The 70,792-nt window shown below is 51.6% G+C and overlaps 1 protein-coding gene and 1 pseudogene across 1 annotated transcript; one reads left to right on the top strand and one right to left on the bottom strand.

The window, feature by feature from the left end:
• Positions 1-16,115: 16,115 nt before the first annotated feature.
• Positions 16,116-28,249, bottom strand: LOC123353262 (venom factor-like). Its single transcript, XM_044994231.1, has 4 exons — positions 28,168-28,249; positions 25,595-25,787; positions 23,294-23,450; positions 16,116-16,293 (listed from the first exon to the last, which is right to left on the bottom strand). Exons 1-4 carry the CDS (start codon positions 28,236-28,238, stop codon positions 16,232-16,234), a joined length of 483 nt encoding a protein of 160 aa, XP_044850166.1. The 5' UTR covers positions 28,239-28,249; the 3' UTR covers positions 16,116-16,231.
• A 14,482-nt stretch (positions 28,250-42,731) lies between these two features.
• LOC123353235 lies at positions 42,732-63,182 on the top strand (annotated as a pseudogene).
• Positions 63,183-70,792: the final 7,610 nt, after the last annotated feature.

The following is a 70,792-nucleotide window of genomic DNA, read 5'->3' as shown; positions in this document are numbered from 1 at the left end:
TGTGGATGGGCAGAAACAGATATTGCCATTAGCCAACAGCGCCCCCTAGCGCCAGCTGCGCCTTAGTAACTGTCCGGCCAAACCTCCTTCATTCGGGGAGCGACGATTGTTTGGTTATTTGCTCATTTGCAAACAACCCAGGGCTGCCCAGAGGACTCAGGGGGCCTGGGGCAAAGTAATTTCAGGGGCCCCTTCCATAAAAAAAAGTTGCAATACTATAGAATACTGTATTCCATGGGGGCCCCTGTGGGGCCCGGGGCTAAGTGCCCCACTTGCCTCTCACCCCCCACGGCAGCCCTGAAACAACCCCTGCTCCCTCCCCCAGTGGGGTGACCACATGTCCCGATTTTATAGGGACAGTCCCGATTGTGGGGTCTTTTTCTTATATAGGCTCCTATTACCCCCCCACCCCCGTCCTGGTTTTTCACATTTGCTGTCTGGTCACCCTATCCCCCAGCAAGTTGCACACATGATAAAGATAGGTGAGAACCAGGGCTGGCTCCAGGGATTTTGCCGCCCCAAGCAGCCCCCACCAACAAAAGCCACAATTGTGATCTGCAGCATTTCAGCGGGAGGTCCTTCGCTCCGATCAGGAGTGAGGGACCCTCCGCTGAATTGCCACCAAATAGCTGGACCTGCCGCCCCGCTCCGGAGTGGCTGCCCAAAGCACCTGCTTGCTAAGCTGGTGCCTGGAGCCGGCCCTGGTGAGAACACCATATCCCGCAACGCACGCTGCTCCTTTAGCTTGATATATGAATGCTCCACAGCGTTTTTAGTATGATCTTAGCCCTGCGAGTCCTCACTACAGCCTCTGCTACTAAAACTCTGTTCCCAAGCGGGAGGGTTGGTGGAGATGAAAAACTGGGTCTGAGAATCATCAGGCTTGTGGAATAAGGGCAAGCGATGGTTTTGGTCACCTGCTACGTCGGTCACACTGATATTTACCTCCTGGCTGGATGCGGGCAAGCGGCACCCTGAGTAGGTCACTTCGGAAGCATTGGGTTGACGTTCTTTCTGGATCACAGTGGTCTTTATGGCAGTAGTTGGGGCTCCCGGCTGGGAGGAAGAGAAAGGGAATGAATACTAACACCTCGCTGTGATATGGCACATTTCAGCCACAAATCGCTAAGCGCTTTATCATGGAGATCAGAATCCCCTTTGTACAAACAGGGAAACTAAGGCACACAGCAGTGAAGTGACTTGCCCAAAGTCACACAGCTGGCTAGTGTCAGGACTGGAACCCAGGTGTCCTGCAGCTTCGTCCAGAGCTGTATCCACTAGATCACACTGCCTCCAACAGGGCATCGTGCCCTCGATAACAATGGATAGCTGCATGGAATTGAACATATCAAAAGGGGGTTATACAGTGACTTTAGGGCTGGGCTCCTTAGTAGCCAAACTAAACGGGGGATGATCTGATGGTCACACGCGCTGCTTCCCACCCCAGGTCAGTTGCTGTTTTGCATGGAAGGGGTCTGCCTGAGTCTGGCACAAAGAAATGTCAGATTTCCAGAGCGACTCTGTGACCTCGGGTGAGTCATTCTGCCTCTTTGTGCCTCCGTTTCCCAGTCAGCAACACAAGGATCTGGATGCTACAGTAGTAATTCACTCGCTCGTATTCATCACCATGCAATTCTGACAGGTTTCCACGCCCCTTTTAGGGCTCATGTCCCGCCTTCCCACCCCGTTTCCATTGGTGCCAAACAGTGGCGCCATCAGCCATTTTGAAAAAAATGTGTGTGTGTGTGTATGTGTTTGACTAGGGAAAGTGTTGTGTATGTTTGTGCTTGGGTACATGGAGAGAAAAAGGTTGAAAGAAGAGTGTGAGAGAGTGTGAAGAGGAAAAAAGAAAGTCTGAGTAAGGTTTAGAGGAAAAAAGGAAATTTGAAAGAGGAGAGGCAAAGGGCAAAGCTAGAGAGCACGTGGTGGAATCAGAAAGAGAGCGAGAATTCCCACCTTTTAAGTCTTTCTGTAGAATGAGGCAACTTTTCTGGTTCAGACCCTCTCAGACTCGTTATCCCCGCCTTTGGATTGGCCCAGTCAGAGGTGGTTTTACAGCAGCGTCATAGAATTCATTTTCCTGAACCAATCCTAGAGTCCCAAGATTTTAAACAAGAGCCAACTCCCTCCTTTCCCCCTCTCCTCTTTAACTGTTTTATTCTTATCTAAAGAAACAGACCCCCCAGCATTTTCCCACCATGGAGCCCTTTTACAGAGGAGTTTTTATAAAAGTTAAAACCATAAGCTTTTAGTAACACACCATTTTAAACAGTTTTTTCCCTAGGTTTTAGACTAACAGGTGTTATTTTTTAGTAAGCACAATGTGAAGCTGCAGCAAAGCTCCTGTTAGCAAGGCAGCCTCTGTGAGTCAGTGGATCAGAGATAAGAAGGCTGCTTCTTTCCCAACCTTTTTAACAAACCCAAGTTAAAGTTACATTAAGTTTTGCAAAGGGAGAATGACTTGAAAAGACAAACCTAGAACACATCCCTTTTGTATGTGTTGTAATAAAAAAAGAGCAGGCAGAAGCACCCTAGGCTTAAAACCCCAGGTTTTTAGTCACAGACAGTTTATAAACCCTTTATTTTGTAAACCATTGAATTAGAAAGAAGAAGATTGCTTCTTCCCCCACTTGTTAACAAAGAGAGGTGAAAGGCTTTTAAGGGAATAAACACTTGAAAATACATGCATAAATGAAGACACATTTTTTTAATTAACCCCCTTGGCATAAGTGTTTCAATGAAAAAGAACAGGCAGAAACATCTTAGGTTTAAAACCCCAGGTTTTTAGTAAAAGACAGTTTATATACCCCATATATATCTCCACCCCCACCCCCTCCTTCCGCTGCAGCTGCTGGGTCACTGGTAACTCGCTCCCAGGGCGGGTCATTCAGCAGGAATTTTGGATGTGCACAAAACACTGACAGGATTGGTTCCCATATGGTTACAGAGCTACAGTAAAGTGGAACAATTTTCAGCTTGTGTGATTGGAGGATATCTGGATGCATATTATAAGACTGTCCTCCATAAATGAGGAAAAGTTGAGGTGCCTTTATTATTCTTTTGTTCCACTCTTTCTTTCTATGGGGAATTTGCCAATGCAATATCACTGTCTTCCTTTTAAACAAACAAACAAAAGGCAATGGCTGTTTAAAATAGCAATTCCAGTCCTGATAACCACTGGGAAGCATTTCTTGCTCAATTTTATCCTACTTTTTCTACAGCAAATTACAGTGGATCAGTATATTTGATTTGGGAGAAATGAAGTAACAGCTGCCCAAACTGAGCTGGAGCACTCCTGAATTTTGAGGTGTTCAAATCTGGAGGGCAGGTCCTGGGGTGGGGGTGGTATTGTGGGCTCCGTGGGGGAGCACAGCAGGATGTATGCAGCAGCGTGTCTGGAGCTGCACGGAGCCAGACACGCTATTCTGAGGGGAACGGTAAGGCGGCTGGGGGCTTGGCGAGGGGGTAGGAGGTTCCGGGAGGGTAGTCAAGGGACAGGGAGCTGGGGGGGTTGGATGGGGCAGAGGTTCAGGGGGGCAGTCAGGGGACAGGCAGCGGTTGGATAGGCATGGGAGTCCCAGGGGTGTGTCAGGGCACAGGTAGGGGGTGGGGTCCTGGGGGGCAGTTAGGGGCAGGGGTCCCGGGAGGGGGCGATCAGGGAGCGGGGGGGTTGGGGTTTCTGTGGGGGGGCAGTTGTTATGCTTTAGCATGGGCAAGCGTTTATTATTTGAAAACACTTTTCCATTTTATGAGGTATTATCTCCCCCCATCTTACGACCTATCAGAAAAATTAACAAAAAGAAGCTAAAAGATACATTATAGCAAGGACTGCAAAGGAATAGTTACAATATTGCTGATTATTACCTTGTCTAAGTGCCTAGAGAATGTATTTTGTTTTGTTTTTATAAAACACTTTTATGCAAGCTGTAACCCTAGGTGATGTACAGCATTAAATAATATGAAACAGTAGATGAGAGACCTGAGACATTGTTGAAATCAGAGGGGCTATGATTAAGTCCCAATGCACAGGGCCTTGGGGTGGAAAATGAAAAGGTACAGCCGAAGCGGAAGATGGTATGATGTTAGAGGGTGTTTTGGGAATAAAACAGGCCGTGGTGTAAAATAAAATGTTAGTTGAAAATAACTGTGTAAATCGTGTTTTTATGGAGTTCCAGGGATGTGGGGTTTGTCAAAAGGGCGGTAGGTTGCCCCCGTAGTATACGCGCAGTTAGATTACAGTTTGTCAACAACAACAAGAAAAGGTGTCCGAACAGCCTGTTCCTCTAACAAAGGCCCAACCACCTCACCCAGCCCTGGTGTTTGTGCATGAGGGTTATAGGCTCCCTATGCACCATTGCAAAGCAGCCCCAGAACCCCTCTTAAATCATACCATCTTCCTCTTCGGCTGTACCTTTTCATCTTCCACCCCAAGGCCCTCTGCATTGGGACTTAATCATAGCCCCTCTGATTTCAACAGTGTCTCAGGCCTCTCATCCACTGTTTCATATTATTTAATCCTGTACATCACCTAGGGTTACAGTTTGCATAAAAGTGTTTTATAAAAACAAAACAAAACGTATTCTCTAGGGGCTTAGACAAGGTAATAATCAGCAATCTTGTAACTGTTCCTTTGCAGTCCTTGCTATAATGTATCTTTTAGCTTGTTTTTGTTAATTTTTCTGATAGGTCATAAGATGGGGGCAGATAATACCTCATAAAATGGAAAAGTGTTTTCAAATAATAAACGCTTGCCCATGCTAAAGCATAACAACTTACACAGCCAGGCTGCCTACAAACCGTTTCACTAAAAGAGTTAGCAACATGCCCCCTAAAACTCAGGTCAGCTTTCTTACCCCATGGCCTGATCTCTGTGGCTCTGGCTTTTTAAAAAAAATGTTTGTCCTTGGTTTAGATTTTAAAAAACATTTTAAAAAAAGAAGAAAAAAAAGAGGGAAGGAGGGGGAGAAAAGTGTGTGTGTGTGTGTGGGTAGTGCCGGGGTGAGGAAGGCTCCATATTTCTGGTAAAAAAACCATGGGGCAGCTCTAGGCACCAGCAAAGCAAGCACCTGCTTGGGGCAGCCCATTTTCAGGGGCAGCAGGGGAGCTGAGAACCAACAGGGGGCCCTGGGAGCTGTAGTTCCTTGGTGAGCTCCCTGCCTATAGAGCCAGCCCTGGAGCAGGGAAAGAACTACATTTCCCAGCATTCCCTTGGCCACTACCAACTGGAAAGGAAGGAGGGGGACCTCATGCGGCAGCGTGCTGTGAGTGCTGTGGATGGCAGGGAGACCAGATTTGAACATTCACTAAACAGGACACTCCAGGGGGAGGGACGCCCCGCCCTGCACCATCCACTCCCTCCGACTGCCCCCCCAGAAACCCCAGCCCATCCAACTCCCCCCCCGCTCCCTGATCACCCCCTCCCGGGACCCCTGCCCCTAACTGCCCCCCAGGACCCCACCCCCTACCTGTCCCCTGATGCACCCCTGGGACTCCCATGCCTATCCAACCGCTGCCTGTCCCCTGACTGCCCCCCGAACCTCTGCCCCATCCACACACCCCCTGCTCCCTGTCCCTTGACTGCTCTCCCGGAACCTCCTACCCCTTCTCCACCCCCACAGCCCCCTTACCGTGCCACTCAGACCAGCGTGTCTGGCTCCGTGCAGCTCCAGACACGCTGCTGCATACATCCTGCCGTGCTCCCCCATGGAGCCCACAGCCCCACCCCCAGCCCAGCACCTGCCCTCCAGATTTGAACACCTCAAAATTCAGGACTGCTCCCACTCAGTTTGGGCAGCTCTTACTTCATTTCTCCCAAATCAAATATACTGATCCACTGTAATTTGCTGTAGTAAAAGTAGGATAAAATTGAGCAAGAAATGCTTCCCAGTGGTTATCAGGACTGGAATTGCTATTTTAAACAGCCATTGCCTTTTGTTTGTTTGTTTAAAAGGAAGGCAGTGCTATTGCATTGGCAAATTCCCCATAGAAAGAAAGAATGGAACAAAAGAATAATAAAGGCACCTCAACTTTTCCTCATTTATGGAGGAGAGTCTTATAATATGCATCCAGATATCCTCCAATCACACCAGCTGAAAATTGTTCCACTTTACTGCAGCTCTGTAACCATATGGGAACCAATCCTGTCAGTGTTTTGTGCACATCCAATATTCCTGCTGAATGACCCGCCCTGGGAGCGAGTTACCAGTGACCCAGGGCTGGGGTGGCAGGAGGTGTGTCTGTGGGGCACTGGTGGGGGGGAAAGGGGGAGCCCAAGGCTGGGGCGGCAGCAGGGTGGGGGGAGGACACTAGTGGGGGGGAAAGGGGAAGCCCAGGGCTGGGGCGGCAGCAGGGTGGGGGGAGGACACTAGTGGGGGGGAAAGGGGAAGCCCAGCACTGCGGCAGCAGAGGGTGTGGGTGGGAGAGCCCAGGGCTGTGGCAGCAGAGGGGGGCGGGGGAGCCCAGGACTGAGATGGGGGGGGGGGGGCAGCCAAAATTTTTTTAGCTTGGGGCGGCAAAAAACCAAGAGCCGGTCCTGTAACAAACAGCTAACTTTTTTTACAGAAGCTATTCTTTCTTGTGTTTTTTGTATAAATCCAAACTTTAAAAAGCAATCTTGGAGTTTTTTTTATTAAAATACATGTGTAAACGCCCCTCAGTTGCCAGTTTCCATAGTCTTACCCAGTTGTTGTTTTGGTATTTTAAAAAAACTATTTTAAAAGAACAGGCTAGTATCTTAAGCCTTATTAGTTCACTAAACTTCCACAAAATATCCCTAAGAGGAGCCTTGTTTTGTTAGAGCTCAGGCGATACTGCTTTTTCAAAATAAACTTTAAAAAAACCATAATGCTTCAAATATATGGGGAGGAAAAGAAACTTCTCTCTAATCCACTGGATAACAAAATAACGGGGATATAAACTAGCTGTTAGTAAGGTTCTGTTGCTTTCACTCTGGCGTGTTTTCTGCGTGCTCTCTTTTTTTAATTAAAACACGCATGTAAAAATGTTAAATAAAGAGCTCTGTATTCATATAGCCTTGTCTTTTAAAGTGTTTATTCCTCTACAAAACTTGATAACTTTCACTTGTATGTGTTAAAAAGCAGGCAAAGAAGCAGCCTTCTTATCTCTGACCTACTGGTTTACAGAGGCTGTTGTTGCTGATAGCTTTTTGCTGCAAAAGCCTGCTGTCCTTACTAAAAAAAATGACCAGTGCTAGCCTAAACCTAGGGAAAAACGTTTATAAACAGGCTTTCTGTGTTTTTAAGCCTGGGTTGTTTCTGCAGACTTGCATGTTATTGAAACATTTATGCCTAAGGGACTAAATGAAGGTTATGGGTCTTCAAATAGGCTGGTCTTCTCAAGTGTTTATTCATTTACAAGCCTTTCCTCCCTCTTTTGTTAAAAAACGGGTAAAGAAGCAATCTTCTTATCTCTGATCCACTGGATTACAAAATAAGGGGAATATAAACTGTCACTAAAAACCTGGGGTTTTAAACCTAGGGTGCTTCTGCATATTTTTTATTACAACACCTACAAAAGGGATGTGTCTTAGGTTTGTCTTTTCAAAGTAACTTTAACTTGTGTTTGTTAAAAAGTTTGGGAAAGAAGCAGCCTCCTTGTCTCTGATCCACTGACTCACAGAGGCTACTTTGCTAACAGGAGCTTTGCTGCAGCTTCACATTGTGTTTACTAAAAAATAACACCTGTTAGTCTAAAACTTAGGAAAACAACTGTTTAAAACGGTGTGTTACTAAAAGCTTATGGTTTTAACTTTTATAAAAACTCCTCTGTAAAAGGGCTACATGGTGGGAAAATGCGGGGGGGGGGTCCGTTTCTTTAGATAAGAATAAAACAGTTAATGGGGAAGAGGGAAAGGAGGGAGTTGGCTCTTGTTTAAAATCTTGGGACTCTAGGGTTGGTTCAGGAAAATGAATTCTATGACGCTGCTGCAAAACCACCTCTGATTGGGCCGATCCAATGGTGATAACGAGTCTGAGAGGGTCTGAACCAGAAGAGTTGCCTCATTCTACAGAAAGACTTAAAAGGTGAGAATTCTCGCTCTCTTTCTGATTCCACCACGTGCTCTCTAGCTTTGCCCTTTGCAGAGGGAGCTCTCTTTCTTGCCCTCTTCTTTCTTGTAACCTCTCTCTTCTTTTCTTAACCTACCCTGATACTGAATGCTTTTCTAGTCCTGTGCTCACCAAACGGGCTCTGCCTGCTTCTCTCTCTCTCATTCTGATTTCACCCTGTGCTCTATCTTTGCTCTTTGCACAGAGGGCTCTCTTTTCTTCTCCTGTTCTCTCTTTTAACCGCTCTCTTTTTTTCTTAACCTACACTGGTATTGAATAGTTTAAATGCTTTTTTTTATTCACTTTTTTACCCTGTACTTACCAAACGGGCTCTGCCTTTCCCTTTTTAAACCTAGTTTTCAATATTATTTATTTTTTTCTTAACCCACCCTGACATTTAATACACCTTTTACATTTATCTCCAAATTTTCTATTCTCCAAACTCAGCCTTTACCATCATCTCTCCTTACTCAAACTCAGTAAAAATCTCTCTTCTTTCAAACTAACTAACCCTTTAAAAACAAAAATCCTTCTATTCTTTCATAACCAGCCTCTTTTCTTCAATAACTTACCTCTCCTCTTTCAAATTTCCTTTTTTTCCTCTAAACCTCACTCACTTTCTTTTTCCCTCTTCACACTCTCTCACACTCTTCCTTCAACCTTTTTCTCTCCATGTACCCAAGCACAAAGATACACAACACTTCCCCTAGTTAAACACACATACACACTTTTTCCAAATGGCCAATGGCGCCACACTCTGGCACCAACGGAAACGGGGTGGGAAGGCGGGACATGATCCCTAAAAGGGGCGTGGAAACCTGTCAGAATTGCATGGTGATGAATACTAGCGAGTTAATTACTACCTGCTACCTCTCCTGCCAAGGGGCGTCAAGCTGCATTAATGAATGTTGGTGAAAGCCTTTCATCCCCTCAGCTGAAGGGCGGGCGGGCGGCTGTGGCGTGTGGTGCACGGTGGGGAATGTTTTCTCTGCTCTACAACTGGGATCTAAGCATGTCAAAGCTGCCTAGCAGATTTTTATGTCCCTCTCGCTCAATTGAGCACCTGACCGAGCTGGGCCAGGCGCTGAGGAGGACACGGGCCCTTTGCCTGGACTAAGACACGGGCTGGGGTTAAGGTCAGGTGGATCTAATGTGGCTCAGATAAACCTGCTCCTAGGCCGTCCTTTGGGACATCTGGTGAGACCCCTCAGCCTCCTGCCCCTCAGAGTCTCAGTGCTGATTGGCTGAGCAGGGGGCTATCGACACCAAGGAGACTCAGGTCAGTTTGGTCTCATTTCAAATCAGGCAAATAAGTCACAACCAATCCAATGTATGGAATTAATCTTGCTGCTTCTCTCCATTAATTGTCTCTTGGCAGGTCATGATTTTCAATAATGTCCTAGGTCTTCTAAAATACTTGCTGAATAATTACTATGAACCAAAAAAATGGGCTATACCTGGAACCAGCTAGAGCGAATGGCCCAGGATAGAAGACTCTGGAGATCTGTGGTTGGCGGCCCATACCCCGGTTGGGGTGACGGGCATGAATGATGATGACTGTTGGTCTCTAGCTCACTTGAGGGCACTTTAGTCTGATCACTCAATGTGTGAAATTCAAGATGTGAGAGAGAGGCTGAAAGTCAGGAGCAGTGTTTCCTCTAATTTGTTATGTCCATGTGTGGAATGAATTTTGTTTTGGGCACAAATATGGAGGTGAGGTGTGACACATCACCTGCATATTGCGCTCCTTACAAAATTCATTCTGCACATGGATGGTGTGTGGCAGGGGTGAGGCTGAAAGGTTTGGAGTGTGGGAGGGGCTCGGGGGGGGGTTGGGGCGCAGTGATGTGAGGGCTCCGGCTGGGGGTGCAGGCTCTGGAGTGGGGCTAGCGATGAGGGTCTCAGCATTGGAGCAGAGGGTAGGGGCGCAGGGGGTGAGGGCTCTGGGGTGGGGCTGGGAATGAGGAGATTGGGGAGCAGGTTGCCCCAGGGAGAAAGAACTCCCCCCTCCAGCCCTCTCTCCCCACAGCAGCTCAGGGCCAGATGAGAGGGCACCTGTCTCCAAGCCGCAGCAGCGCCGGTGGGGCTGGGTTGGGGCTGAGGGAGGCGACAGGGTTTATTTTTCCGAAGTCAAAAGGAGGAAGGGAGGGAGTTATGCTTCAGTTTTTACCTCATAAACTTAAGTCCTGTCTAACCTACAGGACACTATGGGAATAAGACACTATGTCATGTGGTGACATCACAAGAGCAGCGGATGTGAGAACTACAGCAACTGAGAGGGTGGGGGATTTAGAGTCGGATTGTTTCAAATGCTGCATTTGTCGGCTGACATTTAACAGCAACGCTTAGCTAACACAATGGAGAAAGGAATTCTCTGCTAAAGATTCAACTTGCCCCTTTGGCCAACTCTGCCCCTTCCCTCACCGGAGTGTGCTCTGAACAGCCCCACCTCCCCCCGCACACACACACACACACAAGCCCACAGCTGGGCACCCAGCACAAAGCCAGGGAAGTGGTTGCTTGGCTTGTTTTACTTTTTGCTTTGCAGAAGGTTTTTTCAAAAGCATTTTCTGCTCCTGTTCCCCATGGTGAGGAAGCAGATGGTTGTGGGGAAGGGAACCTGAGAGCGGTGGAGCCGGGGCAGTGGGGGGGGGGGAGTTGGGGGAGGCTGAAGAGGGCAACGGGAGGCTGGAGGCGACTGGGGCGATGGGGAAAGGGAACAGTTTGGAGGAGGCTGAAGGGGGAGATGGGGAAACGGGACATTTGTGGGGGCTAAAGGGAGCAATGGGGGAAGTTGGGGGAGGCTGAAGAGGGTGATGGGGGAAGTTGGGGGAGGCTGAAGGGAGCAATGGGGGAAGTTGGGGGAGGCTGAAGGGGGCAATGGGGGAAGTTGGGGGAGGCTGAAGGGGGCAATGGGTTGAAGGAGGCCGGGGCAGAGAGGCAGTTGGGGGGCTGCTCGTCCCCACGGGAGGGGAGGAGGAAGAGGAGCTGCCCTTCTTTCTGAAGCTGTTTCCTGTTAGAACTTGCAACTTCACTGTTCCTGAGCAGGGTCCTGTGATGAAAAGGGAACTAGAGAGATTCGTGGTCCTGCTTTCAGCAGGGGCTTAGGCTGGATGACCTCCTGAGGTCTCTTCCAACCCTCATTGTCTAGGATTCTGTGTTTCTGTGGAGGACAGGTCCATCAATGGCTGTTGGCCAGGGTGGGCAGGGATGGTGCCCCTAACCTCTGTCTGTCAGAAGCTGGGAATTGGGCGACAGGGGGTGGCTCACTGGATGATTCCTGTCTGTTCATTCCCTCTGGGGCACCTGGCACCGGCCGCTATCAGCCGACAGGACACTGGGCTAGATGGAGCTTTGGTGTGACCCAGTCTGGCCGGTCTTCTCTTCCAATGCTCTTCTCACATGCTCAGTAACAGCTGCAAGTTTCTGCCCTCAGGCACCATCAGAATCTGCTCCCTGCAATCAAAGGCAGGAAAATCCCCCTGAAGGGGGGAAATCGGAGGGGCGGGATGGGCAGAGGGACAAAACTGGGAGAGGATCTGGGGTTCAGACGGGGGCTGCCCTGCCAGGTAGGTGCAGAAGGGAAACCCCCCAGCTAGAGGGAGGCAGAGGAGATAAAAGTCCCCACTGATGGGGTGAGCCGGCAGCAGCAGTTCCAAACTAGGGTGTGGTGGATGGTAGAAGGACTCGTGTTCCTCACGGGATGGTCCATCTCAGCTCCCCCTCCCCAGGGCTGTGGTGTTAAAGGCCCCGAGTGGCCCAGTGCCCAGGCTCCACCGCTCTGCTCTAGCTGAAATGGTGGACTGAGCTGCCAAGGGAGATGTGATTCAGAGAAATAGTTTAAATCTCCCTCCCCCCATCTCCTCATCATAAAGCAAACTGATACTTTTAGACGTGTTTGCGCCATTTCAAAGAATTCCTGGCCAGTTTCCGTCTCGGTAACATGTCTGCTTGGAGCCTCAGAGTAGCTCAAGATTTGTCTTATCTGCTGCTCTGATTGCCTGAATTAGTCTCCCTGTCCTGAGCTCCCTGGAGTTCTGCCCCTTTTCATTGTTTATTTCTAGCAATGGTATTTGGATGACAGTGTCCAGTAGTTCAGGCACCCAGCTGAGAGGCAGGAATTAGGACACACCGGGGAGCTGATCCCCCTGCCCCACTCGCTCTCATTAGTTAGCCCCAATGAACCCCCTTCAAAGGGAGAGCTGGACAGAGCCCCACCACGGCACATTGCTTCGTGCACTGACCTGAAACATGGGGGACCCTGGTTCAAATCCTTTCTCCCTTGTGGACAGTGGCGGGTGGCGGGGGAGCGGGGGTGATGCTGGCAGCCCCAGCTCATGCCGGTGGCCTCAGGCCTCCCTGAGGCACAGATCAGGCCAAAGGCAGACTTGCCTAGGTGGCAGGATAGCCCCGAGTGCCCAAGGGGACTGTCTGTGACTCCCTGCTCAGGCTGTTCGTGTGCCTGGGGAGTTCGCTCTCGGGGGGTGGAAGCTCCCAGTCCCCATGGGGGGTGCCCTGGTGTGTAACAGTCTGCCCTGAGCTTGGTACTCACGTCCCTGAGCTACTCTCTGCAGAGCCCAGCTGAGCAATGCCTGATTGACATGGGTGTGCATAGGAGAAGAGACAGAGCACAGGCTGGAAAGTGACACATCACAGCAAAGCCCAAACCTCCTCCTAGGGGCACGATATTCCCTGTGGGTGCTGGGGGGACACGCTGTGATGGGATCCGCTGTGCCCCCGAACCCTCTCCAGCCTGGGCTGTCTCCCACAATGCCCTGCTAGTGACCAACAGCAACCCCTCCAGGCGCTGTTATCCCTCGGCACAACGGCATGTGGAGCGGCTTGATTGCATGGATGCTCCCGGAGCCACTCGTGAATCCCACAGTGAGGTGCCCGCCAGATCCCTCCAGCTCCCAGCACTGCGCCTCAGGAATATGCTGTGTGTGTTAGTAATTGGTTCCCCACTCGTGTTATACCAATATAATAAAAACCAGCAGGATCTTATTAAAGGGGAAAAGACATTTGTCACATTTATTGTAAATATTATAATAAAATAGAAGATAACAGCAAACAACGTTGTTTGACTACTTATTCCTATGGTTACTTATATATATATATATATATATATATGTATACCCATGCACACAATCATTCATACAAGTTCTGTGTAGATATTATAGTTACCAGCTTGAAGTTGCTTGTGACAGAATACTGGCCAGGTATCCTGTACACAAGAGTGGAGCCGAGTCCGGGTCAGGTGCACCTGATGCTCCTGGAGGCTGGCAGCAGAACCATAGACTCAAAGTTCTTGTTCTCTAGAGTCCATTTTTATAGGGATTTTTCCCTGTGTTAGTTCTTCATTCTGCTGTTACTAGATCAATCAGCAGATAGCTGGTTCCATTCTGCCCTTTGTTTCCTTTGAGGTGCCGGGGTGGATTCCAGTTCGCCCTCCGGGGGTCATCTGGTTGATTCCACTTGACACCTTCTTCGGCCAACACTGAATTTTCTAAGCTGGTAACTCCCTAACCATTCATTCAGCATTTAAACTAGACTCTCATTCACATATACTTTTTATCTTAACAACATTCATTTTACTGTTTCTTTATCCTTTTGGGGTGTGAGACTCCTTGTCTTTTAACAATTAAAAAACATAAAGTGAGGTAAAAATGAATTTAACAGAGGCGGGGGTTTCTATTTGTATGTTACATAGTTTTGCCTGAGGCATAGGGTTAATTGACGGCTTGCGCGCTGAGTTAACAAGGTGCTGAGTCAATTAACCAATCAGCAGCTTACAGCGGCCATTTACAAAACAAAGTAGCAGTTACAAACTTTCACTTAGACAACAGGTACTTAGAGTCAATTGACGTCAATTAACCAGTTAACAGCTTACAGCCGCTGCTACAAAGCAAAGTAGCGACTTCAAAGTTTCACTTTAGAACACAGGCGCTTAGAGTTAATTGACGTTTAAAAAGTTTTGTACAAAGTGTCTCCTTGAGCAGGCTTCGTACAGGCACAGCTATTTCTAACAATAAATCCTTACAAATCTACTTTTAACATAAACCGTACACAGATATTTCTGACAATAAATCCTTACAAATAAATCCTTACAAATCTACTTCTAACATAAACCTCATAAACCTTAAGTTATAAAGTACAATAAATCATTTCTCATATAAACCATGTGTAATGTAAACCTTCTTTAATATCCCTACACTGGAAGGTGGAGCTACACCAGGAACGTGGGGTCTGTGGTGTCGCGGTTTGGGTGGGTTATTGGAGGAGCGGGGAGGACTAGTCTATGGCAGAAGCCTGCGATTTGCCTTGCCTGCCCGGCTTGCGCTTTTGGCTTCACTTTTGGTTTTTGATTTTTTTTCCTCCACTCTCATCAGTTCATCCCTTCCCCACTGAACTGCCCAGTGCCTGACTTGGAGGTGGAGGCAGGAAGAGAGAGACAAGAGTGAGATTTCAGCATCTCCAGTAGCCCCAACAAACACTGTGGGGTTTTAATTCATAGCTGTTGTCGGTCTAGGGGGAGACCCTGGTGCACCAGCGGGGGAGGGTGTCTGATGGGGTTGGTGGTCTGGCTGGGGGCAGACATTGCATCCCCTTTCCCACTGCTAATTGAATGAGAAGACAGACGTCCCTGTGGAGCAGATAAGAGCCTCAGAGAGGTTTCATGTTGTTGTTTCATGTTGTCCTAGGTTTCCTTCCTATGGACTGCATCACCAAGTGGAATTCATGGCAAACCATTGCCATTATGCAGTAAAACATCTTTAAGACTTCGTCTTCGATGAATCAATGAACAGTCTCCACTCATGTGGATTGTGAACGATGTTGCAATGTCCTGGTGAAATCGCTCACCCAAAACTGTGGAGCTGCAGTAGTGCTGGGGCAGTGATCCCCACCAGTGACCTGGGCCATCCTTTGAGCTCTCTGGTGAGACCCCTCAGCCTTCCATCCTCAGTCTCTACCCTGATTGTCTGAGCAGGGGGTTAATGACAGGGAGGAGACTCAAGGCCTTTTTGTTCTCTTTTAAGACCAAGTCATAACCAGTTATATGTTTCATGGATTGTGCTGCTTCTCTGCATTAATTGTCTCTGAGCAGTTCATGATTCTCTCTAACATTGCAGTTCTCCTCAAATACTGGCTGAATAATTACTGTGCACACTTGTTGGACTGGAGCTCATCTAAGAGCACTTTATTGAGGTCATATTAATGTATGAATTTCAAGATCTGATGGCTAATTTAAAAATCAGGTCTCTGGGGGTCCTATTCCCAATTCAGCCATTGACTGGCTTTGTGACCTAAGACAAGTCAATTCTCCTTTCTCAGCCTGAGCGTCTCCCTCTTTCAAGTAGGGATAATAATGATCCGCTCCTATTACCTCAACACACTCACTCTTCCCCAACACACACACACTGTCTCTCCACACACACAAACAGTCTCCACACTGCAGCTGAAAAGCAGCTGGCAATCTAGTAGGATGACCCTGGAACAATGGGATAGAGAAACCTGCATCACTGAAAGTGCAGCCACAAAGACACCACACACCAGCTTCCCCTAGCTGGCAAGAATCAAACCTCCACAGAAAGATCCCTATGGTATCGTAGGCCAGCTTCCTAAGGCCTCAGCCTCAACCACTTAACACAGGGGCCTTTCTACACTCTGGTTCTGTTCTAACGGAAGGATCATTTCCAAGTGTTCGCTCAGACCAGCTTGCCCAGCACCCTCACTGCTGTGCAGCTCTGGATGTGTGGCCATGGCTGAACAGCAAGAATTCCTGCCCATTTCCCTTCTGGCTGGAGCATGGTTAGAGTGAGTTTGTGGTTAATGATGTTGCTGTAGATTGTTGGCTTCCTGCTTTGGCAATTCAGACAGTCCCTTTTCCCAACATATCTCCAGCACATCAGTCCCTGGCTGAGTCTCCTGGGCAGTGGAAAACATCCCTTGTTTGGTGCTGCCAAGGGGATCGTGCAGAGCTGAGCTGTCTCTCGGCTTGGATCAAAGGGGAATGTTGGATGGAATTTATCACACAACCCTCCCTGCTCCGCAGAGCCCCATGGGGAGAATGTAGAGAAGGGGGAGTCATTCCTCCCCTGCACTCCCAGAAGAGTTGCTAGGACTCCTTCCTGCCAGCTACTCGCCCCTGGATTCATCCTTAGCTCCTAGGATCTTTCTGCTCCAAAGGCTCCATAGTCCTGGGGTGGGGAGGGTGTCACTGCACAGTCTGAAACACAAGGGAGGTTTCTGGAATTGAAGGAAGGAGCAGAAAATGGAGAGGAAAGAAAGAGAGAAAACGCCTCGTCTCTCTCCCCTCCCCCCCCCCATCAAGAAATGTTACCAAGGACCAGCGTTAGGGGAAACGGTGCCCTGGGCAAAACGTGTACTTTGGCAAAGTTCTTGGTTCAGGCTTGTAGCAGTGATGGAATAAACTGCAGGTTCAAATCAAGTCTCTGGAGTACATCCACAACTGGGATGGGCCATTCAGTCCTTTGTACAGAGCTTCAGTTTGTAGCCAAGTCCCTCCAGAGGTATGAAGCAGGACTGAAGACCAGATGGAGATGAGGCATCAGTCTTTAATAGTCTCTTGCCATGTGGTCTTTGCTTTCTTTGTCCCAAGGACACTCTATCCAGCACGCGACATAGAAAAACCTTAGAGTTCTGTCCATAGGCAGGTCCCTGCACACCTTGCTGAGCCACAAGGCATATCTGCCTTCTCTCAATGGGTCAATTGTATAGCTGATGGTCCTTAATGGGCCATCAAGCAGGCTAGGCAGAGCTGACACCAATTTGTCTGGCTGGGGTGTTCCCCAGAAGCATAGCACAAGTTTGAAATACAGGCAGCATAGAGCCAATATTCATAATGTCAACTACAAAAATGATACATATCTAGAGATAGCATAATTACAATCAGCCAATCATAACCTCTCCATAGACCCTTTATGTGACCACTGTGACAAAGTTCCTTCTCTCCTTTAGTAGGTCCTGCGCTTATTGGCGGATTTCCTCCCCTCAGTGGTTGTCCCCTCGGACGAAACCCACACTCTGTATCAACTCCTCCTATGTCTGCTTAGGAGTAGCGATGCTAGGGGGGAACCCGGGCCCGCCCTCTACTCCGGGTTCCAGCCCAGGGCCCTGTGAATTGCAGCAGTCTCTATAGTGCTACTTGTAACTGCTGCTTGACTGCTACAGCTTCCCTGGGCTACTTCCCCATAGCCTCCTTCAAACACCTTCTTTATCCTCACCACCGGATCCTCCTGGTGACTGATACTGCTTGATTGTATGATGTTTCCTCAATCCTCCAGCAGTACCACCTCTCTGTTCTTAGCTCCTTGTGTCTCTTGCTCCCAGCTCCTCATATGCACTTCTTTCCTCTGGCTCCTCCTCCCCTGACTGGAGTGAGCTCCCCTTTTTATATCAGGTGCCATGATTAGCCTGCCTTGATTGGCTGCAGGTGCTCCAATCAATGTAGCTCTTTCCGGTGCCTTCTAGAAAGTTCTTAATTGGCCCCAGGTGCCTTGATTAGCCTGGAGCAACTGCCATTTTGGTTCCCAAGGTACTAGGGATTTGTTTAGCCTGGGGCTAACATACCTGCTCCTCAGGACTTTCCTGTAGCCATCCGGCCTTGCTCCATCACATATCCCCCCCCTCTGCTCAACACCACAGGATTGGGCAACTTGGGACGCCAGGCAGTGTGCTCGCGAAAGACCATCAGCGTTGCCGTGGTGGCAACCAGCCCTATGCCGAATGCAGAACTGAAACGGCTGGAGGGATAAGAACCACATGGTGACCCTTGCATTCTTTTCCTTATTTCTCTGCATCCATTGAAGGGGTGCATGGTCCGTCACAAGAGTAAAGCATCGGCCTAAGAGGTAATAACGGAGCATCTCCATGGCCCATTTGACAGCAAGGCATTCCCTCTCGACTACTGCATACTTCTGTTCTCGTGGGAGCAGCTTTCTGCTTAGGTAGAGAATCGGATGTTCGTCATCTCCAATCATTTGGGACAGAACTGCCCCCAACCCCACCTCAGAAGCATCAGTCTGTAAAATAAATTCCTTGGTAAAGTCCGGGGCTATGAGTATGGGGTCAGTACAGAGGGCCGTCCGAAGGTCTACAAACGCCTCTTCTGCAGCGTCGGTCCACTTAACCATGTCTGGACCTCACGCCTTCACCAGATCCGTTAGAGGACTCGCACGACTGGCGAAGTGGGGAATAAACCGTCGGTAGTAGCCTACCACGCCTAGGAATGCACGGACCTGCTTCTTTCGGGTCGGCCGGGGCCAGTTTTGAATCGCTTCCAATTTATTAGCTTGGGGCTTCACTACACCCCTTCCTACAATATATCCCAGGTACCTAGCCTCTGCTCGTCCTCTGGCACATTTAGCAGGATTAGCGGTGAGGCCAGCCCGCCTTAAGGTGCATAGTACTGCCTCAACTTTCTCCAAGTGGGTTCCCCAGTCTGGCGTATGGATGATGACATCATCTAGGTATACAGCTGCATAACTAGTATGGGGGCGCAGCAGCTTATCCATGAGGCGCTGGAATGTGGCTGGAACCCCATGTAACCCAAAAGGGAGGACAGTATACTGGAACAGCCCATCAGGGGTGGAGAACGCTGTCTTTTCTTTAGCTTCTTTGGTCAGGGGAATCTGCCAATACCCTTTTGTCAGATCCAGTGTAGTCAAGAATCGGGCACTACCCAGTCGGTCAACCAGTTCGTCGATGTGTGGTAGGGGTATGCATCAAACTGGGATACTTCATTCAGTCGGCGAAAGTCATTACAGAATCTCGTGGTACCATCAGGTTTGGGCACCAGAACAATTGGACTGCACCACTGACTGTAGGATTCTTCAATAACGCCTAATTCTAACATTTTCTTTACTTCGGCCTTGATTTCTTCTCTTTTGGCTGCTGGGATTCGGTAGGGTCTCAGTGTTACCTTGGCTCCAGGGATCGTGCGGATATGGTGGTAGATCTCAGTCATCCACCCCGGTTTTGTAGAGAACACATCTCGGTTGCGATTAATCATGTCGGCTGCCTCGATCTTTTGGATTGGCGTCAAGTCAGGTGATATCTTCACTTGCTCATGTACGTCATCCTCCTGGGGAAGAGTCTCCCGGGTGACTAGGCATGCCTCTCGATCATGCCAAGGTTTTAGAAGATTGATATGGTAAATTTGCTCCGGTTTTCTGCGGCCTGGCTGCCGTACCTTATAGTTTACTTCTCCCATGGCTTCAATCACTTCATAGGGTCCCTGCCACTGGGCCAACAGCTTGCTTTCTGCTGTGGGCACAAGGACCATTACTCGATCCCCTGGCTGGAACCGTCGAAGCTTTGCTTGGTGGTTATAATGGGTCCGTTGGGTCTCTGTGCTTTTTCCAAGTGTTCTCGTACAATGGGTGTAACCTGGGCTATCCGATCCCTCATCTGTAGTACATGCTCAACTATGTTCCTTCCGGGATTTGGCTCCTCTTCCCAGGCTTCTCTGGCTATATCCAGTATGCCTCGGGGGTGGCGCCCATATAGTAGTTCGAATGGAGAGAAACCTGTGGAGGCTTGTGGAACTTCCCGGATGGCAAACATGAGGTAAGGCAATAGGGTATCCCAGTCTTTCCCATCTCGGCTCACCACTTTCCTGATCATGGCCTTGAGGGTCCTATTGAATCTTTCCACAAGGCCGTCTGTTTGTGGGTGGTATACAGAGGTCCGTAGGGCTTGTACATGGAGCAATGAACAGAGATCTTTCATCAACTTAGACATGAAAGGTGTCCCTTGATCAGTCAGCATCTCCTTGGGTAGTCCAACCCGGGAAAAGATCTGCACTAGCTCCTTAGCTATTGTCTTGGAAGCTGTGTTGCGTAGTGGGACAGCTTCTGGGTATCGGGTTGCATAGTCTAGTACAACCAGCACATGTTGGTGGCCCCGAGCTGTCTTCTCTAGAGGCCCAATCAGATCCATGGCTATGCGATCGAAAGGTACCTCTATTATTGGAAGAGGTATCAAAGGGGCCCGTAAGTGTGGGCGAGGGCTATGTAGCTGACACTCTGGACAAGAGGTGCAGTATCGCCTGACATCTTCATGTACTCCTGGCCAGAAGAACCTCCTCAGGATCCTGGCCTGGGTTTTCTCTACCCCTAAGTGTCCTCCAAACAGGTGACTGTGGGCGAGGCTCAATATGGCGTTTTGATGTTTTCGAGGCACCAGAAGTTGATGTACCTCCTGCTCCTGCATTTGCACCACACGGTACAGGAGATCTTTTTTCACTATGAAGTAGGGTACTGGACCTCGGACCTTCCCTTCCACAGGTATCCCATCTATCTCAGCCACCTCTTTCCTGACGTTATCATATCTAGGGTCCTCTGCCTGGTCCCGTCTGAAAGTCTCTCTCCCAGGACTAACCTGCCTGAGCTCCCAGGGGCCGGCTTCTGCTTCTTCCAATGGCCCATCGTCTTTATGGCTGGGGCCAGCCTCCGGCTCACCTTCCGTGGTGGTAGTTTCCCTGTTGGCTGCTCGTGTCCATCTGCCTACTAATGCAGTCTTCTGGCCCTGGGTCAGGATCCGGGTTCCCAAAGCCTTCGCGGCCTTCTTTTCTTTTTTTGTCTTCTGGGCCTTTAGGGGGGCTGAGAATAGATCCTGAGAAAACTCCGAAAACATGGGGGGTTGACATTCCCCCACTGAGGAGTCGCTGTCAACAGGGTCTCCACTTCCCTGCAGCCTCTCAGGGGGAAGTAAATTATCAAATCCTGGATAGTCTCTCCCAATAACTACAGGATATGGGAGTTTAGGAACAACGCCCACTGTCACCTCAATGGGGTTCCCCTGAACCTCTATCTCCACTGGGATGGTGGGGTATTGGCTCATGGCCCCATGCACACATGTCACTGCTACACGTTTGGCTTGCAGCAGCTGGCTACTTTTTACCAGCTTACCCGATATAAGGGTGATAGCACTCCCTGAGTCCACCAGTGCTGTAGTCTCTGTTCCATTTATCTTCACTGGCCTAGTGTAGTTATGTGGGGCTAATGCAAGGCCCGCAAGGTGGATAAGGGAGCATGGGACTTCCCAATCCCCCAAGTTGCATTGCATAGGCTCTTCGGTGCTGGGACACTGTGCTGCTATGTGTCCCCACTCCCCACATGCATAACATCTACAACTGTTTCTAGTCAGTCTCCAATCCTGTGGGCTAGGGGGTTTGGTCCCGTGGTTCCCTCCCCTCAGGCCAATCCCTTCCTTCTGGAGTCTCTGTGGGTTTTTAGCCCCCCTCTTCCTCCACCTAGGACTCCCCAGGGGTTTGGCTGTCCCTCCTTCCAGGGTTGGGGTTGGGTGTTTGCTACGGAAGGGGCTTTCCTTGCGTAGTTGGGTCAATTCCCTGGCTGTCTTGCGTCTTTCTGCCAGCGTGATCATCTCATCATAGGTGCACGGATCGTTCTGGCCTACCCATTTGCGGAGATCTGGTGGCAGTGCCCTCGTGTACCGGTCGATGACCAGAACCTCTAGTATCTCTTCCGGACCTCGGAATTCTGTTTGCAACCACTTTCGTGCGAGATGGACGAGGTCATATAATTGGGACCGCGGGGTTTTGTCTTCCCGGTACCTCCACTCATGATATCGCTGGGCCCGTACTGCGGAGGTTACGCCAGATCTGGCCAAGATCTCTGCCTTCAGCTGGAAGTAGTCTGCTGCAGCCTCTTCAGGCAGATCATGGTAGGCCTTCTGGGCCTCCCCACACAGGAAAGGGGCAAGGATGCCAGACCACTGATCTCGAGGCCAGGCCTCCCGTAGGGCTGTCCTCTCAAAGGCCAGAAGGTATGCCTCTACATCATCTTCCCTCGTCATTTTCTGCAGCCAATGGTTAGCCCGTATGAGCCGTGTCCCATCATGCCCACGGTTCAGTTCTGTAAGGGTCTTTACCTGGCTTACCAGTTCCTGCAACATAGCTCGGTCTTGAACAGCTTGGTCTATTAGCAGGCGATTAGTTTCTTACTGCAGCCGCACTGCTTCTTGCTGGGCAGCTGCCTGGACACGGGTAGCCTCCTGCTGGGCCGCCGTGGCTTGTATCAGTGCCCGTACTACATCATCCATTGTGGTAACAAATTGTAAACCCCCTTCCTTTTTTTTTTTTTTTTTTGTGTGCGTGTGTTTTTTAAATCACCCTCCTTCTTCCGCCGCGGTGTGCACACCAAAGATCCCACTCCTGACACCAGTTGTGACAAAGCTCCTTCTCTCCTTTAGTAGGTCCTGCGCTTATTGGCGGATTTCCTCCCCTCAGTGGTTGTCCCCTCGGATGAAACCCACACTCTGGATCAACTCGAAAGCTCTGAAGACTCAATGGAAAAGTCTTGAGGCATTATTCACTAATGTTTTGTACCTTGTGTCCAGAGTTGAGTGAATGATTTTTTTTTTTTTGGTTCAGAGGCCAAACTGAAAAATCCCCCCAAATTTTTGTTCCGGGTCAACACAAAACGGAAGTGTGTTTGGTTTTTCTTGCCAAAACAAAATGATGATCTATTACGATAAGGCAATGCCCTTGCATGAAGTGTATTATGACTGGTAAACATTTTGTTTCGGGTCAAACAAAACATTTTATTTTGTTGAGTTTTCTGGTGGTTTTTACTTAAAAGCAAATTTAGCTGAATTTCTAAATGGAACATCATTTCCAAACAAAACATCAAAATGTTGTATTTCAAAAATGTCAAAATGAATCATTTTGACTTAAAAAAAATCATCTTTTTTCAGTCAAAACTATTCTCCAAAATCAACCTGAATTTGTGAACAGTTTTGGTCAACCCAAAACTGATGTTTTTGGAGCATAAACTATTTGTCTGAAAAATTTCATGCCGCTCTACTTGTGTTATCATTTACCCCAGGGCAGAGTGGAGTAAAATGCTACCTCTGGCATGAGTGGAGAGTTCTGTTTTGGGAGCAATTTAGGTCTTATTTGCACAGGTGTGACTGATGACCCAAGGTGCAAGGCAGCGGATGATCAGATGTTAAGATACGACAGTTCCCTTGCATGGAGAGTACTTCAAATGGTCAAGTATCAATGAATGGTAACATACTCCTGGGGATGGGGACTTAAGAAGTCACCAATGAAATACGGAAGAATTAAAACCAGAAGATGAGAGAGACAATAATCTCCACAATATGCAACCTGCAGCCCTGCTGTAGCTCTAAAATGAAGTCAGTGCACCCAATGTTCAAAAGGGGTCAGAAGAAGGCAGTACCCGTAGATCCAGGTGTGAAGATGGTTTTATCTGTCTGGATGAAGATGTAGCCACTGTGGAAGGTGACCAGAACCACTTTCTCCAAGTTGAATTGTGGGCTTCTGGCTTGGACAGCCACATACTGTTTGACATCTTTCTTTATGTCTTTGGTAGGAACCTGAGTGAACATGAGATTATTCAGTGTGGAGTTATTGGTTCAGCAGGTCAATGGTCACAATGTATAACGTATCCATGTTAGAACAGTGAAACTCAATCATAAATCATGTTAGCAATTCTTACAAAAGTTACAAAGCTCCATGAGAAACACTATGTCATAAATTTCCCCTTGATCCATCTATTTCAGGGGTGGGCAAACTTTTTAGCCTGAGGGACGCATCAGGTTTCGGAAATTATATGGAGGGCTGGTTAGGTAGCTCGGCCTCCACCTCCTATCCGCCCCCGCCCGGGACTCCTGCCCCATCCAACCCCCTCTGCCCCATCCACCCCCCAGGACCCCAGTCCCATCCACCCACCCCGTGCTCCCTGTCCCCTAACTGCCCCCAGAACCCCTGCCTCTGATTGCCCCTCGCCACCCCATCTAACCTCCTCTCATTCCTGACTCCCCCCCAGGACCCCTGGCCCATCCAACCACCCCTTCTCCCTGTCCCCTGACTGCCCCCCGCCACCCCATGCAACCTCTCCTCTCATTCCTGACTGCCCCTCCCAGGACCCCTGCCCCATTCAACCCCCCCTGTTCCCTGCCCTCTGACTGCCCTGACCCCTATCCATACCCCCACCCCCGACCACCACTCCGAACTCCCCTGCCCTCTATCCAACCCCCCTTGCTCCCCCCCGCCCCCTGAGGCTGCAGGGGAGGGGGAACAGCAGGGGAGGGGCTGGAGGCGAGCCTCCCGGGCCAGGAGCTCAGGGGCCGGGCAGGAGGATCCCGCGGGCCACAGTTTGCCCACCTCTGGTCTATATGAATTGTAAGATCTTCAGGACAGGGACTGATTCGTAGACTTTAAGGCCTTACCCTGTGTTTGTACAATACCTAACAGATTGGCGCTTTGACTTTGCATAGGGCCTCTGAGCACTAGAATACGAAAGTGGAGTCTAGTGGATATTAAAAGAATGAGTTAAAAGTAATTTCAGCTCCTACCCCTGCCTTGGATCCTTGCCCCCTACCAATTTTTGTGATTTACAATCACATTTTACTAATTTTTTGTAAACCTCTCCCTGGATGCTGTGGGAAAATTCCACCAGACAACAGAAATTCTGACAACTAAGTAGACGGGGGAGCCAGTGAAATTGAAAATCTCCCCTTTCATGTATCATCAAAGGCACACATGGGTGTTAGCTTTAAACCACCATTGCACCCTCCTTATCCTGGGCTGCTCCATGGCATCAAGTTTATTTGGACAGCCCCAGGGACCTGACTAAGTTACAGCAACCTCCTAGGGCTGCAGCCCAGGTATGACTCTCCACCCCAGCATGCCTCCTATGCCAGGGCTAATGAAGGGATCCTCAGAAGGCAGCTTTATTCCCCCAGTGCTTGGGCCTGAAGGGATCCTCCCTGGCCACATATGGGGCTTTTACGGTCCCTTTACTTTGGCCCTTTTACCCTGGTGTAAAGAGGCCGTGAAAGAACTGATGATCTCATCCCTCATCTCTTTCCATGATAACGAATTTAGACGACAGGAGTCCAGGGCGGGGGAAGGGGCGGATAGGAGGTGGGGGCCGGGCCACGACCCCCTCCCCTAACCAGCCCTCCATACAGTCTCCGAAACCAGATGCGACCCTCAGGCCAAAAAGTTTGCCTGCCCCTGATATAGGCAATGCAAAAGGCAAAGAAAGGACTACAGGAACACGGACTACTGGGGGATTTTAACCAACTGGCTAAGCAATTTATTTTCCCCCCCTCTTTTGGTGGAAATTACATAAAAACATCCATGTTCCCAATGCTCATGATTTTATTGAGATTCTTATGATAGTCAATATTTTCCCTCAAAGCTCCAGCTCCTGGATTCACATGATTAGACGCAAACCTCAGCTTTCCTGTTTTTAAACAAGGAAGTTCTCATACTTGCAGAGAAAAGCTTGAAAATGTGACCCAAGTGCACCCGAAAGGCTCAGAAACCAGAAGACAAACAAAATGATCGGGGGCGAGGGAAGCACTTATGATTTTTAAGCCAATCTTGTGACTTCTTGATGTCTGACTGATACTTTTTGGAATACCTGGGGTTGGCACCATTGAAACATATATTGTGATTTGGTTTAACCATTTGTTTTGCTTGAGTGATATGAGGCTGGGGTTTTACGCACCTTTATTATGGCAGTGCCCATCATTCCATTGTCAGAGTTCAGGTTGGTTTTGACTTGGTATAAAACGAGCCTCTTCAGAGGGAAGTCTTGTACGGTGATTGTCACCTCGGTTGGAGTGGTGAGGCCATGGGCTTCCACCACGACCTTTTTTTCGCTCTCCACCCGCAGGACGTTAGGGGTGATCAGAGTGTATCTATGAAATGTTTATTCGTTTACAGAAAATTTTTGACAAGGTCCCTCACCAAAGTTCTTAAACAAAGTAAGCTGTCATGGGATAAAAGGGAAGGTCCTCTCACTGATTAGTAACTGGTTAAAATATAGGAAACAAAGGGTAGGAATAAAGGGTCAGTTTTCAGAATGGAGAGAGGAGGTTAATAGTGGTGTCCCCCAAGGGTTTGTACTGGGACCAGTCTTGTTCAACATATTCATAAATGATATGGAAAAAGGGTTAAACAGTGAGGTGGCAAAATTTGCAAATGATACAAAACTACTGAAGATAGTTAAGATCCAAGCAGACTGCAAAATGTTACAAAAGGATCTCACAAAACTGGTTGACTGGCAAACAACATGGCAGATGAAATTCAATATTGCAATGCACATTGGAAAACATAATCCCAACTATACATATAAAATGAAGGGGTCTAAATTAGCTGTTACCACTCAAGAGAGAGATCTTGGAGTCATTGTGGATAGTTCTCTGAAAACATCCACTCAATGTGCAGTGGCAGTAAAAAAAGCAAACAGAATGTTGGGAGTCATTAATAAAGGGATAGATTATAAGACAGAAAATATCATATTTCCTCTATATAAATCCACAGTACACCCACATCTTGAATTCAGTGTGCAGATGTGGTCACCCCATCTCAACAAAGATACATAGGAATTGGAAAAGGTTCAGAAAAGGACAACAAAAATGGTTAGGAGTATGGAATGGCTTCCATATGAGGAAAGATTAGTAAGACTGTGACTTATGAGCTTGGAAAAGAGACAACTAAGGTGGGATATGATAGAGATCTATAAAATCATGACTGGTATGGAGAAAGTAAATAAAGAAGTGTTATTTACTCCTTCTCATAACACAGGGGTCACCAAATGAAACTAATAGGCAGCAGGTTTAAAACAAACAAAAAGAAGTATTTTTTCCACACAGTGGACGGTCAACCCATGGAACTCCTTGCCAGAGGATGTTGTGAAGGCCAAGACTATAACATGGTTAAAAAAAGAACTAGATAAGTTAATGGAGGAAAGGCCCATCAATGGCTATGGGCAGGGATGGTGTCCCTAGCATCTGTTTGCCAGAAGCTGGGAATGAATGACAGGAGATAGATCACTTGATGATTACCTGTGTTGTTTATTCCCTCTGGGGCACCTGGCATCGACCACTGTCGGTAGACAGGATACTGGGCTAGATGGACCTTTGGTTTGATCCAATATGGCCGTTCTTATGTTTTTATGTACTACATTTTAAAGTCCATCTGAGACACCCACTTTCCCAAGCATGCCTCCTGCCTCTTCATCACCAATGAGCGTCACACCCTCCCTGCCCACCTCTAAACCACAAAGTCCAGGAAATGCAGAGGAATGCAATCGGCTGTATAAATCACCTTCTCTCTCGCTGTCTCTTGGACACCCCGTCCCACTCCCACCCATACATACACACCCACCCATCCCATTCCTCTAGCAAGTCAACAGTTGCCTACCACGGTCACAAATGTGAGCCTCAGACAACCTAATTCTTTCTCCTGTGGGATGACAGGGTTCCTATGGAACAACTCTGTTTCCTAGCTTGTGGCTTTGCTTTGGATGTTATTTGTCTGTTGGAATTTTAACTCGTTTAAAGGTGCCTTTTTGTAGCTTCATAATAGCAGAATTTGGGAGCTATATTCTGTGGCTACTAGTAAGGAGCAAAGAGTCATATCTGAAGTCTCCTTTGGGTAAGCTTGGATAAGTTGGTGCCAAGCCATAAACACATTCACTGGAAAGAATCTCAACCTCAAAACTCCAGGTGGGGACATCATTTTTTGAAATCTAGCTCTTGGCCCACCCCTAAGATTTACACAGCATGGTCAAGCAAAGTTCTCCCTTCAGTGGGAGAGACGCAGCCAACCATGCCTACTGCAGACCTCTCAGTAATGAGATCTGAATTCACAGGAATGTACAAATGCACAGGCAAAATTGTTACCAAGTCTCAATCACTGATCTTCATCTCAAAGCTGTTTCAAACCAGTGCAACGTTGCTGACTTCAATGCAGTCATTCCTGATTTACACCGCTGTGAGAGCAGAATTCTGTGCAATAGGAGGGTTGCCTTATAGAAATTATTATAGAAACTTGGCACTAGAATTCCATTTTTCAGGTTACAGCACTTCCAAATTCCACAATCCTGAAATAATTTGAAAATGAAGGAGGTTGACAAAGATCAGAGCAAACGGGAAAGAGAATTTCTGAAGCTGGCTCCCACTTGTCAGGGAATTTCAGCGAAGGAAGAAAAATTAAGGGTAGGCTCCACTCAGACCAGTCTAAAGAACCCCAGGTTAATATCCTCACCTGCTCAGAATCATGGGCGGTACTTACATTTGGCTGTGAGAAACGGCTGGGAAACAGAACCCAAACACAGCCAGTAGGTAGAGAACACATCCCTCCATGGCGATGAGGGTTGAAGTAGTAGCTCCTAGTGGGTTATTTATATTCGGAGTCCAATGTAAACCAAATCCTTATGCAAATCAGTGAGCAATTATTAAGTTTTGGAAAGGAGCCAAGACAGCGTTGCATCTTAACAGAATGACCTAGGAGGGATATTTGGACTGCTAGTTTGATGTTTGTTCTGTTATTTATTCAAGCTAGTGACAGCCAAGAATGGCCAGGTTCAAATCTAGGGATGGGGCAATTGATCAAAACACATCTTGTTCAGCTCTCCACAGGGAACCAAGTACAAGGATTAGGAGTCAGGACTCCTGAGTGTCATTGCTGTCTCTGCCACTGCCTCCTCATAGAACAGGGGCGAGCAAACTACGGCCTGCAGGCCGGATGCAGCCCGCCAGCCGTTTTAAGGCAGCCCTTGAGCTCCCGCTGGTGAGGGGGTCCTACCCCACTCCAGCGCTCCAGCCGGCGAGCAGGGCCAGGGGCTGCTCCACGCAGCTCCCAGAAGCAGCGCCATGGTCCCGCTCTGGCTCCTAGGTGTAAGGGCAGCCAGGTGGCTCCGCTCTGCATGCTGCCCCCACCCAAAGCGCCGCTAATAGCCATTGATGGACATAGCCTCCATGAACTTCTCTCATTCTTTTTTGAGCCCAGTTATACTTTTGGCCTTCACAACCTCCCCTGGTAATGAGTTCCACAGGTTGACTGTGCATTGTGTGAAGAAATATTTCCTTACCCTTCTTTTAAACCTGTTACCTCTTAATTTCATTGGGTGACCCCTGGTTCCTGTGTTATGTGAAGAGGTAAATAACAATTCCTTAGTCACTTTCTCCACATCAGTCGTGATTTTATAGGCCTCTATCATATTCCCTCCATCCCACAGTCATCTCTTTTCTAAGATGAAGAGTCCCAGTCTTGTTAATCTCATCTCATATGGAAGCTGTTCCATATTCCTAATCATTTCTGTTCCTCTTCTTTCCAATTCTAATATATCTTTTTTGAGATGGGGTGACCAGAATTGCAAGCAGCATTCAAGGAATGGGCATGCCATGGATTTATATAGAGGCATTATGATATTTTCTGTTGTCTTATCCATCCTGTTCCTAATGGTTCTAACATTCTGTTCGCTTTTTTGACAGTCGCTGCTCATTGAGCAGATGTTTTTATAGCACAATCCACAATGACTCCAAGGTCTCTTTCTTGGATGGTAACAGCTAATTTAAACCCCATCATTTTCTATGTATAATTGGCATTATGTTTTGCAATGTGCATTACTTTGCATTTATCAACATTGAATTTCATCTGCCATTTTCTTGCCCCGTCACGCAGTTTTGTGCGCGCCCTTAGTAACTCTTCATAGTCTGCTTTGACTTAAGTATCTTGAGTAAATTTGTATTGTCTGCAAACTTTGTCATCTCACTATTTACCCCTTTTTTCAGATCATTTATGAATATGTTGAACAGCACAGGTTGCAGCAAGATCCTTAGGGGACCAATGTTCCCTCTAATTTTTTACATCCATGTGCAGAATGAATTTTGTTATGTGCACCAATATGGAGGAGATGTGTGGTGGGGGTGGGGCCAAGGGGTTCAGAGTGTGGGACAGGGCACAGAGTTGTGGTATGGAAAGGGATGAGGGCTCTGGCTGGGGGTGTGGGCTCTGGGGTGGGGCCAAGGATGAGGGTTTCGGCTGCATGTGGCAATGGACAAAAAACCTAAAGCGATGCACTAATACCAACAAGGGAACTAGAAATATACACAATAAACTAAATAAGATTGAAACAGACACCAGCTAGCACTGGCTCACAGGCATGGGTAGCAAGAAGGAGCTGAGTGAAGGCTGGGCAGCTCTGCCTATATGCCCTCAGCACAGGCCATGAGGACAGTAAGGGTGCATGGGCACTGCTAGCCTAAAGACTCTGATCTCAGATGCATGGGGCAGATGAACTCCAAGAGTGGACTAATATAGACAAATGTTCCAAATGTTTAAACTTAGTTCTAAGTTCCAATGCAAAAAGTAATCCCCCCAAGGGGTCCAGCTGCAAGCAGCAAAAAGTTAATAGGAAAAAAAAAGTTAGCAGCCGGTTTCCAGTAATAATGGTTTGTTTTCTTGGAATTGGACAAGTTAGTTGGAAGTGATCCAAGAATGGACAGTCTCCAAAATATGCAAATTGCAAAATATTAGACTCTGGCGGTATCAGTCATGATTCCATCGTTAAGGTTGGCACCAGAAGTCTATGGTAAGCTTAACATTAATCCCCCCACTCCCATACATACAACCCTCTCTGACTTTTATGGGACAGGACAGTCTTTTGTAAAAGGGTTAATCGTGCAATGTCTGTTGGCCTCCCTGGCAGAGAGTTAGTATTGTAGGAGGACAGGCCTGACTGCCCCTGATCCTGCATTGCACCAACCTCCCCCACAAACGGCCGATCAAGTTTGGTGGGTGGATTATGGACTCTGATAAAGGCTGAGTGTTGAGTTTGGGTTGTGTCCAGAAATCTCCTGGGTGAACCATATCATTTGCAGAATGCTCTCTGCTCCAAACTTGCCCTCAGCTTAACCACGAGTGAAGCCCTTTCTGCCCCAAATTTATCACTGTTAGGTTTTGTTTGTATTCTGGGTTAGATCTAATACCAGAAGAGGACCTGTTTTTCCTGCTCTGGCTTGAGATGGCTGATGCCACTTTTTTTTTAATTAAATTAATATTACAGAACAACAGTGTAGTCCCTCCAGCTACTCGTCTTGTGCCTCCTCCAAGCCCAGGGACACATGGGACAGGGCTGGGGTGTTGGATTTTCACGAGTGGGTTCACTCCAGTGCCTGCCCTCACAGGCCATAAAATTTCACCCAGTTACTGAGCCCAATCACTTGTGTTTGACTAAAGTATATTGCCAGAAAGGCAGCCAATCTTTATTTGAAAAATCTCAAGAAATGGAAAGTCCACCACTTCACTTGTAGTCTGTTCCAAATGTAAATCTTCTTCACCATTAAAAAATGCGCAGCTTGTGTGATTTGAAATAGCCTGGTTCTTGTTATTCCTTTCTCTGCCAGATTATGGAGCCCTTTAGAATCTGGTCCCTATTTCACAAAAGTTGTAAGATAAGAAGGCAAGGTATACACTAAAGGATTGAATAGCTTGTAACTTAACTAGTGGAATAGAACCACCTAAGCATAAAGGGTTCAACTTGTCCATAGCCATGGTGATTTAGTTTAAGAACTCTCCCACTTTTGCTCTGCATCCACACTGGGACTGTTCTCACACTTATAGACTTTTAGGTTAGAAAGGGCCATCACCATCAGCTAGTCTGTCCTCTGGCACATCACAGGCCACAGAACCTCGCCCACTCATTCCTGGAATAGGCCCCGAACCTCTGGCCAAGTTACTGACGTTCTCCAATCATGATTGAAAGATTTCAAGTTCCAGAGAACCCACTATTTGCACTCATTTAAACCTGCAAGTGACCTTTGCCCATGCGACAGAGGAAGGCAAAAACCCTCCAGGGTCTCTGCCAATCTGACCCGGGGGGAAATTCCTTCCTGACCTAAAACCTGGTAATCAGTTGGATCCTGAGCATGCGGGCACGACCCAGCAGCTGGACACCTGGTAAAAAAATTCTCTGTAGTAACTCAGAGCCCTCCCCATGTAGTGTCCCATCACTGGCTATTGGAGATATTTGCTGCTAACAGTTTCAGACCCTAACCCTAATCCTTTCTTCTTTTTCTAAATCAGTTCAGTTGCTCAAGGAACCTGTCCCAGAGCTCCTGCCATAGCTTCCAGAAGCAGTGCATTCTACATCCTAAAAGGTGCATTAAGGGACAGAAATGAGAGGACTTGTGTAATCAGTTTGTGTTGATCTCCATCCACAGTGGCACCAGAATGATTCCAATTTAAACAGCCAAATTCTAACCAGTTCTTAAATCAGCTCAAAGTGAATCTACAACAACTGGTTATTAGACTGCTTGGAGAGACTGAGCGTGCTGGGGTGTGTGTGAGTGTGTGTGTGTGTGTGTGTGTGTGCGTGTGTGTGTGTGTGTGTGTGTGTGTGTGTGTGTGTGTGTGTAGAGCATTGCATGTCTAGTTCTTAGGATGGCAAATAACAGTGTTAACAAACCTAAAAAGGACTATGAAGAACAAAGCATTAAGGAGAACTAGCCATCTCATGGATGGCAAAGTGTCTGCTGTAACTCCATGCTGCCTTCAACCACAAGACAAGCAAAACAATACACTCCAGCATATGGAATCTGCAGAGCTGCTACAGAGCTAATGTGAAGTCAATAGCTTCCCCCCCCCCCCCCGTTTCCTATTAGAAGGGATAAGCGGAATACAGTACCTGAAGACCCAGCTGTGCAAATGGCTTTATCCATCTGGACAAAGCTATAGCTCAGGGATCGGCAACCTTTGGCACGCGGCTCGCCAGGGTAAGCACCCTGGCCAGGCTGAGCTGGTTTGTTTACCTGCCACGTCAGCTGATCGCTGCTCCCACTGGCCACGGTTTGCCGCTTCAGGCCAATGGGGGTGGTGGGAAGCGGCAGCCAGCACATCCCTAGTCCCGCACCGCTTCCCGCAGCCCTCATTAGCCTGGAGCAGTGAACCACAGCCAGTGGTCCCGTGCCTGCGGGAGGTCCACCAAATCCGCGGGACCAACGGACCCTCTGCACGCAGTGTCGGGGAATCCCCCAGGGTCACTCCTTTTCTTCTGCGCTTCTCTCCCATCCGGTTCCCAGACTTTGTTACTGGGAGGGTTTCAGAATGTCTCGGTGGTTTAGTGCTCGTGGGAGGGGCCGGGCAGTGCTGTAATAAAGTGGCCAAGCATTTCCCCCACATAGAGTTGTAGAACTGTAGGGCTGGAATGAACCGTGAGAGGGCAGCTAGTCCGGCCCCCGGCACTGAGGTGTTTGTCTGACCCGTCCTTAAAAACCCCCAGTGATGGGGATTCCACTGCCTCTCTTGCTAATCTAGTCCAGTGCTTAATTAGGTTTTTTCACAATTGACTCAGATTCAGTTTGTGAACCACTATAGGTCCTGACCATTTTCAGTAGTACTGCCCCCTAACCAGCTAGTGCCCACTTTGTAGTGGTGCGTTTGGTTTTCCTTCCCTAAGTCTAGTACTTTGTGCTTGGTCTTTATTGAATTTCATCTTGTTCATTCAGCCCACTTCTCCGGTTTGTAAATGTTACCTTGAATTCTAATCCTGTCCTCCAACGCACTTGCAGCCCCTCGCAGCTGCTGGTATCTGCATATTTAGACAGCATGCTCTCCAGTCCATTATCCAAGTAATGAGTGAAAATATTGACTATATCAGATCCAGGACTGGCCCCCAGGCACCACATTGTATACATCCTCCCATTGGACAGTGAACCGCTAATGGTTACTGTCTGAGTGCAGCCTTCCAACAACATTGTCACCCATTTTGTAGCACTTTCATGTGCACCACATTTCCCTAGTTCACTGTGAGAATGTCATGGGGGCCTGTGTCAAAAGCCAGACTAAAATCAAGATATGTCCTGTCTACAGTGTCCCCAGGAACTGTAAATCCAGTACCCCTGTGAAAGCAGGAAATGAGATTGAATTGGCATTATTTGTTTTTAGAAATCCAGTCTGGATCTAACTTATCACCTTACTGTCCTCTAGGTGCCTACAAATTGATTGTATAATAATTTGTTCATTCCAGGTATCTAAGGAAGGCTTGACTTTATTCCTCAGTCCTCTTTGTTCCCCTTTTAAAAGACGGGTACAATGTTTGCCCTTCTCCAATCTTCACCATTCTCCAGGCATTCTCAAAGATAATTGCTAATGGTTCCCAGATTGCTTCAGCTAATTCTTTGAGCACCTTAAAATGAATTTCATGGCTGACAATAATATATATAATGTATCTACATATTTTAACCTGTTCTTTCCCTATTGTGGTTTCTGTTTCTTGGTTAATAATAATTAAGACCCTACCTGAACTGGAGGATGATCTTCAAATAATTGCAGCTGAGTTGCAAAGAAGGCTTGGAAAATCGCAGAAAAGTAATAATGGACCTTTATTAATTGCCGTAATTTGGAAAAGCCACAGCAGACCTATTTGTTTAAGAAAAATATGCTGGCACACTCAACTATTACATGATGCCTGTGAATTGTTTTGGTAACCAGACAATTGGGTGCAGCTACAGGGCGATAACACGGGTGGGGTGAGTGGGGCAGCCACCAAGGGCACAGAGCCTGGCTGGGGAGTAGAAAAATGGGGCAGAAAAATGAGGGTGGAAATTTGCGTCACAGACCGTGAAATCGGGTCTCCAGCTGCCCGGCTCTGAAGGCAGAGTGGCGAGTGGCAGCTGCCGGCTGGATGCCTCGCTCTGAAGACAGCGCCTCCACAGAACAGAGGTAAAGGTGGCAATACTAAGCCACTCCTACTTCTCTGCCTTCAGAGCTGGGTACCGGCCAGCATCCACCGCTCTCCCGCCACCCAGCTCCAGGCGGTGCCGCTGCCAGCATCACCTCAGGAGTAAGGGTGGCAATACCGCGAACCCCTGGTGGGCTTGCAACCCCCTATTGGGTCTGGGCCCCTAGTGTGAGAAACGCTGTGGGGAAATCACACTTTTTTTTGGGTAACTCACTACATCATTAGCAAATTTTGCAGGTGTATAACTCATCTGCGAAGTTAGCTATTTATGCCATGACCAACGCTTGAAAATGGTACGATTCCCCCTCCCCCCTGTGATTTAAGCAGTACCCTACTTATTGCCTCCTATGTCCCTTGCTAGGGGTAACTTCTTTTGTGAGTTAATCTTTCTGATTTTGTCCCCACATTCTGACGGTACTCGATGAGGGGGGTGACAATAACAGAAAATGTGGAAATGGCAGAAGTGCTTAATGCCTTTTGTTTTCATTGTCACTCAAAAGTTTAGTAGCAATTGGACATCTAACTTAATGAATGACAATGAAAATGAGGTAGGGTCAGAGGTTAAAATAGCGAAAGAACAAGTTAAAAATGACTTAGGTTAGATGTCTTCAAGTCACCAGGGCCTGATGAAATGCCCCCTAGAATGCTGAAGGAGCTGACTGAGGAGATCTCTGAGCCATTAGCGATTATCTTCAGAAAGTCAAGGAATATGGGAGAGATTCCAGAGGACTGGAAAAGGGCAAATCTAGTGCCCATCTATAGAAAGGGGAGTAAGGACAACCTGGGGAATTACAGACCAATCAGCTTATTTAAATTCCCTGGAAAAATAATGGAACAAATAATCAGTTAGCAACACCTACAAGATATTAAAGTAATAAATAACAGTCAGCATGGATTTGTCAAGAACAAATCATTTCAAACCACCCTAATGTTTTTTTTCCTGTCAGGATAACAAGCGGTATATCTTGACTTCAGTAAGGCTTTTGATACTGTCTTGCATGACCTTCTCAGAGAAATACAATTGAGATGGAACTACCATTAGGTGGGTGCATAACTGGTTGGCAAACTGTTCCTAGAGAGTAGTTCCGAGTGGTTCACAGGCAAGCTGGAAGGGCATATCGTGTCGGGTCCCACCGGGATCAGTTCTGGGTCTGGTTCTGTTCAATATCTTCATCAATGATTTAAATAATGGCATAGAGAGTACACTTAAAAAGTTTGTGGACGATACCAAGTTGGGAGGGATTATAAGTGTTTTGGAAGTAATTCTTCCACTCTACTCTGTGCTGATTAGGCCTCAGCTGGAGTATTATGTCCAATTCTGGGTGCCACATTTCAGGAAAGGTTTGGAGAAAGTTCAGAGAAGAGCAACAAAAATGATGAAAAGTCTAGCAAACATGACCTATGAGGGAAGATTGAAAAACTTGGGTTTGTTTAGTCTGGAGACGAGAAGACTGAGAGGGGACATGATAACAGTTTTCAAGTACATAAAAAATTGTTACAATGAGGAGAGAGAAAAATCGTTCATATTAACCTCTGAGGCTTGGACAAGAGGCAATGGGCTTAAATTGCAGCAATAGTGGTTTGGGTTGGACATCAGGAAAAACTTTCTGTCAGGGTAGTTAAGCACTGGAATAAATTGTCTGGGGAGGTTGTGAAATATCTATCATTGGAGATTTTTAAGTGCAGGTTGGATAAGACACCTGCCAGGGATGGTCTAGATAATATTTAGGGTATGGCTACACTTGCAGCCGTACAGCGCTGCTGCGAGAGCGCTCCCACGGCAGCACTTTGAAGTGCGAGTGTGGTCGCGGCGCCAGCGCTGGGAGAGAGCTCACCCAGTGCTGCACGTACTCCACCTCCCCATGGGGATTAGCTTACAGCGCTGGGAGCCGTGCTCCCAGCACTGGGGCAGTGTTTACACTGGCGCTTTGCAGCACTGTAACTTGCTGCGCTCAGGGAGGTGTTTTTTCACACCCCTGAGCGAGAAAGTTGTAGCGCTGTAAAGTGCCAGTGTAGCCAAGGCCTTAGTCCTGCCATGAGTGCAGGGGACTGGACTAGATGACCTTGTGAGGTCCCTTCCAGTCCTATGATTCTATGCCTGTGCTGTTCTTTTGTACTCACGCATAGCAATTTGTCCATGATTCAGGTTTTTATAGGATTCATTTTTATTGTCTGGTCATTAAAGAGCGCCTATTGGCAGCTTCCTATTCTTTCTGTCTTTCCTTTGCATTGCGATCGTTTGCTATTGCTCCTTTAGTAGTGGCCTGAGAAACTGCCAGCTCTCCTGAGCTTTAGTCTCCTTAGAATTTTATTCCCATGGGACCTGGTGATGGGTTTGGGCCCTTTGGGATGTCACCTGATGTGCTGCGGTGCCACTGAGGCAGCCTGTTCTGTTAGTCTGGGTCCCCTTTACCTGGCCGGGTTATGCTCGCAAGCCTCTTCCAGCCAAGCACATGGGCAGGGCCACGCCCAGCTGCACAGAGAGACAGATCCGCTCTGGAAGATTCAGCCTTAGGGTCTTGCCCCAACACTCTGGTGCCCGCTCCCTGTAAGGGGGACAGACCCAAAGGTTTTATGAAATTCGCCCCCTCCCTCACCGTGGAGGGAGATGTGCAGAAGTTCTGCCCCCCCCCCCGTTAGAAATTACATACTAAACTTATTTCTGGTTTATAATATAACCCACTTTAACTACAGAAGGTGAATTTTAAGTGAATATAGGAGATAACCGACAGAACAAAGCAGATTACTAACCAAATAAAGCAAAATACGCAAGCTAAGCTTAATATACTTAAAAAACAGGTTACACAATAAAAAAAATAAATTTGTTAGTCTCTAAGGTGCCACAAGTACTCCTCATTCTTTTTCCTGATACAGACTAACACGGTACCACTCTGAAGCAGGTTAAACAATGTAATTTCTTACCCTGAATGTTATTTGAGGCAGGTTGCAAAGTATCTGTGGTTCAGAGTTCCAGTTACGTTTCTGTTCAGACTGGACCCCTGTCTCAGTCTGGACTCCCCACCTCCCTTCCCTTCAGGTGGCTTTAGCAGTCTTTCTTCTTGGGCAGACACGCCATGGAGAGGAGTCATCTCGTTTGCCTTCCTCCCCACCCTTAAATAGGATTTACATAAAGCGGGAATTTTCGGTTTCCCATACTTGACACACACCCCCTTTCCTTCCAGTGGAAAGTTACGAGAAGTCCCAGGTGTCAGGGACTCACAGATCGTGCCCGCTCTTTGCCCCTTGCGGTCCCTGGGGGAACCCCCTTCAGTGATACAGCCCTTCTCGCGGTTCCCCTCTCTCTCGGGGGTCAGGCCCCTCCACCTCCTGGAACCGCACCTCTCTGAGTCTTAGCACACCCGTCTCTCGCCATGGGCCCCCTCAGGGAGTCCACTTGCTCTGGACCCCCGGGGCCTCTAGTCCCAGAGGGAATGATGCAACCTGTTCTCTAGACCAGAGTGACTCTCAGCCAGCGTAAAACAGGAGGGTTTATTGAGCATCTGAACACAGCGTAGGAAAGTCTCAGGGCCCTCAGGCCTGGCCTCCCTCAGCACAGCACCTCCCAGTCTTCCCTGCATCCAGGTGGGCTCTGCCTGCTCCCTCTCTCTCTCCAGCCCAGAGCCCTCTTGCTTCTCAGCTGGGCATCTGATATCACCTGCCTTTCTGACGTCCGTTGTCCTTATTTTCCTGCTCTAACACCTTCCTTCACTTAGAATCACAAAATCATCATTTCGTGAACACTTTTGCCCATATTGCTTTCCACCTTCCGCTTCCTAACTCCCGCCTGTTAGTTAGAATCAACCCTATGATGTGGAAAAATGATCCATGCGTTGTGTTTGGAATCAGATTAGCCTGAGGCACCGTTATTGATTATGAGCATGCAAGGGGTGACAGCTATTTGGAGCTGTATTTGAATTCAAGGAACACACAGCTTTTTAAAGCTTAAAACCAGAGACAAATTACACATACTCCCACATCAGTTACCTTGTTTGGAATACATGGCAAAATCAATACAGGTCAAAAGCAAAAAGAACAATCATCTCCCTTATTTGGCCCTTCCTGTTGTTGTTATTCTCAGTCTGGTCCTTTTGCGGTTTGACTTTTCTAATGCTTCTATTGCGGTTATATATGTCTTAAGCTTGGCTATTGCAAATTGTTCTGTTTGGGGACTTTCCACTTTGCCTTCTCCTGTCCCCTATACACAGAAAGCCATTGTTTGGTTTTGGGGACTTTTCATTTGGCTCTTCATAAACAAAACAAGCTTGGCCAATGCTTCGGGCCTACTAGCTTGACCAACATTGAGGCCTACCAAATTTTCCTTCACACCTAAAATGCCTGGTGCCTGGTTAAAATCCCCCTGGTTACTACTTCCATCTTCTGAAGCAAACAAGTGTCCCCAATGCATTCCAAGAACTCATTGGACACTTTGTGTTTGTTTGAATTCCTTTTCTAACAGGTGTCTCAGTAGTTAAAGCCACATGTCCCCCCCACCTATTACTAATTGTGTTTTGAATATTTCTGTTATTTGCATGACAGAGTCGAGAACATCCATCTGCGGGGAAAGAGCCGGGGGGAACTGTGATGTGACGTGACTGTCCTGTTCTCACACGTCCCCTTCTTGCCCTGACAGGCTGCAGTGTCCACGTCCCACCCTTCCAGGGAGCAGGGAAGGGAAATGGCTGCCATGGAGCCAGCTCAGGTAGGGGTTACTGGGGAGTTGCTGGTGGGCTCCTGTTGGCAGGAGAAGGGCAGTAAAGACATAGGAGGTCGGTGCTTCTGGGGTGGTCAGGAGGGGGCAGGAAATACCCAGGGTGGAGAAAGGGAGGGGGACAGAGTGTGACAAACCTGGTGGGATTAGTTTACGGTGGGGCCTAGATTCTAGCAACAGACCCATGGGGTTTGTGGGTGGAAATTCCCTAATTTGTCAACCCCCCTGGACTGGGCTTGGGAAACGTAGCAGCCTCCAATACTGGGGCTAGCCAGAGGGCAGCCCCCAGTGAGGCCCGGGGAAGACACCCCATCCCTTCCCATCTAAGTGCTGGCAGTGGGGAGGGTGTTGGGATTCCTGCCAGGGGGCCTGTCCCTGGACCCTGCTGGGGGCTCCATCTCCTGTATCCGCTTCTGGCAGGTAGGTGAGTGTTGAATGTGACTGTCTGCTAGAAGGGGCGAGGGGCTCTCTCTCTCTTTCTCCCCTCCCCCTGGTGCCTCCTGGCTGCTCTGATGGGGAGGGGGTGGGATCCTGCCTGCCTCCCAGAGCTTCCATGTGATCGGCCCTCTCCCCTGTGACTGGTGGGGTTGTCACTGGGCAGCAGGTGCAGAGTGGGGGGCTTTTGCTCTTTCAGGGGCCGGTGACTTTCGAGGAGGTGGCTGTGTATTTCACCAAGGAAGAGTGGGCTCTGCTGGACCCCGCTCAGAGAGCCCTCTACAGGGATGTCATGCAGGAGAACTACGAGAACGTGGCCTCGCTGGGTAAGGAATCCTGTCCCCTCGGTTCTTAGAAGGGGAAATGAAGAGTGAAGGTTCACAAGGCACCCTCAGCGTTGCCCTGTTTCAGCGACACCCCGACAGGCCAGTGACCCATAGACCAGCGCTCGGCCCTCCCCGCTACAGAACACTTTGGGAGCAGAGCACAGGCGCAGTAGCACAAACGCTGACACCGTCTCTTTGCTAAGGCAAAACTTGGGGTTAGGTCCGATGTAGGGAACAGAAGCAGCCTCCCCCCAGCCTGCGCTCGGACCCTGAGCCTACTGCACACAATCCATCTTGGACTTCCATAATGTCACCACCCCCTTACCCTTCCAATGAGGATTCCTTCTGAGTCGTTGCCTTCACTTACCCCTCACTGAGCCCCGGAGATCCCTAGCATGTATGGCACCAGCCTGCTGACAATCCTTGTGGCACGAACACACCCTTGTGCACCTTTATTGACGCCGTCTCTGCCAGTCAGCACTGAAATGAGGAATACCTGCTCCTTCCAGTTTCACGTGCACCTCTCTCCGTGTCACAGCTCTGCCAGGCTGCTTCAGTTAGTCCCTCCACTGTTCATGTAAAGGTACAGGGCAAGATGCATGCTGCTGGAGTGCCTGTGGATAAATGCTGCTGTTCAGCTCTGAGGAACATAAAACACACAGTGGCATGTTCTTAGTCCTTCCTTCTGTCGATCAATAAATTTTAAGGCCAGGGGAGACTATTAGATCATCTAGTCTGACCTCCTGTGTAATACAGGCCATGGAGTTTCGTCCAGTTACCATTGCAGTGCACTGAATACCTTGTGTTTGATGAAAACATCTTCCAGAAAGGCATCCTGTCCTGACTTGAAGCCTTCAAGAGATGGAAAATTGGCCCCTTCCTTGGATAGTTTGTTAACCTTTGCACCATCCTCCCAGTGACATTTGCCAGCTCCAGGGCTAGGGGGTAAGAGGAGAGTTAAGCTTGCATTGCAGGGGTGGTGTGTAGTTTAATTCTTCATTCCCTGGTTTTCAGAGGTTTTATTTTTCACCACCATCCATGTGCTGGAAGGGCCCGAGGCAGCACTAGGCAACCTTAACTCTGCTTCATGTACTTTATGGGCGTTTAATTTCCTTGATTTTCTGTTTAATGGACTTTTTTGCCACTGTAACTGTGTCGACACCACAGCTTTTGCTGCAGTTTATGTCAGGTAGGGATGAGATTTTTCACATTGCTAACTGACAGAGCTATGGGCTCAGAGGTAGTTCCAGCATCTCAGGTGACAGTCCCAAGGGCGACTCTCTGACCCAACCCATCACAGGAGGATCTGGTGGGGGGGAGGAAGGGAAGGATTCAGGGAGTCAGAGATTGTAGCACTTAGGGTTAGGGCTGAGGCTGCTTTCGCTGAAGTCTCTAATGACCTGTCCCTAGGCAAAGCTCAGAACCAGCATTCCATCCTCCTCCTCGACCTGTCAGCTGTCTGACACCACTGACCATGGTCGTCTTCTTGAAATCTGGTCTTCCCTTCTCCTCGCCTGGTTAGGGTTAAGGTGGGGAGAAGTAGTAACTGGCTTGTTGTGCAGCATTGGATGTTTAGGTTGGGTCTTAGGAAAAACTTTCCAACTGTGAGTACAGGAATACGTTCCCAAGAGAGGTTGTGGGATGCTGGTCACTGGAGGTTTTTAAGAAGAGGTTAGACCAGGGGTGGGCAAACCACGGCCCACGGGCCGGATCCGGCCCCTCAGGGCTTTGGATCCGGCCTGTGGGATTGCCCCCCGTGGTGCTGCAGGCCCCACACCGGTCTCAGAAGTGGCCGGCACCACTTCTCTGTAGCCCCCCAGGGGCGGGGGGGCAGAGGGCTCCATGTGTTGCTCTTGCCACCAGGCACTGCCTCCCGCTGCTCCCATTGGTTGGGAACAGGAAACCACGGCCAATGGGAGCTTTGGAGGAGGTACCTGGAGGCGCGGCAAGGGCAGCGCATGCAGAGCCCTCCACCCCCCTTCCCCCAGGGGCCACAGCGCTTTCTGGAACGGCGCAGCGTGGGGCCAGAGCAGGCGTGCAGGGAGCCTGCCCTGGCCCCGGTGCGCACCGCTGCCACCCCAGAGCCGCTTTAGGTAAGTGGCACGGGCCAGAGCCCGAACCCCTCCTGCACCCGCCCCCCAACTCCCTGGCCTAAGCCCTCTGCCTGCACCTCCCACCCCTCCTGCACCCCAACCCCTGCCCTGAGCCCCCTCTTGCACTCAGCACCCCTCCTGCATGCCAACCCCCTTCCGAACTCCCTCATATGCCCTGCACCCCTCCTGTGCCCCAATCCCTTGCCCTGAGCCCCTTCCTGCACACCACACTCCCTCCTACATCCCATACCTCAACCCATGCCCCGGCCCTGCATACAATTTCCCCACCCAGATGTGGCCCTCGGCCCAAAAAGTTTGCCCACCCCGGGGTTAGACAGATGGTCTGTGTATACTTGGTCCTGCCTCAGGGCTGGAGGATGGACTAGCTGACATCTTGAGGTCCTTTTACCCCTGTGTTTCTGTGATTTTATGATTCATGATCCTAGCCCTTCACTTCGACCTTGTCTCCCTCTGGAGAATGGGGGCTTTATTTAGTATGCCTGGGTCAGCTTCCCTCTCAATGTGCTTTGTTAGTCACTGGGTATGAAGGAGTGAATTCCTCTCCTGGGATGGGGATGTAATTCCTGTTAAAGTAGCATAGGCCTGTCTCCAATTACATGGAAACACTATCAAGGACTGTCCACATATGTATGAAGCACACTGAACAATGGAAGTCTCAAAGACTGGAGGTTAATGTGTAATGACTGGGTTCGAGGGAAGCAGAACATGGGAACACAACTGCCCTGCCCTTTTGGACACAGGAACTAGGGTACAAACAGACTGGGCTTAAGTTCGCTGCTATCCAGGGCAAAAAGACAAGGCAACAGAGAGAGAGCGGTTGCAGATTGGTCTGGAGCTCAGTCTCTTAAGCCTGAGCTGCAGTGTTTACACCAGCGGTATGTGTACCCCTGGGGTACGCAGAGGTCTTCCAGAGTTGCTATGGAAAACTTACTAGCCAACTCAGTACAAAGTAAAATTTCATACAGTGACTTGCTTATGCTGATCTATATACTATACACTGAAATGTAAGTACAATTTTATATTCCAATTATGTATTTTACAGTTATATGGTAAAAATGAGCAAGTCAGCAATTCACAGTGTGCGGAGAACCTTTTGTATTTTTATGTCTGATTTTGTAAGCAAGTCATTTTTAAATGAGGTGTAACTCGGAGGTACGCAAAACAAATTAGACTCCTGACAGGGGCACAGTAGTGTGGAAAGCCACCAGTCTACACAGCTGTTTTTAATGTGCCATCCCCTACAGTGGAGCACCCATAGGGAGACACATCTCAAAGAACCATCATTGATGCACAAGTTGAGTAACTTCTTCTTTAGCGTGTAACCTGATCTCACTGGTCTTCTTTCCTCTGAGCAGGGTTCCCAGTTTCCAAACCTGATGTCATCTCCCAGCTGGAACGAAGGGAAGAGCTGTGGGCCCCAGATCTCCAGGGCTCAGAGGAAAGAGAGATCCTGAGAGGCAGTTGCATGGGTGAGGGATCATTAAACCTTCTCAGTGTTTGAAGGAAACAGCTGGAATTCCCAGCAAAGACCTTGTGAGGTCTCTGGGTTCAGGATGATCCCCAGCAGGTGTCATATCTTTAGGGCAGATACTGTTCATGGCTTCCTACCCATCCTAGCTCCTGGCACTAGTCCCTCTCCAGACTCCCTTTTCTCTGGGGAATGTTTGGATGTGAACTGGATGCAGAATTGATCCCCTCCTCTCGCCCCTTTGGGGAAGAATTTGGGGAAATTCAGTCCCTGGTTTTTCTCCATCTCCAGCTATTCTCTTGGTTTGTTCCCCCCTTTTGTCTTCTGGTTTCTGAGGTTTTTCTTTCTCTGTCCCATCAGGTGAAGGGATAGTGAGAGAGACATGGAGCAGACTCCTCAGCAGGAAGATGATCAAGTGGAACCGCATGGGGCGTTATTGCAAAGAAGCAAAGGGAGTGTGTCCAGGAGTTGTGAGCAGGGAAAAGGCTTTCAGTGGCAGCACAGGCCAGAGAAGCGGCAGGGAAACCAGCCAGCGCAGAAAGTTGGAATATCTGTTAATTATCAGGGAACTCACAGAGGGCTGAAGGAAACCACAGCCCAGCAGAGAATCCTGACGGAAGAGAGAGAGAACATGGGCTTTGAGTGTGGGATAAAGTTCAGGAGGCGCTCACACCGTCAGAGGATCCACACAGGAAAGAAACCCTATAAATGCTGTGAGTGCGGGAAAACCTTCGCTTGGCGCTCACACCTCATTGGCCATCAGAGGATCCACACAGGGGAGAAACCCTATGAATGCTGTGAGTGTGGGAAAACCTTCACTCGGAGCTCAGCCCTTATCTACCATCAGAGGAGTCACACAGGGGAGAAACCCCATAATTGCTGTGAGTGCGGGAAAACCTTCGCTTGGCGCTCAGTCCTTATTCGCCATCAGAGGAGTCACACAGGGGAGAAACCCCATAATTGCTGTGACTGTGGGAAAACATTCGGTCAGAGATCAGGCCTTACTGTACATCAGAGGATCCACACAGGGGAGAAACCTTATGAATGCCGTGAGTGCGGGAAAACCTTCGCTTGGCGCTCACAACTCATTGGCCATCAGAGGATCCACACAGGGGAGAAACCTTATGAATGCCGTGAGTGCGGGAAAACCTTTGCTCAGAACTCAAGCCTTGTTATACATCAGAGCGTCCACACAGGAACGAAACCCTACAAATGCTGTGAGTGCAGGAAAACCTTCGCTCGGCGCTTATACTTCATTAGCCATCAGAGGATCCACACAGGGGATAAACCCTATAAATGCTCTGAGTGCGGGAAAACTTTCACTGAGCGATCAAACCTTATTCGCCATCAGAGGAGTCACACAGGGGAGAAACCCTACAAATGCTGTGAGTGCGGGAAAACTTTCAGTGTGCGCTCACACCTTACTCGCCATCAGAGAATCCACACAGGGGAGAAACCCCATAAATGCTGTGAGTGTGGGAAAACCTTCACTTGGAGCTCAGTCCTTATTCGCCATCAGAGGAGTCACACAGGGGAGAAACCCCATAAATGCTGTGACTGTAGGAAAACATTCGGTCAGAGATCAGGCCTTACTGTACATCAGAGGATCCACATAGGAGAGAAACCCTATAAATGCTCTGAGTGCCGGAAAACCTTCACTGAGCGCTCAACCCTTATTCACCACGAGCAGATCCACACTGGAGAGAAATCCTATAAGTGCTGTGACTGTGGGAAAACCTTCACTCACAGATCAGGCCTTACTGTACATCAGAGGATCCACACAGGAGAGAAACCCTATAAATGCTGTGAGTGCGGGAAAACCTTCGCTTGGCGCTCATACCTCATTCGCCATCAGAGGATCCACACAGGAGAGAAACCTTATAAATGCTGTGAGTGCGGGAAAACTTTCAGTGTGCGCTCACACCTTACTCGCCATCAGAGAATCCACAAAGGCTAGCGCCCCTATGAATCCTGAGTGCAGGAAAACCTTCGCTGAGAGATCCCACCTTATTCGCCATCTGAGAATCCACACAGGAGAGAAACCCTATGAATGCTGTGAGGGCGGGAAAACCTTTGCTCGGAGCTCACACCTTATTCTCCATCAGAGGAGCCACACAGGAGAGAAACCTTATGAAATTCTTCCATCACAGCTCTTCTCTTATTTATCACCAGAGAAGCCCATGGTGTTTTTCATCAACTCCTGTGTCATGGAAGTTTGTGTCCCTCCAACAGGAATGTCCCTCAGTCCCAAGTGGGAGAACCAGGAGTGACCTTTACTAGGTACATGGAGGTTAAATCTACCTGGGCTTTGGCTCCACTAGGGTTTTGCATGGAGTTAGCTAGATTGAGTTAGCAATTCTGATATAAAAACACAACTATTTTTTCAAGAAAGAAAATAGCCCATATAGTGTCCAGGGTAACATAGCAAATCTCCTCACCACTGGACACAACCTCCATCGCTTTTCCTGGTCTAACCAAATTTGGGGCATCATGTTTATACTTTTCCTCCCACTGCCAAGTGATTGTTAGTCATCAGGTTCCCCTACTAGGGACAGATTGGCTTATTCCCAGTTGTTCCCACATTGCATTGGGTTCTGCTGAATAGCAGTTGGGTTTTGTACCATTTTTCTCATAAGAACATAAGAATGGCCGTACTGGGTCAGACCAAAGGTCCATCTAGCCCAGTATCTGTCTACCGACAGTGGCCAATGCCAGGTGCCCCAGAGGGAGTGAACCTAACAGGTAACGATCAAGTGATCTCTCTCCTGCCATCCATCACCTCCTTCTGGCAAACAGAGGCTAGGGACACCATTCTTTACCCATCCTGGCTAATAGCCATTAATTAACTTAACCTCCATGAATTTATCCAGTTCTCTTTTAAACCCTGTTGTAGTCCTAGCCTTCACAACCTCCTCAGGTAAGGAGTTCCACAAGTTGACTGTGCGCTGTGTGAAGAACTTCCTTTTATTTGTTTTAAACCTGCTGCCCATTCATTTCATTTGGTGGCCCCTGATTCTTATATTATGGGAACAAGAAAATAACTTTTCGTTATTCGTTTTCTCCACACCACTCATGATTTAATATACTTCTATCATATCCCCCCTTAGTCTCCTCTTTTCCAAATTGAAAAGTCCTAGTCCCTTTAATCTCTCCTCACGTGGGACCAGTTCCAAACCCCTAATCATTTTAGTTGCTCTTCTCTTAACCTTTTCTAATGCCAGTATATCTTTTTTGAGATGAGGAGACCACATCTGTATGCAGTATTCAAGATGTGGGTATACAATGGATGTATATAAGGGCAATAAGATATTCTGTCTTATTTTCTATCCTTTTTTAATGATTCCTAACATTGTCTTTGCTTTTTTGACTGCCACTGCACACTACGTGGACTCCTTCAGAGAACTATCCACGATGACTCCAAGAACTCTTTCCTGATTAGTTCTAGCTAAATTAGCCCCCATCATATTGTATTTATAGTTGGGGTTATTTTTTCCAATGTGCATTACTTTACATTTAACCACATTAAATTTCATTTGCCATTTTGTTGCCCAATCACGTAGTTTTGTGAGATCTTTTTGAAGTTCCTCACAGTCTGCTTTGGTCTTAACTCTCTTGAGCAGTTTAGTATCATCTGCAAACGTTGCCACCTCACTGTTTACCCCTTTGTCCAGATAATTTATGAATAAGTTGAATAGGATTGGTCCTAGGACTGACCCTTGGGGAACACCACTAGTTACCCCTCTCCATTCTGAGAATTTACCATTAATTCCTACCCTTTGTTCCGTCTTTTAACCAGTTCTCAATCCATGAAAGGACCTTCCCTTCCCTTCAGTCTGTGACTGAACCCAACACACGGTGCCTTTGTAACCTGCGACCCAGCAATGGGTTGCAACCAGATGACTCTTTGCCCAAATCTGATCTCACAAAACTATGTGATTGGGCAACAAAATGGCAAATGTAAAGTAATGTTGGTGTCCCTAGGCCTAAGTAAACCAAAGTTGTGACTTTGGGCCTGAGTGAACCAAAGTTCTTCCATGCTGTGACCTTTAACCAGCCTAAGATATGTTAACAGCCTAAAAGCAGAATATGTGAGAGTCAGCTTTTCTAGCAGACAGCTGCAGTCCTGCTTAAACTAGCAAAAGTAGTGACAAGGGCGGGAGGAAAGGGGGAGAAGTCTTCATGTGCCTGAGCTGACAAGGCCAACAGGTAAACATGCGAATGGGAACTTTTCTAACACGCTATAATGTAATGCTTAAAGTAACTGCTGTTGGGAAGGGAGGGGTGAGGGGGAAAACCAAACGAAAGGCTTACACAAACAGCTTAAGGTATAAATGCTGGGACCCCGCCTGCGCGCGGGTGTGCAGGATTTGAGAATGCTTTTTTTTCTCCCTGGCACCTTTTTTTGAGCTCAAGTAAACTTGGTTTGCTTCTCCACCCTGGTGTGTTAATTAGTGTGACGCACACCGGGCAACGAACCCCCACTGTTGCTGCTCCTCGGGCCCTTTGGGCCGGCAACAGGTTGCTGGAAGCTGGCAGTCTGCTTGGGGGACTGGAAGAGCGGGAGTCCAGGGCATCTGGCCCATGACTCCCCAAGATGGACTTGGCCGAAAGTCACTGATTTCTGTGCTAACAAGTTCTGTCCTGCGCTGTGTTCCTGTCAAATAATAAACCTTCTGTTTTTCCGGCTGGCTGAGAGTCACTGCTGACTGCGGAGCTGGGATGCAGGGGCCTCTGGCTTCCCCAGGAGCCCTGTCCAGGTGGACTCACTGCGGGAAGCGCACGGTGTGGAAGGGAATGCTGAATGCTTTGAGGTCAAACCCAGGAAGGTCAAAGTTGTGTAAGCTTCTTGCCCTGGTGACTGTGTGCTCAGAGAAAGGAGACAAGCTCCCCCAGAGTCCTGACTGGCTTCATATGGAGTCGTTCCAGAGCATCGCCTGGTGACTGTGTCTGACGGGGGGAAAAAGTGTTTTTTTTCAACCTCTGACACCAGAAGAAGTGGTGAGTCGGAGGATTCCCACTTTCTGAATTACCCCAGCAGTGTTTCCTCTTTTTGAGCCATGTAGAATGATTTCACTTCCTACAGTTCCACCACTGAATGTGTCCTATGATTCAGGGTTCTCAGCCCTCAATTTGAATGGGTGTCAAATACAGTGAGATCATTTGGAGTTTAAATCTTAGATTCCGGCTGTTGGCAAAGCCTGTTGTAGGACTTTTCCTACTGAGATGGGATTGTTTGCAGATGGGGAGGCTGTCTGTTTAGTTTGTTTTTTGATTTTTTTTTCCGTTATGACAATACTAGAACTTTTGTAAGTAATATGACTCCAAACTAAGGAGTGAAGGAGGTTTGAGTGGCTCAGAGGCGAATGCAATGGGAGAATCTCCTGTCCTGATTCTGAGTCATGTAGCCTATAGGACTAACCTGCTGGCTTGCTGGGTGGAGGGCAGCTGTGGGCTACAGCTGCTGGATGGTGGAGGCTCAGGACTTCTGCCCTGTGGAGTGGGGAGCATTGGGGCTTCAGGTTTCTGTCCTGTGGGAGACACGAGGGCTTTGGGCTTCAGCTGTGGGGCCCTGCAGACCACCTGAAACCAGCTCACAGACCCCCCGGGGGTCACACTGCCCTACACGGTATTGCAGTAATGTTTGTACAAGGTGTGACGCTGGCAGAGCAACTTACCTCAGAGTGTATTCAGGCCAATTGATGTGTGTATATATCAAAGCGATTGTTAAATGTAGAAGTGTATTGGGTGTTTAAGGGTCCTGAAAACGAGTGGAATGTTGTTTGCATTGTTTTCACTTATCTGTATTCTGTTACAGTGTAATAGCAAACAGTTACATTGTGTAAACCCACTAAATAACCCATCCAACGCCAATTAAGGTTTTTGGAATGCAAAGGAAGAAAAGGTTCATTTCAAAACCAGTGGTCTTAAGAAGCAGGATTCCTGGGGCATTTGTGCTGTTGTTGCACAGGGTGGGAGTGGGGAACTGTGTCAGGCTTAGAGAGGCTGGGTTCAGAGCTAGAGATTAGGGTGGGGGTGAGGATTGGGCTATGGTTTTGGTTTAGGGTTGGGGACCAGGTTATAGGGTGAGGGTTCAAGTTGGGTTCTGGGTAGGGGGTGAGGTTGGGGTTTATATTTTGGGGGGAGGGTTTGGCCAGCAGCTGCATAGAAGTGCGGGTGACAAGGGTGCCAACCAATAGTAATTTATAAGTAGGTTTTTTGAGGTTGTTTTAGTGTCAGTAGCACCCTAGGGAGGGGGTAGGGTCATGTTTGCTACAGTGTTGGGGGAGAGGATGGCAAGTTGACCCATCATTGTTAAGCTAAGGTTTTTGTCATGGTTATTTGAATAAAAGTCAGGGACAGGTCGTGGGCACTGAATCTCAGTAATAAGGTGTAAAAAGATCTGTTTCTCCAGCAGGATTTTTACATCACAAACTACTAAACATGTGGGAAGAGGAGGCAGGTTACTCCCCTTTCCCTTCACTCTGAACCACCTGTACCGTGCTGGAGGGGAGACAGCTGCAGGTCCCCTTTTGCCCCAGCTCTGTATTGAGATGTCATAGCAGGGGCCAGGCACTAAGCAGGGGGGTGGATCGCAGGGAAAAGGGTACAGGGGAGCAGTGTGAAAGAAGGGGCGGGGTTTGGGGAGAAGGGGTGGGGCCTCCACAAGCCAGGGGTTCACCCACCACCCATGCTTGAACTATCCTGCCTGTAACAAGGCAGAGGCGGGAAGGTTTGAAGGAAAAGGGTGAGACAGGGTCACATGACCAGGAGGTTATCTATCTGGCACCAGGAGATGTATACAAGGGACTTGCAGGGTATGCTGGCTGCCAAGGAAGCAGCCTGTATTTGGTCACGTAATCATCGAGAGGAAAACATCAACCGTTTACCCGTTCCATCCCACCAAGCAGTCCTGATCCCTGGTGGCGTGGTCCTCGAGCTCCTGATCCTAATTCCCTTGAACAAGAGAGAGAGGAAACATGAGCTGACTCCATGCAGTCCAGAGCCATTTACAGCAACAGAGTAACACTGAAACTTTATTCATAGTTGGGTCTAAGCTTCAGGGCTGCTTGTACTCTGTAAACCACTGAGCTGTTTTGTTCTATTTTGCATTTACCGCCCTGTCTATCCTTTATCCTGCCCAGTTACTAAATCCCTCTTAGTTCATCCCTTTCAGAGCGTTTCACTTTAATTTTCCCGCTGCGACCAATAGGTGACAGGCTTCCTCTGCAGAGTGGGACACGGGCCACTTGGTGGAGGATTTTCTGCACCTTGAGGTCTTTAAACCACGATTTGAGGACTGCAGTAGCTCAGCCATAGGTTAGGGGTTTGTTACAGGAGTGGATGGGTGAGATTCTGTGCAGGAGGTCAGACTAGACAATCATAACGGTCCTTTCTGACCTTAACGTCTATGAAACTGTCTGAGATATATGGGGTGATGTAGAGGAGTGTCGGGTTCCCAAGGTGTCCTGAGGGAATGGGGGATTCAGAAGCCCCAGGGAGTAAGGGCAAGGTGAAGGGGGCTTGGAGGACCCCAGTGGGGCTGGGAAGGGGAACCCGGCAGGCTCGAGGGGGAACAGGAATTGGAGAGGGGAACGTGGCAGGCTGTGGATGGTGTGAGGGCGTGCAGTGCTGGGAAAGTGGGGCCCAGCCATGGAGAAATAGGTTGGAGCCAACTAGGGTTGAGATGTAGGGATGGGGTGTCATGGAGGATGTTGGGGTGCCCTGAGATGGATCAGGAGGAGCAAGGGAAAATCCAGGTAAAAGGGGCAGGTCGAGGGGGGTGGGCAGATTGTTGGCAAGCCTGGGGGTGTGGGAGCAGGTTGGAGGTCCTGGTAGCGGGCGCTGAAGGAGATGCTGGGTGCACTACCTCGAGTAGCCACCTGGGGTCACTAAGCATTTCCCACATGGAGCAAGAATGAAACCTGGTGGCCAATCCAGGTAATGCACCAGCCATTTCCCTCATCAAGGGACAGTGGCACCATGTGGCCATTTGCTGTCCTGCACAAAGCGTTTCCCTCACACTGCAGGAGTGACACTGGGAGAGGCGAGTGAGGGACTTGGCCCACACACCACAGGAGAGAGAGAAAAGGAGGGAGGGAGAAAGGAAAAACAGCGGAGGAAGGTAAGTCGTCCTACTAGATTCAACCTTCCGCTGTGGAGGACACACTGCTCCTGGCCAGAGAAATGAGCAGCCCCTGAAACCGGGAACGTTGTCTCCCTCGTAACCACAGCTGGTCAGGAACCTTTTCTTACACACCCAGCCAATGGGGCGTCCCTACCTGGAGCCAGGTGAGTCGTGAGCAGAGTCCTCACCAAAGCAGACACTTATCTCACTGACAATAGCGGCTGCTCTGCTCCCAGATGGACGGCTTTTGCCTGGCATCAACAATTCTCGCGGTCTCGTCGCTCCGGCTCCCTTCCCATCGCAGGAGGGCAGCAGACTGACGTGTGACCTTTCTTCCCTAAACCCAGCACAAGGGGGAAAACAACTAAGTTACCACCTTGGCAATTGGGGTTGGGGTGTAGGGATGGAGTGGAACCCCCAGCGGCCTCAGCTGGGCGCATGGCAATGGGAGGGGGCTGCGGCTGGGCACCGAGGGTCGCAGGTTTGGGCGGGGAGGGGGGCCGGGGGGACTGAGGCTGCGGGGCAATGTAGGGATGGGTTTATGGGGGGGTGAGCAGAGGGATTGGGGCTCCTGGTGGTGCTGGGAGGGGGGATTGGGGCGAGGCCCAGCTGGGGTGAGGTGGTGGCAGGTTTGTTTAGGGCCCACGTGGGGGCAGGAGGGATGCAGGTGGGGAGAAGGGAGATGAGATAATTTTGGATGAGCAGGGTGGGGGGGTGAAGATGTCCCAAGGGGAAGGAATGAGAGGGGCCGGGGGTCTTTATCTAGGTGAGTGGGGGAGGGTGTGAGTGCCTGGGGGGGTAGGAGCAGGAGGTGAAGTGGTTTCAGAGGAGGAAACTGAGACCCATAAGCCAAGGGGGGGGAATGGCTAAGGCTGCCCCCCTGTAACCTCCTGTCCCCAGTCCTGGTGGGGGGGGAGGGGTGACCCATCCCCCTCACTGTGAGGTTGGCTGCTCCCCTGGGTAAATTTGAGGTAAAAACTCCACTGCGCTTTTACCATTTACACTGGATAAACTCCCACCCCACCGTGTGGGGTCCCCGAGCCCAGCATCTGAGACGCCGACACTGCAACTGTGTTGCCCCACGGCCCAAGCCTAGGGCAGCAGACACGGGCCAGGCGCGGGTGTTTCATCGCCGAGTGAACACACCCTCACATGGCGTCTACACTGCGATTAACCCCCAGGGCCCCTGTCTCCAAGCCCGGGGCAGCAGACACAGGCCAGCCACGGGTGTTTCATCGCAGTGTGAACACACCCCTCACATCGCGTCTACACTGCGATTAACCCCCCCAAGCCCCTGTCCCCAAGCCCGGGGCAGCAGACACGGGCCAGGCGTGGGTGTTTCACAGCAGTGTGAACACACCCTCACATCACGTCTACACTGCCATTAACCCCCCCCCCCAGGGTCCCTGTCCCCAAGCCCGGGGCAGCAGACACGGGCCAGGCGTGGGTGTTTCACAGCAGTGTGAACACACCCTCACATCACGTCTACACTGCCATTAACCCCCACCCCCCAAACCCCTGTCTCCAGGCCCAGGACAGCTTTGTCCTGCCCGCCACGCGCTGCCCCGCGGACCCTCCGCCAATCAGGGAGCGGGGAGGCGCGCACGCGTCCCCTCCTCCGCCCATAGACGGCCGAGCGCCAAGAAGTAGTTAGAACTACACTACCCAGCGTGCACCGGGAGATGCCACTTCCGCTTCCGGCGGCCTGAGTGGCCGTTGAGGGCGGGGGCGTGGCCACCAAACGTGATTTCCGCTCTGAGGAGAAGCGGGAGGTGCGGCGCCTTCCGCCCTCTCGAGCCCAGGTAAGGGAGGAGCCCGGGGTCAGCCTGAGCCTCGGCCCCTCCCCCCCGAGACTCCCCCGGGGCGCGCGCCCCTCAGAGCCGCCCCCCCCCTCCCGGCGCCTTCCCGCGCGAGCTCTCGGGTCCCGGGGGCGGGGCCGCTGCGCTGCGGGGGGGTCTCAGCCCCCCCCCGGGTCCGGGCCCCGCCCCGCGAGGACCCTGCTGGGGGCGGTGCGGGGTCTCCTGCCCCGGGGGGGCAGCGGGTCGCTCCCGGTGACCGGCCCCGCCCGGGCTGGCAGGACAGGACCGAGCGTCCCCCCCTCCCCGGCTCACTATAACCCCCGTGCGCGGGGCGGTGTCACTAGTGTGTGCTCACATGCCCGTGCGCGGGGGGGGTCACTAGTGCGCTCACATGCCCGTGCGCGGGGGTGTCACTAGTGCGCTCACATGCCCGTGCGCGGGGGTGTCACTAGTGCGCTCACATGCCCGTGCGCGGGGGTGTCACTAGTGCGCTCACGTGCCCGTGCGCAGGGGTGTCACTAGTGCGCTCACGTGCCCCTGCGTGGCGGTGTCACTAGTGCGCTCACGCGCCCCTGCGCGGGGGGTGTCACTAGTGCGCTCACGCGCCCCTGCGCGGGGGGTGTCACTAGTGCGCTCACGCGCCTCTGCGCGGGGGGTGTCACTAGTGCGCTCACGCGCCCCTGCGCGGGGGGTGTCACTAGTGCGCTCACGCGCCCCTGCGCGGGGGGGTCACTAGTGCGCTCACGCGCCCCTGCGCGGGGGGGGTCACTAGTGCGCTCACGCGCCCGTGCGCGGGGGGGTCACTAGTGCGCTCACGCGCCCGTGCGCGGGGGGTGTCACTAGTGCGCTCACGTGCCCGTGCGCGGGGGGTGTCACTAGTGCGCTCACGTGCCCGTGCGCGGGGGGTGTCACTAGTGCGCTCACGTGCCCGTGCGCGGGGGGTGTCACTAGTGCGCTCACGTGCCCCTGCGCGGGGGGTGTCACTAGTGCGCTCACGTGCCCCTGCGCGGGGGGTGTCACTAGTGCGCTCACGTGCCCCTGCGCGGGGGGTGTCACTAGTGCGCTCACGTGCCCCTGCGCGGGGGGTGTCACTAGTGCGCTCACGTGCCCCTGCGCGGGGGGTGTCACTAGTGCGCTCACGTGCCCCTGCGCGGGGGGTGTCACTAGTGCGCTCACGTGCCCCTGCGCGGGGGTGTCTCTAGTGCGCTCACGTGCCCCTGCGCGGGGGGTGTCACTAGTGCGCTCACGTGCCCGTGCACGGTCCATAGCACGGCGCGCACAAGTCGTGTCGGGTCACTTTGGGGTGTGACTGGCTTCGCTAGGGCTTTCTGCGTAGCCGGGTGTAAAACTTGGGCAATCCCCTGAAAGACCCCCGGGGGGGCCTGTGCCCCCCCTGGTTGAGAACCACGGATGTGGGGGAGCCCAGACCCACCTGCCGTACCCACTCTTTGCATCGGCCTCAAGTCATTTGCTCTGCATCCCCACTTCCTACCCTGCGCCCCAGGGGCCGGAGTCAAAGAAAGGACGTCTCCGTTTAGGTGACAGTGAAGGGTCGGTGCTGATAGAGCCATTACCAACCCTTTCCCTAGTCTCCTTCTCAGACTTTGCCCCATTTTTTCTGTAATTTTCTAATGTTAATTTAACAATCTCAGATTTGGGATGTTTTCCTACCCGTTGGTCCTGTAGTAAATTTTCTTTCTTTCATTGGGAAATTGTTGTCCTGAATCGTTCCCCAAATGAAAAGGTGCTTAATGGGCTCAGCTTGCAGCGCCGTGAGACACAGCCGCATCTGGGGTGGCATAGGGTGGCCATTCTCTGCCGGCAACACGGCATGGACGGGCACAGGAGGAAAAAGGTCCCAGTAGAGACCGTCCAGCCCAAGGTTACAAAGTCCCGGCTACTGCCACCCCCAACTGCCCATTGCAGCTCCCCTCCAGCTGCAAGTCACCTGCCCACCCCTGGTGCTGTCCCCTCCTCACCGGCCAATGGGAGCTGCGGGGGTGGCACTTGGGGTGGTGGCAGCACATGGAGCCCCCTGGCTACCCATATGCGTAGGAGCTGGAGGGGAGACATGCCGCGTTGCCTCTGCTTCCCAGAGCTGCGGCACGCACAGAGTGGGGCCAGCTCCGACCCCACTCCTTGGCTGAAGCACTGGAGCAGAGCAAGCCCCAGACTCTGCTCGAAGTCCGGATTACCAGATTAACATGTGGGTAAATGAGATCAAGATTCCTCCCTGTGGGGAGGGGATTTCAGTTATCGATAAAGCCGGGAGAAACCGTTCAGTCTGTCCCTCTCTGTCTGTCTCTCTGCTCAGGATACTGGAGTTGAGCTTCCTCGGTCAGACACTGCTGCTTCCATTGCGATCTGGGACTCGAGACAGCTGCTGTTGCTCCATTGGTGGAGTCAAGGCTAGGGAGTGACTTTAAGTAAAGTCTCCTCTGTGCCCAGACAAGGTGAGGACTTTCTCCAGCTGTAATTATCCCATAGCGCAGCCCTAGGCTTTGCCAACACCAGCATCTGAGCCAGAAACTCCAAGTGATTAATAGAGACTTCAGGGAAAATGCCTAGGACAGGCATGAAAATGCCTGTGCACAAACAGCCGCTCCCTTACCCCACATATCTCCTCCCCTTAGCAATTGCAGGAGCTGATCCAGCCCTAGGAGAGTGAATGGCTTCCCCTCAGCCAGAGGGGGAGAGACTGGGGAAGGAAGATGTAAGGAGAAAAGAGGGAGAGACTGAAAGGGGCAGTGGGAGAAATAACTGGGGAGAGAGATTCCCAGTTCCCTGACCTGCCCCCGCACACTTATTGCAGCATCCCTGGGCAGATTCACTTTCCTGTGACAAGGTGAGGTGCAGGGAGAGGAAAAAACAATTCCCTGTCCCGCTAGCTGTGGGAGTGTGCTGCCCTGGGGAGAACATCGGGGTGGGGTGGGGGGAATCCCCCAGAGTCACCCCTTTTGTTCTGCTCTTGTCTCACAATTGGTTCTCAGGCTTTGTTACTGGGAGAGTTTTAAAATGTCCCGGTGGTTTAGTGCTGGTGGAAGGGGCCGGTCAGTGCTGTAATAAAGTGACCAAACATTTCCTCGGAATAGAACTATAAAAATGTAGGGCTGGAATGAACTTTGAGAGGCCATCTAGTCCAGCCCCCTACACTGAGGTCAAGTATCAGAGGGGTAGCCGTGTTACTCTGGTTCTGTAAAAGCAGCAAAGAATCCTGTGGCACCTTATGGACTAACAGACGTTTTGCAGCATGAGCTTTCGTGGGTGAATACCCACTTCATCGGATGCAAGAAGACTTGCATCCGATGAAGTGGGTATTCACCCACGAAAGCTCATGCTGCAAAACGTCTGTTAGTCTATAAGGTGCCACAGGATTCTTTGCTGCTCTTACACTGAGGTGTTTGTCCAACCTGTCCTTATAAACCTCCAATGACGGTGATTCCACAACCTTTCTTGGTAACTATTCCAGTACTTAACTAGCCTTTTCCACAGCTTTATCACATGGCTGACTCAGATTCAGTTTGTGGTCCGCTATAACCTCCAGATCCTTTTCAGTAGTATTGCTCCCTACCCAGTTAGTTCCCATTTTGTTGTTGTGCATTGGATTTTCCTTGCTTAAAATGTACTTTGCAGTTTTCTTTATTGAATTTCATCTTGTTCTTTCAGATCAATTCTCTAATTTATAAAGGTCATTTTGAATTCTAATTCTATTGTACGTGCTTTCAACGCCTCCCAGCTTGGTGTCATCTACAAATTTTATAAGCATACTCTCCACTCCGTTATCCATGTCATTAATGGTTTTTTTAATTCCTTTTCTAACAGGGGTCTGGGTAGGTAAAGTCCCCCCATTACTAATTGTATTTTGAATTTTTCTGTTAATTGCGCAACAGTCTAGAACACTAGTGTGCAGGGAAGGAGCCTGGGGGAGGAGGGGGGAATTTTGATGTGAAATTATTTCCTGTTCTGACATGTCCGCAATTGCCCTTTTGGCCCTCACAGGCTGCAGCGCAACATCCGTGTTTTGCTCCAGATCATTCCATCCTTCCAGGGAAGGGAAATGGCTGCAATGGAGCCAGTTGAGGTAGGGATTATCGGGGAGTTGCTGGTGGGTTCCTGTTGGGGAGAGAGAAGGGCAGTAAATACACAGGAGGTGGGCACTTGGGGCGGGGGGGGAGGGAGTAGGGGTTAGTCTGAAGGTGGGAGGGGTTAGGAATTACACAGGGTGGAGAAAGCGAGGGGGGCAAGGTGTGAAAAATGTGCTGGGATTTGGTTACAGTGAGGCCTAGATGGCAGGAACAGACTCCTGGGGGTTTGTGGGGGGGGGGAGGGATTCCCTAATTTGTGGAACAGGAAACAACCCCCCTGGAGTGAGCTGGGAAAATTTACCAGAGTCCAATACTAGAGCCTAGATCTACTAGCCAGAGGCTGCTGTGAGATACAAAGGGGCACCCACCTGCAGTGTTCCTCTAATTTTTTCCGTCCATGTGTGGAATTAATTTTGTATGTGTCACACATCACCTCCGTATTGATGCACATGACAAAATTCATGTGGTGGGGCCGAGGGGTTCAGGGCTGGGTCAGGGGGTTGGAGTGCAGGACGTGTGGGAGGGCTCTGGCTGGGAATGCAGGCTCTAGGGCTGGGGATGAGGGGCTCGGGGTATGGGAGGGGGCTTGGGGCTGGGGGGCCTGAAGATGAGGGGTTTGGGGCTGGGGGAGAGGGTTGGGTGCGGGCTCTGGCTAGGGGTGGGGCCAGGGACAACAGGTTCGAGGTGCAGGATGGGGCTCAGAGCTGGGGCAGAGGATTGGGTGGGGACAAGGGCCCTGGCTGGGGTTGTGGGCTCTGGGGTGAGGCTAGGGATGAGGGGTTTGGGGGTACAGGCTGCCCTGGGGCTGCGGTGGGGAGAGAGGATGCCCCCCCCCCAGCCCTCTCTCACCACAGCAGCTTGGGGCAGAGGGAGAGGTGCCGCGGGAGGGGCTTCTCTCCCACCGCAGCACGTCCGGGGCAGGTCTGTGTTTGGGGACGGGGGAGAGGCACCTTTCCCCCAGCTGCAGCAAGTCCAGGGCAGGTCCACACTGGGGCCGGCGGGGAGGGGTGCCTCTCCCTGCTGCAGTTCTGAGACCCTGCGCGGGGCTTAATAGGCAGATGAGCAACTGCGCTGCTTAGAGGTAACTTAGCCCTCCAGTGAGGCCCAGCGAAGGCACCCCATCCCGTCCCATCTAGTTATCATCAATGGGGAGGGTGTTGCCATTCCCATCATGGTGTTGTTCCTGGACTCTGCTGGGAGCTTCATCTCATGTAAGAGCCTCTGGCTCGTACGTGAGTGATGGATGTGAAGACCCCTGTCCCCTCTCTCCGCTCGGAGGGGTGAAGGGCTCTCTTTTTCTCTCCTCACCCTAATACTTCCTGCCTGTTCTGATGGGATAGGTGTGGGATTGTGCTGTCCGCCTGCCTCCCAGAGCTTCCATGTGATTGGCCTGTGAATTGTGGGGTTGTCAGTAGCAGCGGGACCTGAGTGGGGGCTCTTGCTCTTTCAGGGGCCGGTGACCTTCGAGGAGGTGGCTGTGCATTTCACCAGGGAAGAGTGGGCTCTGCTGGACCCCTCTCAGAGAGCCCTCTACAGGGATGTCATGCAGGAGAACTATGAGAATGTGACCTCGCTGGGTAAGGATTCCTGTCCCCTTGGTTATTAGAAGGGGAAGTGAAGCATTAAGTTTCACAACACCCCACAGTGCAACCTCAACTCTGCCCTGTTTCAGCAACACCACGGAGCAGCTTGGGACCAGAGCACAGGAGCAGTATAGCACAAAGTCTAACACCTTCTCTTTGCTAAGGCAAAACGTGGGATTAGGTCCCATGTAGGGAACAGAAGGTACCTACACCTGGCCTGCAGCATCACACTGTTGACTCATACTTAGCCTGTGGTCCACTATAACCCCTAGATCCCTTTCTGCCGTACTCCTTCCTAGACAGTCTCTTCCCATTCTGCATGTGTGAAACTGATTGTTCCTTCCTAAGTGGAGCACTTTGCATTTGTCTGTATTAAACTTCATGCTGTTTACCTCAGACCATTTCTCCAATTTGTCCAGATCATTTTGAATTATGACCGTATCCTCCAAAGCAGTTGCAATCCCTCCCAGTTTGGTGTCATCTGCTGACTTAATAAGCGTCCTTTCTATGCCAATATCGAAATGGTTGATGAAGATATTGAACAGAGTTGGTCCCAAAACACACCCCTGCGGAACCCCACTTGTTCTACCTTTCCAGCAGGATTGGGAACCATAAATAACGACTCTCTGAGTACGGTTATCCAGCCAGTTATGCACCCACCTTATAGTAGCCCCACCTAAGTTGTATTTGCCTAGTTTATTGATAAGAATATCATGTGAGACCATATCAAAGGTCTTACTGAAGTCTAGGAATACCACATCCACCACTTCTCCCTTATCCGCAAGACTCTTTAGTGCAGAAACAGTTTTTTGTTTGCAGAATGTCCAGCTGAATGGGATCCAAGTCCACGAATAGTGTTACTAGGTGCTACGGTGACAGGAATAGTAAATGATACTAATGGGGAGGTTCTGGGCAGTGGGAGGGAGGGTGTTAGGGAGCGGGGAGAGAAAGCTTTGGGGCAAAGACCTCCTATGTGCTGGGAGGACTGGGGGCAGTGGTAAGGGGCGGGGATGCCATGAAATAGCTGCTGTAGAGAGTTAGGATGCTGTGGAAGGCTGGAAGCAATGGAAACCAAGGACCTGGAAAGCTTGGTGCTGGTTAGAGTAAAGGTATCATGGGTGCTGGGTAGAGAGTGCTCCAGGAAATAAGGGTGCTAGCAATGGGAAGGACCAAAGGGACACATTTCTGGCAGGAGCTCTTGGGAATCAAGACTAAGAAACAACTGAGATAATGGGATGAGGGTTGGGGAGCAGAGAATTTAGGGGAACTGGTAGGAAGGAGGGGTGTGGGCCATGGGAGGAGAGGAGAGAACCCAAGGAGAGATTTTTCCTTGGGTCCCTGGAGGTGTGGAAGAGTGAGAGCAGTTAGAGGAAGGAGCGTGGGGGGTCACAGTGATTGGCAGGGCTAGCTGCCTCTCTGTGCGCTTCCTCACCTCTCTGAGTGTCCCCCCTCAGCTGTCAGGTCTCAGGCCTTTCTCTCTCCTGCAGTGACTGTGGCCCTCTCTCTGTCAGTATGAAACAGTTCTAGGGGGACTTCCCCTCTGGCTGGAGTCTTCCCTTTCTGCGACATGGAGTTACCTGCTCTGGGTTTTGAGAGCCCTTTTGATCATGAGTGTCTGGTGTGTATGTTCTTAGTAGACATGGGCACAGCTAAATACCTCATAAGAAAAGAGCCCTGAACCTTGGGGCACCTAGGGAGCTGACCCCAGGATTTTACTGCTTTAAAATGGGCTGTGGTTAAAATAACAGAATTTTTTTGTGTGTGACAAAAGTCCCACAAATTCACCTGATCTCACTTGTTTTCCACAGATCTCCAGGACTCAGAGGAAAGAAAGCTCTTGATAGGCAGCTATATAGGTGAGTGATCATTAAACCAACTCAATGCCTGAAGAAAATAGCTGGAATTCCCAGCAAAGACCTTGTGAGCTCTCCGTGTTCAGGATTGTTCCCAGCAGGGGTCATATCCTCAGGGCAGCTATTGCTCACAGCTTCCTACCCATCCTTACTAACTCCTGGCAGTATCTCCTTCCCCAAACTTCCTTCTCCTAAAGTGTTTGGATAGGAACTGGATGTAGAATTGCTCCCTTCCTCTCTCCCCTTTAAGAAAGAGTTTGGTGAAATTCAGTCCCTGATTTTTTTTTTTTTTTTTTCATTTTCAGCTGTTCTTTTGGTCTTTTCCATTCCTGTTTCTGAGATTTTTCTTTCTCTGTCCTAGCAGGTGATGGGATGGTGAGAGAGATCATGGATCAGAATCCTCAGCAGGAAGATGATGAAGTGGAACCACAAGGGTCTTTATTGCAAAGATGCAAAGGGAGTGTGTCCAGGACTTGTGAGCAGGGAAAAGCCTGTGAGAGTCAGCACAGGCCAGAGAAACAACAGGAAAATCAGCCAATGCAAAAAGTTGGTAAATCTGTTAATGATCAGGGAACTCACAAAGGCCACAAGGAAACCACGGCGCAGCAGAGAATCCCCATGGGAGAGAGAAATAACGCACGTGTTGAGTGTGGGAAAAAGTTCAGTAGGCGCTCGCGTCTTGTTACACATGAGAGAATCCATAAAGGGGAGAAACCCTATGAATGCAGTGAGTGTGGGAAAACCTTCCCTCAGAGCTCAGCCCTGATTAGCCATCAGAGGATCCACACTGGGGACAAACCCTATGAATGCTGTGAGTGCAGGAAAACCTTCACTCGGAGCTCAGCCTTAATTAACCATCAGAGGATCCATACAGGGGAGAAACCCTATAAATGCTGTGAGTGTGGGAAAACCTTCGCTTGGAGCTCAGCCTTAATTAACCATCAGAGGATCCATACAGGGGAGAAACCCTATAAATGCCGTGAGTGTGGGAAAACCTTCGCTTGGAGCTCAGTCCTCATTAACCATCAGAGGATCCACACAGGGGAAAGGCCCTATGCATGCTGTGAGTGCGGGAAAACCTTCCCTCAGAGCTCAGCCCTTACTAGCCATCAGATGATCCACACTGGAGACAAACCATATGAATGTTGTGAGTGCAGGAAAACCTTCCTTCAGCACTCACACCTTATTAGACATCAGAAGATCCACACAGGTGAGAAATCCTATGAATGCACCTAAGTGTGGGAAATTCTTCCATCAAAGCTTAGCCTTTATTTATCATCAGAGAAGCTGCAAGAGAGAGAGAAACGCCATAAAAACCTTGTCTAGAGCTGAGGAAAGATTTTGTTTTCCTTTTGCTAATTCCCACACCGTGAGCTTAAAGGAAGCATTGTGTCCCCATGGTCTTTCAATTCCCCCAGCTGAGTCATCTGCTTTTCCCTTTTGTAGCTCACCCTCCCCTGGGATGAATCCCACCATCTTTTTCAGCAACTCCTTTGTCCTATGCCATGGAAGTGTGTGTCCCTCCAACTGGAATGTCCCTCAGTCCCAGGTGGGGGAACCAGGAGTGACCTCAACTAGGTACATGGAGGCCTATGTGGGCCTTGACTCCACTAGGATTTTCCATGGAGTTAGCTAGCTTCAATTAGCTATCCTAATGTAAAAACACAAGTATTTTTTCAATTAAAAAATACCCCATATATGGTGGCCAAGATAATTTATCTTCTCCACTTTCTACACCTCTACCTGTCATGTCTTATGATTCAGTGTTCTCAGCCCTCTGTTTGGGAATCACATTTTATTTTCTTGGATCATAAAACAGTATTTTTGAAACTGAGATGACTGTCACAGACTTGCAAGGGGAATTTGAATGGATGTCAAACACAGCATGATTACTGGGAGTTGAAATCCCAGTTTCCAACTGTTGGGAAAGCCTCTTCTAGGATTTTTCCTACTGAGATGAGATTGTTTGGAGATGGAGAGTTTGTTTTGTTTAGTTTTCCATTATGATGATGCTAGAACTTTTGAAAATAAAGCTAGGGCTGTCAAGCAAATAAAAAATATTAATCATGATTAATTCTGCAATTAGTTGCACTGTAAATAAATGGTATTATAATAATAGGTGATATATCCATCTCCTAGAACTGGAAGGGACCTTGAAATGTCATAGGTGATATATCCATCTCCTAGAACTGGAAGGGACCTTGAAATGTCATCAACATTTTGGACTATATTGATTTCCGTTACCACCCAGAATATGAAGTGTACATTGCTCACTTTATATTATTTTTATTACAAATAAATAATTTGTAATATTTACAAATAGCTCAGGGATAGCTATGTGGTACCCCCTACCCCAACCCCTCGACCCAACCCCTACAGTCTGGATGTAGGTATCTGTGCCCCCCACGACACCCTAAGCCCCCCCCCCGGAACCCCTACAGCCTGGATGTAGGTATCTGTGCCCTCCATGACCCCCTGGGACCTCTACAGCGTGGGGGTTTCTGGGGGTCACAGATACCTACGTGCAGACTGGAGGGGTCCCAGGGGCTTAGGGAGTTTATGGGGGGCACAGATACCTACGTCCAGGCTGGAGGGGTCCCGGGGCAGCTTAGGGGGTTTCTGGCGGTCACAGATACCTACGTGCAGACTGGAGGGGTCCGGGGGGCTTAGGGGGTTTATTTGGGGCACAGATACCAACGTCCAGGCTGTAGAGGTCCCTGTAGGGTTTATGGGCTTCGGGGGATGCACAGATACCTTTCTCCAGGCTGTAGGGGTCCCTGGGGGGCTTAGGGGTTTTTTGTGGGTCCAGATACTTACGTCCAGGCTGGAGGGGTCCCTGGAGGGATTCGGGAGCTTCTGGGGGGCAGAGATACCTACATCCAGGCTTTAGGGTTCCCTGGGGGGCTTAGGGGGTTTGTGGGGGGCACAGATACCTACATGCAGACTTGAGGGGTCCCGGGGGGCTTAGGGTGGTTGTGGAGGCACAGATATCTATGTCCCGGCTATAGGGGTCCCGAGAGGAGTGGGGGTGATGGGGGGCAGAGATACCTATGTCCTGGCTGGAGGACTTCCAGGGGGGCTTAGGGGGAATCTGGGGGTCACAGATACTTACATCCAGGCTGGAGGGGTTGCGGGGGCATTAGAGGGTCATGAGGGGCACAGATACCTACATCCAGGCTGGAGGGGTCCCTGGGGGGCTTTGGGTGTTCATGGGGGGCACAGCTACCTACGTCCAAGCTGTAGGTGTCCTGGGGGGCTTAGGGGGTTTGTGGGAGGCTCAGATACCTATGTCAGGGGTGGAGGGATTCCATGGGGGCTCAGGGGGTTCGTGGTTTGCACAACAACCTACATCCGGGCTGGAGGGGTCCCTGGGGGGCTTAGTGGGTTTGTGGGGGCACAGATACCTACGTCCAGGCTGCAGTGAACCCTGGGGGGCTTAACGGGTTTGTGGGGGGCACAGATACCTACGTACATGCTGGAGGAGTCCCTGGGGGGGCTAACGGGGATCGTGTGGGGCACAAATACCTATGTCCAGGCTGGAGGGGTCCCAGGGTGCTTAAGGGGGTTGTGGGGTGCACAGATACCTATTTCCTGGCTGTATGGGTCACGGGGGGCCTTAGGGGGTTTGTGGGGGGGCACAGATACCTACCTCAAGGCTGGAGGGGTCTCAGGGGGGCTTAGGGGGTTTCTGGGGGACACAGATACCTATGTCAAGGCTGGAGGGGTCCCGGGGGGGCTTAGGGGGGTTGTGGGGGCACAGATACCTAAGTCCAGGCTTTAGGGGTCCCGGGGTCTTGGGGGTTTCTGGGGGCACAGGTACCTACGTCCAGGCTGTAAGGGTCCCTGGGGAGCTTAGGGGATTTTCGGGGCGGGGGGCAGAGATACCTACATACAGGCTATAGGGGTCCCCGCGGGGCTTAGGAGGTTCGTGGGGGCACAGATACCTACGTCCAGGCTGGAGGGGGCCCGGGGGAGCTTAGGGAGTTGTGGGGGACACATATATCTATGTCCAGGCTGTAAGGGTCCCGGGGGGGCTTAGGGGATTCGCGTGGGGGCAGCGATACCTTTGTCCAGGCTATAGGGGTCCCCGGAGGGGCTTAGGGGGGCTGTAGGGGGCACATATACCTAAATTCAGGCTGTAAGAGTCCTGGGCGGGGGGGCACAGGGAGTTCGGGGGAACACATACCTACCTCCAGGCTGGAGGATTCCTGGGGGGGGGGGTTTAGGGGGTTTCTGGGGGTACAGATACCTACGTCCAGGCTGGAGGGGTCATGGGCGGGATTAGGGGGTTTGTGGGGGGCACAGGTACCTACCTCCAGGCTGGAGGGGTCATGGGCGGGATTAGGGGGTTTGTGGGGGTACAGATACCTACATCCAGGCTGGAGGGGTCATGGGCGGGATTAGGGGGTTTCTGGGGGTACAGATACCTACATCCAGGCTGGAGGGGTCATGGGCGGGATTAGGGGGTTTGTGGGGGCACAGATACCTACGTCCAGGCTGGAGGGGTCATGGGCGGGATTAGGGGGTTTGGGGGGGCACAGATACCTACGTCCAGGCTGGAGGGGTCATGGGCGGGATTAGGGGGTTTGTGGGGGCACAGATACCTATGTCCAGGCTGGAGGGGTCCCGGGATCTTGGGGGTTTCTGGGGGTACAGATACCTACGTCCAGGCTGGAGGGGTCATGGGCGGGATTAGGGGGTTTGTGGGGGGCACAGATACCTACATCCAGGCTGGAGGGGTCATGGGCGGGATTAGGGGGTTCGTGGGGGGCACAGATACCTACGTCCAGGCTGGAGGGGTCATGGGCGGGATTAGGGGGTTCGTGGGGGGTACAGATACCTACGTCCAGGCTGGAGGGGTCATGGGCGGGATTAGGGGGTTCGTGGGGGGCACAGATACCTACGTCCAGGCTGGAGGGGTCATGGGCGGGATTAGGGCGTTTGTGGGGGGCACAGATACCTATGTCCAGGCTGGAGGGGTCATGGGCGGGATTAGGGGGTTTGTGGGGGGCACAGATACCTACATCCAGGCTGGAGGGGTCATGGGTGGGATTAGGGAGTTCGTGGGGGCCACAGGTACCTATGTCCAGTGGTGAGCTGGAGCCGGTTGGCAGGAACCGGTTGGTAAATTTGAAGCTGGTTTAGAACCAGGGGCGGCTCTAGGCACCAGCAAAACAAGCTGGTGCCTAGGGCCGCAAAATCTAGGGGGCGTCCCCTGCGGCCAGGGGGGGCGGCAGGCTGGGCCGGCGGACCTGCTGCAATTATGCCTGCGGGAGGTCCACCGGAGCCCCGGGACGACTGGACCTGCCGCAGGCACGACTGCGCAGGGGGCGCTCGTCCCGCAGGCATGACTGCGGCAGCTCCAGCGGAGCCGCCGGACCCGCGAGCCGTCCGCAGCCGCGGGAGGTCCAGCCGAGCCACGCGGGACCAGCGGTCCCTCTGCAGTCATGCCCGCGGGAGGTCCGCTGCTCCCGCGGCTCCGGGGCGTCTCCCGCCATGACTGCTTGGGGCGGCCAAAAACGTAGAGCCGCCCCTGTTTAGAACCTGTTGTTAGGGTTACCATACAGCGAGCAGCTGGGGGGAGACAGGACCCCTGGCTCTGTGCAGCTAGAGCGTCCTTTGCCCCAGCGCTACCTTCCCCCGGTTTGCCTGGCACCCCCCGAGCCTCGTCACCCCCGGATTCCTGCCCTCCGAGTCTCCTCTTACCTTGGGCTCTGGCCGGCTGATTGAATCAGGCTGCAGCTCTCAGCCTGCCGGAGCTGATTCAATCAGCCTGCGGAGCCCAAGGTAAGACGAGACTGGGAGGAGAGACCCTGGGGGTGACGGGGCTCTGGGGGGGGGAGAGGAATTGGGGGTGACGAGGTTCAGGGGGAAGGTAGCGCTGGGGCAAAGGACGCTGGGCTCTGCAGCTGTCTCCCAGCAGCAGCCACCCCCGCTGCAGGGGAATCACACTGCGGCTGGCAGCCTGCGGAGCCCCAGGTGAGCCGGGGAGGGGGGAATCAGAGAGTGTCGGGGCTGGGCGGGGGAAGGAATTGGGGGGGTGACAAGGCGGGGGGGAGGAATTGGGGGGTGACGAGGCGGGGGGGGGGAGAGGGATGGGATCCCAGGGGAGGGGGGAGTAATTAATAGCAGCTGTTCCCCTCGCAAAACCCTCCCCGCCGCGTTCCCCCCCCAGTGTTGCCTCCTTGGCTCCAGTCTGTGGTTCTGTGTTTAAAGCCGATAGGGTCGATCCGGGCCCATCTCTCTCTCGGGCACCGGTGGGTTTTGCACTGTTCTGCACACAGCCCCGGTCTCCAGCTGTTCAATCCTTCACCCGGGGCGGGGTTAATAGTGGGGGGGGTCCCAGCCAGAGCCCCCAGCCCCCGCTGCGGGGAGGGGCGCAGGGCGGGATGACGCAGGGGCTTGTGGGACTTGTAGTGCGCCCCGGCCTACAACTCCCATCAGCCCCCGCGGACCCATTAGGCGGCGCTTTCAGCGCGACAGGCTCCCCTCGCAGAGCGGGGCCTGGAGCGGAAGTGACGTCAGTGATCTTGCGGCTGCCCGTGATAACCTGGGGACTCGGGTGCGAGGGGCGCGAGGCGCTGCGGCCCCGGGATGTGGGGCCCCCAGAGCGACCGCGCCCCCCCGCGGGGTGTTTGGGGCCGGCCTCCTTTCCCCCCCGCACAGCCCCCCCATCCCTCACCCAGCCCCTCACCCTCCCACTGCGCCTTTCCTCCCCCCCACGGGCTCCCTCAGCCCCCCCCCCGCACAGCCCCCCCACCTCCCCCGCTTCCCTCACCCAGCCCCAGCCCCTCACCCCCCCGGGGCGCCTTTCCTCCCGCCCCCCCCACGGGCTCCCTCAGCCCCCCCCCGCACAGCCCCCCCACCTCCCCCGCTTCCCTCACCCAGCCCCAGCCCCTCACCCCCCCGGGGCGCCTTTCCTCCCGCCCCCCCCACGGGCTCCCTCAGCCCCCCCCCCGCCCTGCCACCTTCCCCCCGGGGCCCCCCCGCCTAGCCACAGCCCCCCCGGGCGCCTTTCCTCCCGCCCCCCCCCACGGGCTCCCTCAGCCCCCCCCCGCACAGCCCCCCCACCTCCCCCGCTTCCCTCACCCAGCCCCAGCCCCTCACCCCCCTGGGGCGCCTTTCCTCCCGCCCCCCCCACGGGCTCCCTCACCCCCCCCCGCCCCGCCACCGCCCCCCCGGGGCCCCCCCGCCTAGCCACAGCCCCCCCGGGGCGCCTTTCCGCCCGCCCCCCCCCCACGGGCTCCCTCAGCCCCCCCCCCGCACAGCCCCCCCACCTCCCCCGCTTCCCTCACCCAGCCCCAGCCCCTCACCCCCCCAGGGCGCCTTTCCTCCCGCCCACCCCCACGGGCTCCCTCAGCCCCCCCTCCCCGCCCTGCCACCTTCCCCCCGGAGCCCCCCCGCCTAGCCACAGCCCCCCCGGTGCGCCTTTCCTCCCGCCCCCCCCCGGGCTTCCACAGCCCCCTTGCTTCTCCCCCCGGCACCCCCAGCGCGCCTTTCCTCCCCTCCAATGGGCTCCCCCAACCCCCACCTCTCCCCCGCTTCCCTCACCCAGCCCCAGCCCCTCACCCCCCCGGGGCGCCTTTCCTCCCGCCCCCCCCCCCACGGGCTCCCTCAGCCCCCCCCGCCCTGCCACCTTCCCCCCGGAGCCCCCCCGCCTAGCCACAGCCCCCCCGGTGCGCCTTTCCTCCCGCCCCCCCCGGGCTTCCACAGCCCCCCTGCTTCTCCCCCCGGCACCCCCAGCGCGCCTTTCCTCCCCCCCAATGGGCTCCCCCAACCCCCACCTCTCCCCCGCTTCCCTCACCCCGCCCCAGCCCCTCACCCCCCCGGGGCGCCTTTCCTCCCGCCCCCCCCCCCGTCGGGCTCCCTCAGCCCCCCCCGCCCTGCCACCTTCCCCCCGGAGCCCCCCCGCCTAGCCACAGCCCCCCCGGTGCGCCTTTCCTCCCGCCCCCCCCGGGCTTCCACAGCCCCCCTGCTTCTCCCCCCGGCACCCCCAGCGCGCCTTTCCTCCCCCCCAATGGGCTCCCCCAACCCCCACCTCTCCCCCGCTTCCCTCACCCAGCCCCAGCCCCTCACCCCCCCGGGGCGCCTTTCCTCCCGCCCCCCCCACGGACTCCCTCAGCCCCCCCCCCGCCCAGCCACCTTCCCCCCGGGGCCCCCCCGCCTAGCCACAGCCCCCCCGGGGCGCCTTTCCTCCCGCCCCCCCCGGGCTCCCTCAGCCCCCCCCCGCCCAGCCACTTTCCCCCCGGGGCCCCCCCGCCTAGCCACAGCCCCCCCACCGCGCCTTTCCTCCCGTCCCCCCCCCCCGGGCTCCCTCAGCCCCCCCCCCGCCCAGCCACTTTCCCCCCGGTGCCCCCCCGCCTAGCCACAGCCCCCCCAGCACGCCTTTCCTCCCGCCTCCCCCCACGGGCTCCCTGAGCCCCCCTGCCCCCGCCCAGCCACCTTCACCCCGGGGCCCCCCCGCCTAGCCACAGCCCCCCCACCCTCACCTCCCACCCGGCACCCCAGCGCCTTTCCTCCCTCCCACGGGCTCCCACCGCCCCCCCACCCAGCCACCGCCCCCGCATCCCTTACCCAGCCACAGCCCCCCCCGCCACCTCCCCCCTGGCACCCCCAGCCTACTTTTCCTCCCCCCGCGGGGGGGGGCCACCACAGCCCCCCCCCGCCCAGCCACAGCCCCCCCCACACTCCCACCTTTCCCCCGCTTCTCTCACCCAGCCACAGCCCCCCCACCTTGCCCCGCACCCCCAGTGCACCTTCCCTCCCCCCCATGGGCCCCCACAGCCCCCTGCACCCAGCCACAATCCTCCCAGCCTCCCCCCAGCCCAGCCACAGCCCCCCCAACACCTCCAGCCCCTCCTCCTCACAAGGCCCCCCCAGCCCCCCCGCCCAGCTACAGGTCCTTCTCCCCCCCCAGCGCACCTTCCCTTCCCCCCATGGGCTCCCCCCGCTCACAACTTGTGTGTTGTGACCTTCCGCAACCCCCCAGGCCCCTCCCCCCGTTTCCCCCAGACCCGCAGCGCGCCGTGAGCGTCCCCAGCCCCTCATGGGTCACCCCGCTTCACCCCCCCCACACACCCGCAATGCGCCGCAAGCGTCCCTGCCCCACAGGCCCCCCCGTTGCCCCCAGCACACTGAATTTCCCAAGCCCCCTTGGTGCCCCTGAACCCCCAGCCCCCCTGCATCCCTAGTGCGCCGCGACCTTCCCCACCCCCCCAGCTCCCCGTGACAGTCGCTAACCCCCCTCAGCCCCCCACAGCCTTCCCCTTCCCTCCCGCACCCCCCAGCCCGCCCTGACTTTCCTCATCCCCCTGCAACCCCCAGCCCGCCCCGACCTGCTTCCCCTGTCCCCAACCCACCCACCCCGCCCCCTATGCTTCCTCCGTAGTGTCCCACCTCTGTGCTTCTTGGCACAGCAGCAGGGGCTGAACACTCTGGAATCCACTGCAGATGATACACTACACAGAGCTCTACTGGTGCATTTAATCTTGCCCTCAATCCCTGCCTCCCTCTCCCATCCCATCCACATCCGGCCGACACGATGAACAGAGACTGAGTCAACATCCACAGACACCGCGCCACTCTAGCGCCCACTGCCCTGCATGATTTTCATCCCCTCTTACTTGTTCATAGCTTCCGAGACCTAACCTGTGGGGATGCACACCTAGCATGCCTGCC

The sequence above is a fragment of the Mauremys mutica genome, chromosome 19 (genome assembly GCF_020497125.1).
Source record: "Mauremys mutica isolate MM-2020 ecotype Southern chromosome 19, ASM2049712v1, whole genome shotgun sequence".
NCBI classification, from domain to species: domain Eukaryota; kingdom Metazoa; phylum Chordata; order Testudines; family Geoemydidae; genus Mauremys; species Mauremys mutica.
Note: the sequence above shows the minus strand (reverse complement) of the source record. Positions and strands in the feature narration are given on the sequence as shown.

Excerpts from the sequence above, each read along its gene's own strand:
- LOC123353262 (XM_044994231.1), bottom strand. The coding sequence starts at position 28,238 with ATGGAGGGATGTGTTCTCTACCTACTGGCTGTGTTTGGGTTCTGTTTC. Across the intron at positions 23,451-25,594 it reads TGGGCACTGCCATAATAAAG|GTTCCTACCAAAGACATAAA; the intron begins GTGCGTAAAACC and ends ATGTTCACTCAG. Across the intron at positions 16,294-23,293 it reads CTTCACACCTGGATCTACGG|ACTGTGCAGTGACACCCTCC; the intron begins GTACTGCCTTCT and ends CTTGTGTTTCAG.